Raw genomic sequence first — 72089 nt, forward strand, 5'->3', positions numbered from 1 at the left:
ATGCGGAGGGGGCTCGATCAGATTTCCATAGCGGAAACGGAAACTTGGTTTGCTCGGTTTTGCTATGGTGGACCATCGATCATGTATCTGTCTTGTGTGGCATATGAAAATCAAATTTGTCTCACATTGAATTGGACAAGATGAATCGGGTCCCTATCGCTTGTCTACATTATCAAATCATGATCAACTTTTATGAGGGTTCATTAGCATTCATTATTATATCTATCCACGGACTTTCTGGACAGGATAGCAGGATATTCCATTCGATGAAGGTGTACACTGTAGCTCTGTTTGCGCGAAGCTTGCAACTTGCAACAACCACAGTATATATACAGTATATATACCATTTGTACAGAATACATACACACAAAGATATGATTATGTATTGCAGTTATTATCAAAACGCGAATGCCGAATCTTTTTGATTATGTTAGAGGGCCCAAGGGAAGGGGGCATTTAAATATAAACACATTAAATGTTTGAAGAAGCCATTGTCTCAAAACCAGTGAACTTTAAACCTTCTGCGCCGAGCCATTTCTTTGGTGAATACTGTTGTACCATTTTACAATTATGTTAACGTCATGTTTTTACGTAAGTTATTATTTTGGACCTGATAGAAATATAACAATATGATCATACAAGGACAAACCCACGGTCATGATATAATGAATGTGGCCATTATATCATCACTGTTCTCCTCATGACGTCTTTAAGCTTTACCTTTAGCACCGCTCCTGAAGTCTACTTAAAAAAAGAAACCAATTGAAACACTGTAATCGATACACACCAATGTCAATCTCATAAAGCTTAACATTCATGAAGGTGGTAGAAATATGATATCCGTCATTATGTTTACATAAAGGTGTCATTTAGAAGCTAATTGCGACGCTTTTAGAAGTCATATATCGTATAACATATATATTTATATACATGACAGGGTTTTTAAAAAAAAATACAAACCAGCACCTCTTAAACGTGACTATACTGTATGGTCAAAGCTAGGATTATCTTATCGTTGTTTTTTCTCTTTGATTTGCTCGTTTATTTTTCTTCCATCTGGTTTGGGAACTATTTCACTCGCAGTGTCTTTAAGTTCATCCCCGACATCTGATCATTATCTCCATTAAAGGCCAAAAGCCGTACAATGGGAGAACGCCAGACATATCTCCTCTGGCAACGATTCACTACATTTCAATTAAACTTATTTATCATCATGAGTTATTGGAATATTTTTTTTTAGAAAACGGTGATTATTTCGTGCGCGCAGATTGATTTCCCTCCCGTTGTCGAACGTTCACACGTTGCTGGCTTGCAGAGAAGAAGGTGTCCGCATCTCCACGATTCCAGTCGTCAAAGACACAAAAAAATTGCAACCTCGGAGCGGAATGTTCTAGGGGATTTTTTTCTATTACATGTGTATATCTTTATTTGCCTGTAATGAGCTATATTCTTTGTCGCGTTATTTACAACAGACACGCACCTTTTGATAATCCTGTTGTTTATTTAAAAAACAAAACAAACCAAACAACGACCGCAACAAAAAGTCAAAATTAAGTGTTTGTATTGTCTTTGAAACATTAGCTTCTAAAGATATTTATTAGGTTGACACGAACATGTTCGTGCGTCCTAACTTAGGCAAATGTGACATTCCATTTATGTAACCAGAATAAATTTCAGCTGTCTTGATTACATAATTTCCGTTATGAGAGTTTAAAAGACAGATATAAAGTATCAAATTATCTTTACAAATTTATAGCAACACCAATCAAATACATGAAAAATGTCCCTCAGATAATATGGTAACATAGAACAATATTTAACAAGACTTCGGACTTTCAGTAGGACGTAGCTATCTATTTCTTGCGTCAGACAGGTTGAAAATGACGCGGTTTCTAGCGAAATATGCCTTAGCTCAAATTGTTGATTTCAAAGAGCAATGGCTAAGTGGATGACAATGAAATAGACAGGCCTACGTGACATTGCTGTTTAACACAACTACCCAAAGTACAAGCTCTTGTTAAAATGGTTCTAAGGAATCTGAGACGTACTGTATTCAAATTAAATCTTTGCCATTATTTCACGATGAAGATGTTACAGTCCCACCTTAAAGTACTCAGTATTGATGCCTAATGTATGCTAAATAAGAACCCAAAAGTACATGTTTTTGTTATCCTTGAGTAGTGAGACCATAATTATATCAGAATGTGAAAAAAAACTAGCAAGAATGTCATTCATGCAATATGTTTACTTTCAGTTGTTTGCGGTATCATACATTGTAAGCAAGCGGACAAGATCAACAAGAATCCATTGAGGGCCGGCTATTCATACATTATTATTAGGAACTAAGACCTGCAATGTGGACAAATGAATTGTTAATCACGTGGTCTTTGCTATGGTAATTATTGCAGATGCTAAACATGGTGTTATAATGTAACTTTTGAATTAACAGTGCGGTTGTTATCAGTTCATCACGTGTTCTTTATTATAGTAATTATTGCAGACGACCCCAATGATGGCATATTGTAACTTTAGAATTAACTGGGTGGTTGCAATTACAAAATTTAAAATTGACAACTTTCACATTTACACTGACTCAGTAAATTCATTTTTTTTTTCAATATAACAGTAATCTGTAATGCACGAACGATAAAAAACTTTTTAAAATGATAATGGTGAATTTACGAATTCAATGCTGTAGTTAAAACAGAAGCACATACGTTTTCATAACGCAGGAAAAAATTGGACCATAATTCATGTTGCTCACAACATTTATATTATGAATGGAGCAATTTTGTAATGGACCAAAACCATCACAAAGTATAAGGCCCTCGTTATCTCTCCTTAATTTCCCACAGTCTGATGGTATCTCTCAGATATCCCCATCTAAAGCTTGTCAAATTGATATCAGTTTATAGATATGAACATTTATGTTGACTGCACACATATTAGCGGGTAAATTTGGAGCAAGTGCTCTTTAGATAATTTCCAATTTCTGGAGATGATGGTGCTCTTTTTTTTTTTTTAGAAAAAAAGACCAGTAGTACACTTTGTATCTAGAAAACTATAACACTCATACACTGTAGCCATGCTTTGCTTAAGCAAAACAATTGAAAATAGTGGGATTTTTTAGTTCTTTTAAAATAAGTCATTAATTGGTCATCCAAAGGTTAGAATTATTGAATAAATATTAAGTTAAGTTTTTTTTTACAGTAAATACAACTTCCTTGCATGATTATTTTGATAATACTCATTCTTTTTTTGAAATAGCAGTTAAGGAAACGGATACTATCATATCCTTTAATCATCTTTTTATATTGATATTACATTTCATGGGATATTTTATTAAATACGTTATGTCTTACTTTCTATATCCGATCAAAGAAAATCCTGTTTCGTTGTCTGGTATACTGCTAGCGTATATTGCTCGCGTGAACTTTTCACATTCAAGAGAACAATTTTATTAGAATTAATATACAGTAAGGAGATGAGATCGGTTGAGATCTATATCTTATTTTGGGTGTTCAATTTAATAAGATAGAGTTTATTGTGGAGGAATAGTCGTAAATAGAGCAAGGTTTGATGCTTCCAGCTTTTTTCATCATCACCTGAACGCGAAACGGATTGAACTCTGAAAGCGAAGATAGTGAACGCTCAACCTTTAACGTGACATATAATACCATTCCTTAACTTAAAAGTACACCTCTTTAGTTGCTAGTACATGTATTAATTAGTCATGCTTTATAAAAGCTATTCATTTTACTTTCCTGGAAAGATTTTATTGGTTTATGAAGAATTAAATGTCGAAATTGACATGTATTGTAATAACAAATTTAGTTTCTAGAAAAATAAAAATTAGAAATGAGATGAGGAAGAGACATGAGTATTGGCCATTATGGATTTTAATATGGCTGTTGTTTCGGTGCGGAAAAGCCTCTTTATTATGCAATATCTTTGGACACCGCCATTAATCTACCTCTCTCTCCAGCTTCTCCCAGTCGCTGGTGTCATACGGTGTAAAGATTTCTCTCTCTCACGACAAACACAGGAAACATTCACTAATCACTGTCCCTTTTCCATCTCCTGTTCAAGTTGTACAGTTCTCTGCAAGACACATTAGCAGCAAATCGGCCCTCAAGTACGACCATCCCCGTGTGTTGTTCGTATTCAGCCAACCCTTATATACCTGTCAGAATATTGTAATCATTGATACTTGTCACGAACCTATCTTTTTTTATTTGGTTTTGAAAATCAATTCGCATATTTGAAATTTAGAAATTGTGAATACACAGGCACGTAGCATCAGTGGGGGGGGGGGGGGGGGGGGGGGGGGGGAGGCAAGGGGGGCTAGCCCCCCCCCCCACCTCTTTGCCCAGCAACAAAGATTTTTCTTAAATTTACATACAAAAAATTGAATTAACATGGAGTTGCCCCCCCCCCCCCCATTTTTATGGGACCATGTAAAAAATTGAAATGAAAATAAGGAAATGAAATGTGAAATTGAAGTTAAAGGTAACCCCCCCACCCCCCCCCCCCCCCCCCCCCCCCCACCCACACACACACTGTATTATAGGATTTTCAGGATTTTGCAGATCTAGATGCAAGTGTGCAACTTTCTTACAGGAATATGATACCTCTCAAATAAGAGAAGAGACCCACGATAAACAAGACATAATGCCAGAATTTTCATTATCCATGAAAAACAACACTAAATAAGTACATTCAATGTCTTCATAAGTAAAATGGCATGATTGCAGTCATCGCCTACGTTGGTGCTTGTGACAGTACTTGTCTGCACATTCAGTGTCGACACTAGGCATTAGTACAATCAAGACAAGAGATATCTTTATCCAGATGCAAACTTGACTACCACAGACAGATTGTGCATTACATACACTTATGCACCCCAATTCCGTCAATGAGACTAAATGTATATAGTGCAGGGTTTCACAGTGTCTAAGTTTAGCTCATGCTAACGATAATTATTAATGTACATCCACGTGTATTATATATTTTAAAAAACAGTTTTCAATATCTCAAAAAGTTTTAGAATATTGACGCATGTTCTGATATGAACATAGTTTCATGTAGACAACAAATAAACTAGAATCTAGACAAGAATTACAATGAATCTCTGATGGCAGGCAATAGTTTTACAGCAGTACAGCAATAAATCAGACGTTCAGAATGAAGTTGCGATGGCTATTTCATGTATTGACCTTATATTGTGAATTTTATGGTCCCATCATCAGCAGTTATACTCAGATTGTTTATGATCTTGTATAGGCCTTCATCTATGAAATCAAATCAGCCTTTATTTTAACAGATTATTTATATAATCATGCGAAAGCCTTGCTACCTTTCTCCAGCAACATAAAAATGTGTTTTACATAATCTGTTTGGGACTTGGTTTCATCAGCACCATGAATATTTTTTCTATATAATTTTATTTTGGCCTTTACTCTTTCTTAGAAACATGAAATGTGTTGTTCTGTTATATAAATAAATTTTATCTTTTGAAAGTTTTGGTCATCATGTACACAAGCAAGATTATGGTTAAGTTTTACAACCAACTTAGGCTGTCGATTTACGATGATCGCAGTTTCATAATGATATCCTTAACTTCAAGGTCTTCAAATGCAAGCAGACTTGCGCAGTGCTTCAATCCGTCGATCAATATAAGCACGAGGTTAAGGACTGATCATCTTCTATAGTACTACTGTACGTTGTCTGCAGACATGTTATACAATATGTTACTAATATATCTTTCTATGATGTTTAATTACAAACATACTTATAGCCGAGGAGTCTCAATAAATGTTTACTTAATTAAACTTTACCGACACGAAGGAATTAATGAATTAGGCTGAATTTAACACTGGCCAGCCAGAAATTCATTTCTTTAAATGTACAATATATTTTTTGATATGAAAAATTAAAGATTTACGATATCATAAATCAAACTGAAACCAAAAATTGCCGGTTTAAATATATGCATTGATATTTCGCTGTTAATTAAAATTTAGACAAGTATATATTTATACACTATTATGAAATTTTTAACAATAACTATACTGTATGTAAATTTATTTAGAAAAAGTTTTCAAGATTAATATTTAACATGTTTTTTAAAGAAAATTAATTTGTCTTTAAATGAAGAAGCTAATGAAAATATTTCTTAACTTTCTTTGAAAAAGAGGGATTTTTGTACAAGGTCAACCGTGTACTTGTTCAGTTTGTAATGTCCGCGAAATATCTTTCAACATTAAAATAATTTTACAATTTGATCGGGAAGATTACCAAGTGCATTAATATGCTGGTATTTATCCTTATTAATGCAGTACAAATCCTAATTGTTCTTTATTTGTTCAGTCTGTTTCTGATACTATCGTCCGACCAGATAGACAATGTAGACGGACCAAGAGAAGCAACCCAATTTTGCGTAAACAAAAAAAAAAGAAGAAAACCACTTGCTTTTCAAATAATATGTACTAGTTATGTTTGCGGAAGCATTTTTCTGCATGGACATCCATACTGTTGAAATAACCAAAGAACATTTCAAATGTTCAGATTCGTACTAAAAATTGTGAAAAGTTAACAACAAGGACATACAAATAGATGACATTTCTACAGAGTTACACATCCTCTTCCATGGTAAGGTCTTCGTTTTCGTTCATAGACCCCGCTAAGTTAATGTTAAGTTTTAATATTCCTTCAGAGTTTTCCTTTTCATTTTCACAATTGTCATTTTCAATATCTACCACATTATTTTCAGTTTTATTAACTGGTGTCAGTTTCTCAATTATTGAGTCTTTTTTCTCTAAATCGGGAGTTCTCTTGAGATCAGATGCTATTTCCTCCTCTGTGATGTCTGCAATGGTTTCTATTATACCTTCTTTTGTTGCAGTCTGTTCTTTATTACAATTTTCATTTTCGTTGTTGCCATCAATTTGGCCTTCGTTTCTACGATTATTGGGGAAGTGTTTCAAGGAATCGTACTTTTCTGCAATATCTATTTCATTTTTTTCCACATCCTCATCTATATTGTTCTCTTGGCTTTGCTTTTTTAATAAACTCTTCATGTCTTTTATATTGCCTTTAGTAACCTTTACTACGACTCCAACAGCTATCGTCTGCTTCAAATCACGTAAAATGATTCTCCCTAATGACGGATAATCAAAGAAGGTTTCTATACAGATTGGTTTCAGTAAAATCATTTCCACCAGACCGACGTTTCCGGTCGACAAGGATGTCGGGAAATCTTCAGCTGTCAGCCCCGTTCGATCGTCCGTCCGTTCTATAATTTTGGTTATGGTACATGCTGTCATGGCGGTGTGGCAGTGCAGCAAAGGGGAATAACCTTTCTTGATATTTCCGGGATGATATAATATTCGAATCTGTTGGCGTAAATAAAAGGAATATCATTGGTTAGAATCTTTCAAAATAGGAAATTGGTAATCAATATACACGATGGTATAAAAATTATAAATTGGTAATAATGTTTTCATTCAACAAGTTAACTTTGAAAATAAATCTTTGTTACGGTATCCAAAACTTATTATAATAATATGAAATTACTGTATTTCACTTCCTGTTCGACAAGAAAAGTACCTTAAGGATGTTGTTTACTCAGGGTTTGAGTTCTCAAATTCGGATTGTTATAAAGTTCAATGTCATGAGTAAAATTTGTTCTAAACACAAAAATTATATATGAAATGAATAATTATTGACATAAAAATTCGATGTTTTTACTATGTAATGGAATAAGGCTTAAACAAAGTTGGACATTTAGCAAAACAGAGGAAATTCGGGCTAATTTTTTCAGATTTTGTTTTTCACTGAAATATTTTTGGTAGTACTCTAATATTCAAAGATAATATTTTATTTGTTAGGCAACATAATTTTGCATAATTTCTGTTGGTTTTTATCTCATTTTTTTATTAAATTAATCGTATGGCACCCACTACAAAAATATTGAAAAATGCTTAAAAAAGATAAAAGACACAATGTCTCAAAATTTTATTGACCTCATATTTATTTTATGCCAGCAGAGTAAGGTCAATATACTTATTTAATTCTATAAATGTTTAAGTATAATCATCATTCAGTTTTTTGTTAAATTGATTCAAATACATGTATAGGTAGGGATTAGAAAACTGACAGAGGAAATTCGGACTGGAATATTAATAAAAACTGTGAATGAAAACTTGATTAGTGTTTTGTATCTCTTTAGTGTCACTGCTACTTATAAACTATATTTTATTTTTAAAAGAGTTTAGAAACTCGTATTATTTTTACAATTAAGAAAATCTCAATCATAGTGTAAAATTTTCAAGGATTTTTCTTAATTTTTCAAAAAATATTCAATGACCATTAACTTAAAAAGTCATTGACCTACTTTTTGAAAATTAAAAATAACACTACCACGAAAGGTATATAACACACAATAGATGGTTTTTCATTATCAACAGTGGAATTTTTTTTCATTCTGAATAAACGTATCCCTTAATTAAACATCACAGTGAAATATATTAACAAAAGAAAGCAGTGCACTCTACAATGCACACAGATACATGTACATGTCTATGGTATACCTGCGCTGTAATTTGTTTGACTTCATGAGGCGGGTCATCGTACAAGTTTCCACAGACGAACCCCCTCCTGATCTTGTTTGTGCTCAAGCCTTCCAACTGAATCCCCACATTGTCTCCTGCTCGACCCTCGTTAGTAATCTCGCCATAAATCTGTATTGCACGTGCCTTTAAAACAAAATTTCACAAAGTAGTCCTTATCATACAAAAAATAAAGTAATACAATGTACATGCAATATCTTAAAGAGGCGAATCTGATATAAAATGCAATACTTACCGAACACTTCCTGTTTGATGGAGCGAAGCTGAGCTCCATCTGCGGTCTGATTGACCCAGCATGCACCCGTCCGGCAGCCACGATACCTATGGCTGCAAACAAAAATATCAGTTGTTTACCTAATTGATAAAAGCAGTCAGGTTTTAGCTCTTAGTGTATATGAGAAAAAAGTTGTCACTTTCAAAATAACCAAATGGACGCGAACAAGAGAAACAAAACAATGTGAAATGTTTTGGTCAATGGTACGGTAAGTAGAAACAGACAGAGCACCACAAGTTACATGTGAATACCATTTTGGAACAACCCCCCCCCCCCATTACAGCATTATGTATTATTTTGAATACTGTAGATTCCTTATCTTACGCGAGTACTTAATTCCGCGATTCAACGATTTTCTATCAAATTGCGAGAACATAAAATCGCGAATATCGAAATTTTAGCATAGTTTCATGTAGTTTACATATGTTTGAAAATTAAAAGCGAGATTTTAAAATTCGCGAGACGGGCTTCTCGCGATTTTACGCGGATATTAATTTCTCGCGTTTAATTAGGAATTTACAGTAACAATTCTAAAATGTTTGTGCAAAATCTTGGGCTGATAAGATTTAGTCATATACATGTATTACACATTTCAGAGATTCTAGTTTGTAGAAACTTTGACGAGATGTGATCGTGATCTATATTTGTAAATGACACTTATCAATCTAATTAGAATTGAATCAAAGATGTTCCAATTCCGCAGAGTCAGAAAATCAAATTTTGATTAGACTAGACATATATACAACCGTTAACAAAATTAATGTCAACGAGGAAACTTACTCCCCAATTTGTACACGGTGTGGATGGGAACACGGAGGGGTTTACTGTTCATGCGTGTGGGTTGTTGTGTTTTGTGTAGAGCGTCGAGCAACGTCACACCGGTCACGTGATTTCCGGGCCTGCTCACAGTCTCCCAATTGTCGTACCACGCCATATTAGACGTCGGTGTTGTGATGTTGTCATCCTTCAAAGCTGATACGGGCACAAATATGACTTTATTTGGGTTGTAGCCAACCTTTTGTGCAACGCGGTGAACAAGGTGAATGCATGAGTTGTACTGTATCTGCAATAAATGATGAACAAGAATTGCCATTTCTAAATAACAGGATGCAGATTCGTTCTTAACACAAATTACATTGTCACCAGAATTCTTAAACAATGATTGATATTTGGAAGACCAGTTCAAAACTTGTTAAGTGACGGGACAAGTACATACAGTCCATTATCTGCAAATGAGGGAGACGAAAATTGGCTTTATGTCATAAAAATTGACAATGGTTTTCATTAGAATACTGTTCCTGAGAAAGTATTGTCCATTTCAATGGATTTTTACATTGCTCTGTGGAAGGTTTGAGAGGAAAGGCTAAGAGATCCTGGCAGTTATAACTTGTTGCCAGAAGCTTAGAACGATTACTAACACGAGCGAACAATGTGTACACTGTCTGTCTTAGGTTTATTTTTATATAGTGTTTATGATTTGTCAACTTTCTCAATTTAAACAAAACACATACAAAACTAATACATAAAAAACGATTTCGTAGATCCAAGTTCTTTGTTGACTTCTGACCTGAGAATATGGAGGTGAAGTTGCGTCCATCTTGTTTACGACAACAATGAGTTTCTTGATCCCCATAGAGTAGGCAATGTTCAGGAACTCCCTTAGTTGTCCGGTCTTTGTAATGGTCAACTCGAACTCTTTCTTCGGGGCTGGCACAACCAACACCACAATGTCTGACTGTAGAAATTAAAGAATGATCACTTAGGTAATTAGGTTTAAAATTGTCAAAAATTGGATGTAAACTACGCTCTTTGTAGATGAGAGTTGATATTTTTCTGTTCTGAGTGAAGAGTTTGTTGTTTTGCCTCTAGTCAAGATTTTTCATAAATGGATACTTGTATTAATTATATATTGAGAAACAAAACAACAAGTGAAATCCAAGTAAAACATGGTTCCGCCCGACGAAATGCCCAAATGACCAAGTATTAGAATACAGGCATGTGGCACTTAGCTAGAAAATGTCCATTAAGAATTGCGCCAATCAAACCATGTCAATTTAATATGGAGATGGCGTGATATTGAGTCGATGTATTGTGGATGTTGATAACTATTGTATAGATGGTGCCAATACCTGGGAAATCCCCGTGATCATGTTGTGGACGTAGTTCCGGTGTCCCGGACAGTCGATGACGACCATATTGTAGACAGAGGTCTCCACTCGCCGCGTCTTGCTGTCGATGGAGTGGTTTCTATCCCTCTCTACTTTAAGTTTGTCCAAAAGCCAAGCGAACTTTAATGATGGCTTTCCGGCCTGTTGCAAAAATAATTCCTATGTTTTATTAGTTTTGTCATAGTTATATCCATAAGAAACATTTTTCATATCTTTGGGTTTTTTTTTTTGGATGGGAGTATTCCTACATTTCAAAGTTTCGAAGAAGCTAACAGCAGTACTTCCTTAATCGTTTTCGTTTTATAGATAAAGGAAACCTTTGATGTGTGAGTCTTTTTCATTGTTGTTTACTTTTCATCTGGTCTCTGTTGTGAAATCAATAAATATGTTCGTGATGGAGGATATTAATATGAAAGATGAGAACAGATATAACATAATAACCATAGACAACCGCAGTAATAAATCAATACACATCTCTCTCTCTCTCTCTCTCTCTCTCTCTCTCTCTCTCTCTCTCTCTCTCTCTCTCTCTCTCTCTCTCTCTGCGTAGAAAGTTGCAAAAATAAGAGATCCACTAAATATTTCCTATACTAGTAGCCGATTGCGGGACATCATATGTTATTGATTCGGAACTGTCAAAAGTCAAATATTTGAAGAAGAAAAAAGACTCCACTCACAATGATTGCCTCGTTTGATGTTTTAGACAACGTTTGCTCGTCAACTGCACCACAACTATACAAAAATCTTCCAGCAAGAGAGGACTTTCCGGAATCTACGGGTCCTATCATTGCCAGATTCACAAATGGTGTTTTATTGTCGCACCTGTTCGTAAGAGAGGATGGTAGTCTAGGTGATATTTCAGTTGACGCAGAAGGGGGACGAGAGGGGAAAATGCTGTTGTCTGTCCTTACTGACGGCGACCTTGACCTTCCACTGGAACAGGCCTCAAATTGTATTTCTTGGAAACCATCCATGCTTCTTGGTTTCCGGATTGTCTTTGAGTCAAATTTTTTACCCTTAGCGTTATCAGTTGCGTCGTTAGTACCACTTGTGCCACGGGACATCGCGGAGGATGACCCCGATTTCATCATTTTATCGATGGCATCCCCTGTTAAAATAAACAACCATTAGATTTTCATGAATAACAGATTATTCGATCCTGCAATGAAATGCTCCGAGGGTATGAGATCTTGTGTTTTTGCGAAGCGTTAACTTGTCAACATTGGCAAATTTGCATAGAAAATACAATAAAAAGTAATGAACTAAAGGGAAGACTTCGTGCCGACACCGGAGCATACAAGTTTATCAGATACATTTTAAGTCATGTACCCGCTATCTTGAAAATTGAACGGTACGTTATAAAAAAGTACGCGCAAGAATTGATATGAATTTTTAAAAATCATTTACCACGTTTATCTCACAAGATAAACTTTAAAATCTATCTATTAGGAAGTAAAGAGTCTTTGTCTTCGATTGTAAGGATTTCATTACAGAACTTTTTCCCCGAGTATAATTATATTTACTTTATTGAAACACGAACTCTAGAAAAGGTCTGACGATAGCAATTCCCTGTTTAGAAAAGCCCAAAGATTACAAATTAGAGATATGTTTAATGACTTTCCAACATAAACATTATATATTTTGAGAAAACATTTTCTCATAAACTGTACTTACGTTCTGTTTGGTCGTCCATTTTGACTTTTTCCGAAGAATTAAATCCAGGTTCCTTATGTCTGAATATAATCCGCTTTGGATCAATACGTCAAAAATACCTTTCATGATATGTTTATGTATAAAAAGTTAATTCGATGTATTTTAAAGTTAGTCAATGCTTAAATAACCTGGGTTAATCTTTTGTTGGTCATTCGTCAAAGTCTCGTTTGACCGTTATTAAAGACAGATTACCGTATTTTAAGATCTTTATCATAAGAGCGCTACGTGCAGTATGTAAATAAACAACAGCCCCTGTCCATGAGAAGTGTAAAGACAAGCTATAAAGGCTGTTTAAGGAATCAGTGTTGTAGGAAGGTTATGTTTTGAAAGAAAAAGCATGCAATGATGAATAACGTGTACAAAAAGATATAAAGAAGTACCGTAATGTAAATATGATTTACAAATGTATCATATATTTGCATGTATTATAAATGCCCTAATCTATAATTTTTCTTGCAACGTTTGCAGTGCCAACGCTACTGTTTAAAAAAAATGTTAAATTTCAGTATTACGGTATTTAAATGTTGGAGCTTGATAATCTGTAAATTTTATCTTTGATTGTGTAAATTGAGATAGAGAAATTACTATTGTATTCACATTTGTCTAATATACTATGTCAGTTAAATTATATAGCACATTTATAAAAATGTCTTTCAGCTTCTTTGGTCAATGGATGCCATGAAAAGTAATCATTTAAGAGAGAGAGAGAGAGAGAGAGAGAGAGAGAGAGAGAGAGAGAGAGAGAGAGAGAGAGAGGAGTCAGTTTTTTATCAACATAAAAAATTCCAGTGTTCCAATATTTTTTCCAGGTGGATATAAATGCAGCTACACAAGGGAAATCTTGGTTATGTTTTTATCAAGTAACCTTTCCATTAAGAGCAATCGAATGGATTGTCTACAATAGCTACGATATTAAACATTTCGTTTTGTTTTCATACGCTCATAAATCATTAAATTCAGTCCTAGGCAGTTATACTATTATAATACTATATCTAATCGATCGAATTTTCAACTTGCTGGATTTTGTTCTATTCAAAATAAGATTTTAGCGTTTTTCTTTAAACAAAAAATTGTAACCATAAGAAAAATAGTATATTTCTTTTCTTCAATCAGACAGAATCAGTGCCTGGGAAGTTGAGCCATTTTTCTGAACAAAAAAAGCAACTAATGAAATCGTAAAAATTGCTCCATGTCACTAATGGATCGGAAACAATCTCGTTAACACGGGTCTATGAGGGGCCATTGGATGTCACTGGTCAGTGTTCGAGATGAACCTGTCACAGACCAGGAGAGCAAGATGGAAATATTCACCCGTCATCCCGATAGCGGACGGGGCTCTAATTGTTTGTCCGCAGTAACAGCATCCGACATTGATTGCCTGTCGTCTGCCTACTGTTGATAAAAAGGCCCGATGGCGGGAAAATAATTCACTAAAATTGCCGTGGTATATATACCAATGCTACTTTTGTTTGGATTTTGAATATATTATCCACAGAAATGTATTGTACTGTAATGGATATGTAACCTATTAATATAAATAGGCTGCAAAGGGAACTGTGTTGCTGGAATTAAGCGCTTTTTGCCTGTAAGCCATACAAGTTCCAGGGATCATAGTCGATCGATGCCTGTCAATTTACTGCTTTATTTGATTTTAACACTTTTTGAATGTTGTGGAAATTGTTGTTTGCGCACGCATTAAGCACATTTCTGATTCCGAATGAAAGGGTTTCGGGCGATCTAGACATAAAGGCAGCATACAGTGTCTTCCGTGCATAAAAAACAACAAAGAAAACTGGAGACACAGTCAGGTGAGTACGATGTTTTACATGTAAATGTATTATTGTCAGGTGATAACTTTTACATGTTACTATAACATTTAGGTTTTTTCTTTTAGTGTCAAAGGTAATAACATAGATAAGAATAGGAATATTAAGAAAGTGACATGCTGAACGTTTTGACATGCAAGTGGCAGAATGTTAGTATATTTCGACAATGTCATTTTTCGACTTAAAAACTCAATAAAAACTGAGCTAAAACAAATATATTAAGGTTTATTTTTTATATTTATGGTTAAAAGTCTTGAATCGAAACTGACTTTATTATAAGGCTAGTGTTATTCTCTACAAAATATATCGCCTTAAAATGATATTTTTTTTACTATTAATTCATTACCTTTGGAACAACCACATGCAATGATGTGAAGTCTCACCATTTCACTTAGTTAGAATAGTGTTTGTTTTGATCTCATTTTACTTCAAAGATGACTGTATGGATACTAGATTTAAGAATCATGCTTGTTGTAAATAAAAATATAATATAATAGGCATAAATTGTATTTACTGTAAATGCAAAGACATATCTCCTAATAGAGTTTACTATTAATACTGTTCTTGATGAAGGTTACTGACATTGTCTGAGAGGAAGAAATGTTAAACATTCAATACATCAACTTTAGACAACCTTATTGACAATCTCCGTTCCAAAACCTTTCATGTGCTTGTACTGGTCTCTGCAGATAAATAGTTGAATTGCGCAAGCTGCCGTCCAACCTATGATTAATGAGTTCATGTAAATCCTTCCATGGCTTCCCTCTGCAGTCCGAAACTTCTAGAATTGACAGAATGCTGCGTGCAGAAATTAGATTCTTACGTTTTTATGACGTAATTGTATTTACACACGTCATTGTGGTTTTCTTGGCCAATATTAGTGTACGCATATTATCTACAACCAAATTGATGAGTTCTGTTGTAAAGAAATTCATTTACAACAAATTGTTCTCAATAAAACCCCTATTTTGACCCACTATAAACCATGTGTTCCATATTATTATTATGATACAGTTCTTTATAATGATACTGTTCTCTAGCTGACAGCTTCCGATTTGTATGCTACTTTGTACCTTGAACTAATTTCTTTTGCAATCGGTGATTTCTAATTAAAGGGCAATTAAATTAGCATGAAAATTTGCAATTCTCCAAGTCACATTTACTACTAACAAAGATTAATCGGAGATCAATTTGACGATAAAATACTTAAGTCCAAATTCTCCGCCATTCTGAATAACTTGTCTGCAAAATTCGGTTTATCCTATGGAATAGAGCTTCTGTATTAATCATTTTCACTAATTGTATTTTACTGGTAACAGAACTATAATGGGGCCCTGTGGATTGCTATGATCGTATTTAGGAATACGAGGGAAACGGAATGCCGATGCGGGATTGTCGTAAATTTGGCGGGAAACTCTACCGTGAACTTATGCACCACGGCATCCCTTCAACGTTGCCTTAAAAGGAAGCTGATATTGAGACGCCATATCTAACAAGGCTCTTTTTTGCATTTTTATGGCTTGTTTGACCAAGGAGTTTTTATAGAGGTTGTCATTTTTTATCAATCATACTACGATTAAACGTCAAAAATTCGAAGGAGAAGAGGGGGCTTGCGCAGTTTTAGAGATGGCGCTTGATCCGTCGCACCGACTCCATTGATCTGCAGAGTGACGGCCATAAATGGATTTAGTGACAACTGTTAAAATAGTCATTTTCTTTCTGTCTCCGGGGACAAACACTGTCTAGCACTCATACATAAAAAACAAGGACATTAGACCACGATAATTAGGGGAAGAAACCTTGCACAGAAGTTGTTTTCTTTTAGGAGTGGGTGTTGCTTGTAACAAATACCATTTTACTTTATATATTTTACGTACAGGTTTAGTTTTAATTAACTAGTATTTGTTAATCAGATACATGTATCCATATATTTTGTCAGTGCCTGATTTTTTTTTTTTTGTGAAACCTCATGACGCAAATTGCACCAACGGATAAACATGCATTGTGCATTTAAAACATATCAACTAGAGATTTTAGTTAGTTGATATATGCTGTGTTGATCACAAGTCTGTATCATACCAGCAAAACGTTACTTATGGGTCGTAACGTGTTCCGTGTATATGTGTGTGCATGGCATACATGCACGAAACATGGACTAAATTGATATGAATGGAAATGCTTTGTAATTAGCTCTCGATTTTATCTCCCTGAAGTTATAACTGAATCATTTAGTAATTTGACAATTCGTGCAATTTTTCAGTAGCATTTCACAGAGGGATGAATCACAATCAACAGATATTGCGTAACAATATCAAATATTGTATGCTCTTTAAATATTTGATCTCCTGTGATGAAGACCCTCGCCAGTCATTAACTAAATCATACCAATTTATTTGTGTTATGAATCCAGTGTCATCTAATAGCCGATGGCACAGGGTATCAGTATTCTAAATGCCCGTCCCAAGGCTAGCGGGATTGATCAAATTATGGTTTTCGCAAATTCAACATTAAGTAAGAAGCAGCGCGGTCGATACCAGTTTCCTTTGTAGGACCTGAAACGAGATCTTTGTAAAGAACAATTTCGAAAGAACAGATGAATAAAAATTTTTTTAAGGACAAACGTATCTTTTTCATATCTTCGACAGAAATTTTCTTTGTTCTTCTTTTATCATTGAAAGGAGTGAAAACATATGGTAAAAAGAGTCAAATAAAGAACTTTTGCAAAAAAAAATAATAATAATAATTAAAGTACTCTAAAGCATTCATAGTCAAAAACTAAGGCGGCTCAGCTGTTTTCATTGGACTGCCGTAAAGTCCATTTCTGCACAAAATCTACTGTGATAATGAAAAAGTTCAGATAAACCATGTATTTCATCTTACAGAACTTCGATTGCGTGTCATTTTTTACTTTAAAAACCCCACACACATATACATATAAACCTAGTTTTCTCAAACTTGAAGGACACGAGAAACAAGTTTTAAATATATTATGAAATAGTGATTGGGACTATCACTTCTCATTTCTTTATATACATTGTATTTCAGAGATTAATATTGAAAGTAATATGTTTTAGTATTTAGATCTTAGACCTACGACAAACGAACCAATGTAACGAAACATCGTCAGTGACTAATAGTAAACATAGTAACCTGTAACTATAGTAACCATAGTAACTATGTAGTAACTATTCCTTCGTGTGTTATTTTCAGTATTGATAGAACATCGACTTAATATTTGGATACATTTACTGATATTAACAGAATTTTTCTTTCATGTTTCTGTTTTATCCCATAGTTTTTTTTTTTTGAATTTTAATTTCAGGTTGAACATGCAATGTGTGAAGAAATCATTGATCACTTTTCTCCTGATACTTTTGAAAAGTATGATTGCGCTTGGAGAAGTGTCCATGCAACCATGCTTGACGGAATATTACACAAAACCGTATAATCGAAGCGTAGAGGTCATGGAAGTTAACTGTCAAGGTCAAAATCTTGAACTTTTCCCTAACCTAACTCAGTTCGGAGATTTACCAATACAGCGATTGGATTTGCGGAACAATTCGTTTTCAAATTTGACAATTTCATCGGAAGTTTTTAATGGTGCTAGTATCAAAGAACTGAATTTGGACAACAATCAGTTTATTGATATAGAATATGACGCATTAAGCAACGTAGAGGGCATGAGAAAATTGACAATGAACAAATGTGACCTTCAGTCAAAGGATCTTGATTTTCTTCGAAATATTCCGCAATTATCGTTTTTATCTTTGAGATCAAACGAAATAAAAGAAGTGAGCGACAAAACCGTTTTTATAGGATCTCCTCTGGAATCGCTCGATCTAAGTTTTAATTCTGATATCAAAATTCAAGAGGATGTTTTAAAACCTTTAACTCCTACATTAACTCACTTACGATTGGACAACTGCAAAATTGATGTTTCGAATCTTCAGTTTTTACACGGTCTTAGTAAGCTAAAAAATTTGTCAATGAAAAGCGCTTATTCAACAAAGTACAACAGTATTCAAAACAGATTCGATAGCCTCGAGCTTTGGAGCTTGGAATCTCTTTCACTCTCTAACTCTGGATTAAAGGTTATCTTTGAAAATGTATTTGACGGTCTTAATAATCTAAAGTATCTGGACCTCACACATAACGAACTAACATACAAGATCTTTGACGTGACAAATACTCTTCCAAATCTCCAAGTGTTAAAGTTGTCATTCAATCCAAGTATCCAATCCGTCATAAAAATTCTCAACAAAAACTTACGTGAGTTGCACATGGAAGGAACGGGTGTCAATCTCATTTCCCCTGATGCTTTTAAAATTTTAGGAGATTCTCTGAAACTTCTCAACCTAAAATCGTGTCAACTTCCGGCGGAAGGCGGGATGTTCCTTGTGGACCCTTTCCGGTCCCTTAGGTCACTGAGAAAATTAGATCTATCTTACAATTACTTGAAGCTAATATTCAACGAAACATTTGATAACTTGAATAAACTCGAGGAACTTGACCTAAGTGGTAATACCATTAGGTTTAGTGTTCATGACTTTAGTGGTCTCGAAGAGTCATTGAAATCCCTGAAGATCCGAAATATGACCCTACAATATTTGCCCTTGGAGGCACTGTCTACTCTGGAGAACTTGCAGGAATTGGACGCTTCTTTTAACAATTTTACAAACATTACTAGAAACTTTTTTAAAGGATTATCCGTTAAAACTTTAAACCTGACAAGTTGCAACATCTCTGAAATTCAGCATCATGCATTCGAGGACTTCAACAAAACCAACCTAATATTGGATGAAAATCATATTAGCAATCTAGCGTTCTTAAGCTTATTAAGTCATAGTGCATTTGGAAATTTGACTTTGAATGAAAATGGTTTTAACTGTAGCGCACTAGAGCATAAAGTTCGTAGCGTGGTATTCGAAACTTTGGAGGGTTATTGTACCGTTGGGAACGAAACAAGGCAGCTCAGCGCATATTTCATTGAAGAACTCAATATGAAAATGAGAAGTTCGTCTGGAAACATGAGATTGAATCGGGAATTGGTTGTGCTTTTAACTGCTTTCATATCATCAATAATAATTGGAATATGTGCATGTCATTGAATCATATTACACTCATACATGTATTCCAGTAAAGTGAAAAATTGTGCCAACGACAGGATGAAAAAAATGGCATTTCATCTTTTTTTATCAACTGCCATGAGTAATTTTTTTTGTGATATGTGTTTTCACCAACATTATGACTGCATATTGTGATAATTATTTTCCACAAGGGCTCTGTTGTCCGATAACATATTTCTTTTTTTTTCTGAAGACGAAATAACATGTTTCAGTGTTTTCAATAAAATGAACCACTGAAACAAGATTGTACTTTCATGTACAGAATAAGAAGAGATAACTCTAACAGTAAGTATGTAGAGGGTCATCGATGCGGTTTTTTATTTTTATTTTTTTTTTTATTCTTTTTTTTTTGTAGAAATAAAAATACCATTTTTCACTAGGCCCAAAAAATTGTTTAATTTGGTTTTCTTCATTGTAATACACAATTTTTATTACTTTTGTCTTCGGAATAAAGAGTACAAAAAATGACATCATCTGACAACCAAGGCCCTGTGATAATTCCAAATTATTTCTGTGGATTTGAATGTTTGTAAATGCTTGTAATTCTAATATCTTTTTTCATAAACTCAGTTCATGTACATGATTTTGCATATAAATGTATGTGCCATTTATTATCGAGAATTTCTTTGATTTTACAGAAACAAACAACAATCTCTGCAATATTTAGTGGTCTGTGTGGCCATCATCTCTCTTACTTTATCTCGCCATTTAAAGAATCGGAAGTTTACTTTCCCAACATTTTTATTGATTTATTTGTGTATTCATAACACTGGTTTAAAATTTGACTCGATGGAAAGACAGTAAATAATGACTGTGGATACGTTTCATAAATATGAATATGGTAATAAATACGAGTTGTAAAATTGATATAGGCGCACTTTTTTCGGCTCAAATTGTCTTGTTTCTCGAGGATCGACAACTTATAATCTCTGAACAAAAGTTTTAAACTGAGAACATGAACTTCGTTTAAGACTCGATCATTAAAATCGTGTGCTAGTGTACATGTATAATAAATTTAGACGTCTTCAAAGAGATTTTTTTTTCATTACATAAAGATGTATATCAAATCATTGTTTATTCATAGCACACAGCTCTTCGTTTTCTCTATTTGTCATATTCGAAGACACGTTTAATTTCTTCAATATCTTCGATCAGTTGTAGTTGTAAACTGGGCTAATAAACAGTATTATCATTTAATATAAAATGACAATGCATAAAGAGAACTGCATATCAATATCCACTTTCCTTACATTTATATTCTGTAAAAATACACATGGAATTAAAATCAGTGAACAAACTTTCTTTTAACACAAAGGCTTATCGGGTTACCTTTAAACCTTCTAAAAATAAATTTAACTTTATACACAGAGAGAATCAGGAAGAACATTTTATCCGCATTTTCAAACTTCCTGGTTCGGTTATTATAAAGGAAATAATTTAGTATTCATTTTCCGTGGATTTCTTGAGTTTTTTTGTGGTTTTATGTGTACTCAACATAAACGACAATGCCCGTGTTGCACAAAATTTAAGTTTCCACATTCAAATTCTACGTCAAGGCTTTTTGTATGCCTGTGGGAAACCACCAACATACATAGTGAGAGTTGAGGAATAACTGGTGGCAGTGGTGGACCATTAAAGGGGGTGCAACATGCCGGGAGAGACTACGCTAGGGCCGGAGAACAGACCGGTGACGATGCAGAACTGGTTGGCGGGGACCATTGTTGGGACCATGGTGACTATTGTTCTGATGATGTTCGTTCCTGGATGGCTCGTCTTCACCGACGAGAGCACAAATGTATGTCAATGGGAAGATTTTAGCTGTTTATTAGTCATTGTTCATCGATACATTTATACTCTTGTACAGTTAGTATACGTTGTGCTGTCTACAGATACATTTTGTTTCTACTAGTACTTGCTCAGGCACGTAGCATCGGGGGGGGGGGGGGGGCGTGCCCGCCCCCACTTTTTCTCGCAGCAAAGATTTTTCTTAAATTTACATACCAAAAATTGAATTAACAATGAGTTGCCCCCCCCCCCCCCCTCTTTTCTGTGACCCTGGAAAAATTGAATTGAAAATAAGACAACAAACAGTGAAATTGAAGATTGAAGTGAAAAGTATACCTGCCCCCCCCCCCCCCCAACGGATTAGGATTTTTTATGATTTTTTGGATGAGTTTGGCCGGCGCCGGCCCCCACTTTCAAAACCGATGCTACTTGCCTGTTGTTAATGCACACAAGTCTTTCAAAATGTAATTAACTAATTCATACATAGAATGTATAAATATTTATAGCAGTTTACCGCAGTTTGGGCTACTAGTATATCCTACGTGTGTGTTTCAGTTACGCGTGTACGTGAGTATCTACTACTGGTATGTATGTAGAGAGGGGAACATCACGTGTGGGGCGTACGGAGTGGGTCAGCCCGATGCCTACAGATATATCAAAGACACAAACGGTAAGGTACACAAGCAAGTCCTTGCTCGAAATTAAATATGAATGGAAATGTTTATTTTGTGATGCATTCCAAACTACGTGCGTGATTCAAAATTAAAGGCTTCACAATTATTTGTCTTAATCTGCGATTCATTAATTGGCCATGTAACCATGGGCAATCCATCTAATTAAATATTGATGCTCGGAGGTCATTTAACGTTGAATACAGATCGAGTCAATTCACAATATTTCCAATTAATCTTAGAATTGCTCCGTTTTCATGGTCGTGCAAGATTTTCTATCGTTCACTATTAATTTCACTTTATGACAGCCACGCCGGAGAACACAGTGATGTTGGTTTCTGTAGATATGATCGTCTGCATCCTGTGTGCACTTGTCGTCCTTGGCGACATGGCGGGAAAACAGCCTCGGACCACGTGGTGGAACAATCTCAAACTAGGAATCCTCATCTTTATCATTTGTTAGTGAATCCGACACGTTTTTCTCACTTATAAATTCATACATCAATAAAACAAACAGTTTTTCATTAAGAACATTTCCTTCACTTAATTAAAACGAAGTTTTTCATTGAAAGCAAGGTTTTTCCTCATTGAAAATTTTGTTCTTTTTTTCAGTCGTTCTCAACTTGATCATTATTGGACTGTTTGGCCACAGCAGTATAAGTCTTGCAGAAAACCCCGCCCTGGTTGTGTCGGTGCCTTATTCCTTATTGATCCTATCCCTAGCGGTGCTGGTGACGCTCCTAGAGTTCTCCTTCCTGATTTACCTCCACCACCTTTCCACAGCCGCCTACCACAACCTCCCCAGTACCTCAATAGAGGATGAGGACGAGGAGGAGAATCAACCGAGCACCAGCGCCAGTCAGCCTAGCATCAACAGACCGTTCTAAACAAGCTCCCGCAGATTTATTATAACAATAGATTTACTTTCATCAAAAATTTTCATTTTGGGTGAATGATGGTCTACTTTTTTATATAGTACATACATTACTGTACTGAATGCTTGTTAATCCCAAGTGTGAGCAAGTTAGTTGTAAATTCAATACATACACAGGAACTACTGGGTATACTCTCCACAAATAAACCCTCTTTTAATTGATGTACACGTACCGAATGTTCGGATTTATTTTTATATGATTATAAATCTTTTCATTTATTTTGTAACATTTTACACTTAGTCTAATAGTATACAAGCCAAGTTCAACTGAAGGTGATTCATGAACAATTTCACGCTGATGAATGTTGCCTTTTACCATGTACTTTCATTTTACAATGTACATTTCTTTGATGGATTAAAGATGGACTAAGGGTCTCACTTGCATATTATGAAGATAAATGGTTGAGTAGAGAGATTCTACAGAACCCTTATGATAAAAGCCTATTTGAAAGGACAAATGCATGTACTGATAGACATAAAGTTAACAAATTGAAGAACAATGTCTGCCGTTTACAGTTAATTATTAAGACCTTGCATTGAATGCCAGAACTGGATTATCACATGCATATATGTATTGAGGGTATTACTTTTCATTATCATGTTGTATGTACTTTTATATTAAAGACAATTACCAGGTACAAGATTAAGTACAAGTCCAGTATTTTTTACAGATTGAATTTTCATAAAACCTTACAGTATTTTGACAGTTCTCTCTCAAGAAATAAGCACAGTAACTCAATTTGCTCACAGCACCATTTACTTTTAATCATGTACAGAATGCAATTGCAATAGTTCCATGTATTGCCATGTATATACAAGAAATCTTTAAAATGTGAATACAACTTAATTTTAAAACTTTAAAATAAATAACATTTTTTTTCATAATTTAATCTCTGTTTACAGTGGTTTTGTGCAGAATACATGTATTAATAGTGGTTTTTACAACACCTTGGAATACATTTTCAGCTGCAACAAAGCACTGCTTTAAATTATCTGCACATACAAAGTAATTATTATAGAGTCAAAATAAAAACCCTGCACAATCCCTGCAAATTCCATTTAACAGCAAGCACACTATTCATAAAATCAGGAGGAACCATTTTCACAGTCTAGTTGTTGCATGTTATCAAGCTCCGCTTATTTATAGCAGCCTTTTTTTACAATATGTTTTTTTTAAGTTATAAAAGTTTGATAATGCTTCGGGTTTCACTTGTTCCGACACTTGTCATGCAAGCATTTGTTTGATCTATTTCTGTGGAGGCTTGACAAATCCAGCGAGAGGAGGGGGTCCAACACTAGTCGGCTGGGAAGGGGGACCAGAGTTCATGCCCAAGTTCATGTGAGGAGATGGCATGGGGCCCCTGGGGGGCATCATGTTTGGTGTCCTCATTTGTGGGGGACCTTGTGAAGGGGGGGACATTAAGGGGACTCCCATCGGTTGATTGGAAGGGGGAGGAGGATACTGTGACATCGGGACAGGTCCCCGGGGTGGGGGTGCTGCTGTGTTGTACAGCTTCACCGCTCCTTCTGGCCCAGGCATCTGAGGAGACATTCCTTGTGGGGAGTACAGTTCTTTTAGGACTAACAACACAGTGTCTTCCGATTCCCTGTTGATGACAAAAAAGAAAAAAACGATCATAACCGTGAATGGTAACAAATCAGGCTTCTTTCAAGGTTTCATAAAAAGCAAAATTACTTATAATAAAGTTTAAATTTAAAATTGACATGTCTTGTCAGCAAGTAATTTCTAAGACCTTTCTAAGAGAAAGAACAAGTCAATTGTAATTGTAAAGAAATGCATGTAAATACTTTTTTCACAAAATTATCAACAAAATACAATCAAACGATAATCTTACCAGTAACATCCATGACTAGACAAAGCAAACAAATAATCATTAAAGCTTTCAATGGGTCGCTCTTGAAGGACATAGTCAATTCTGTGGCCCTCGTTCAGCTGTCCCATGTAGATTTCTTCCTGCTGACTGGAAGCTATTGCTGTGGAAAGAAAAATATAATGTTGATATTACCAGTACCCTGTCAATCTTTTAGGTTACATCTGTATTTAAGACAGCAAATTAGAATTGTGTCTAAAAACTAAGCCCAACCAAACCTAAACAAACAGGCTGACCATAACACTGCTGTGATGTCTTCGAATTCATTTTGTTAGTTAATTAAGCCAGAATGTAGAAATCAAATACAATACAGTATGATGAGATAAAAATCTAAACAACAGACAGAATCTTTTAAAATTTTTGTCGTCAATAAAAAATTACCTTCAGAATATATGTACAAATTATTTTAAATGAATCATCAATTGTGGCAAACAGAATTGATATGGCAAATATTTGAAATATAAATTAGCTAGGACAGAGTAATTAAAGAGGCTGGGTGGTCAAATTATTATCTAAGTATAGAAAAATAGTTCAGTAAAGAAAAATTCCATATATATTTTAGCTTCAAGAATTAAACTTTTTCCTGTATCTTTATACAGAACTCTTCTTTTCAAGGAGATCAACAAGGTATAAAAATGGCCACAACAACCCAGCCCTCTTTAAACTGCCTACCTTATATCAAGCTGTCTCTACTCACATGACTGATCATCATCCAGCTCCTGCATGACAGATGACATCTGCGAGTCTACGTGTTGCTCTAGAGACTCATCCTGGTTCCGATGAGCTTTGGCAAACTCATTGATCGTGTTCCAAGTACTCTTGAGTGAGTCCATAATTTTCTGCTTTATGTCAGCTCCCACTCGAGTCAAACTCTCTTTCAATTCTATAAATTATACAAACATTCAGTGAATGAGTAATTTCTTGATATATCATTTAGAACCCTATGAAATGATCTTTTTAAAAATAAGGCCATCTGTGAACTTATGAAGGAATGAATGAAATATTCACATGCATAAATTGTACATGGCCAAAGATATGAAAGAATACTTCTTCACAAGTTTACCTAGATGAAATCTTTTCCTGCCTTTATGGTGAGGCATGAGGACTGGTTTCACATGAAAGGCTGATGGATTGACTAATGGTTCCAGCCTGTAAGCCTGTTATCAATATTGCAACATATTACAATTTGTTTTTTACATCCCAAATAGTGTACATGTAAATAGGAGTTATAAAGGCAGGGAATTTTTTTTAGAGAGCATGTACACCAGGTACAAGTAACCATGACTTGCATATTGAAGAAATTTGATTTATTTCAATTTAACTGTCGTTATGAATTTGTTACGCAACAAAAATACAAAGAGGGAAAACACTTACCACCGGATCAAACTGTAAACAATAGAAAAATATACTTTTTTATTGATAATCACACATACACGAAAATTATAATCTGCTTAAAACATGGAGACATTTCAATACAGTTAAAAAATGAGTTCTATTAAATTATTAAATATGAGGGAGTTCCCATTACACTTACTGGATGAAAGATGTTGAACACTCTGGGACATGTAGGTAAGGCGAAATCTTCCCCAATGTTATTCACACCCCTAGCAGAGAGAAAGATCCCGATCGGAGACCCTAGGGCGTACAGAATGCTGGGCTTGAAGTCAAGTTTTGGATACTGGACTGAGGGCTGGCCTGTCCCTGCAGGACCTAACAGAAACTCTACTGACACACTCGAACCAGACTGAACTAGTGACCTGTAAGTTAAAAAAAATCAAACATAAAATAGTTTTTTATTGTATATTAACCAACTTATTTTATATTACTATGTTTTTCAGGTTTGGGAATAGTAAGTTCAAAACTTATTGGAGAAAATCAATAAACATGTATAAAGACTGTGGGGTTTGATTCTCCAATGTGCTGTTAAAAAAATTTGGACAAATATCAACATTGCTTTTTCCATTACAACTCTAGATCTGCAGGGCAAATACGATAAAGATTTTTAAAATGCCTAATATGCAATAAACAAGTTTGGTTGAAATTGGCCCAGTGGTTCTTGAGAAGATGTTGAAAATGTGAAAAGTTTACAGACAGACGGACAGACGGACAGACGGACGGACAGACGGACAGACAGACGGACGACAGACAAAATGTGATCAGAATAGCTCACTTGAGCTTTCAGCTCGGTGAGCTAAAAACTTTTTTCTTCATTTCAATTTATTCATTACATAAAAAGAACAGATTTGAACACAGTATTCTGAATTTTAGGGAGATGAGGACCAGAGAACCTTAACAAGATATAAATAATATCAATACATATGTACATGTATTTGAATTTTGGGTACAGGTATCACCACTTTCCTTACCTGCCCTGTGCAGCCTTTGCCTCCTGCATTTCAGCAGCCACCTGATCCCTGATTCTTTTCTCCTCAGCCTCCTTTGCTCTTCTTTCCTTGTCATGCTTTCTTTTCTCCTAATCAGGATTTGGAAATATACATGCATTATTACATAAAAATTTTGAAAATGCATCAAATGTGGGAACAGTGTTTATTGGAAAAATCCTTGTTGTGTGAAGAAGTACCAATACCTTTTTCGCTTGTTCTTCTTTCAGAATTCCCTGTAGTTTTTTCCTTGGTCCCATAGGAAGTCCAAGATCTTTCAGATCACTCTCTGTACACATTGTCTGGAATTTAAATGTTAAATATGCTTATTAACAGATAGTTAAGAATATGTTAATAATTCATTTGGTGATTTGGGCCTATTCTACAAAGAATTCTGTTACCATTACTGTCAGTCAACTTTTATAAAATCAATGCAAAGTATTTAGCTGTGAAAAATACAGTATAGATAATTCATTATTTGATTTTTTTTTAGAGGGCTTACAGCTATATAAACAGATCATGGATCAAACATTAGAATTTTACAATCAATATTAGTATTACCAGGTAGCTATATATAGTGTACAGTAGATAATAGACTTGTTTTCTTTAATGATACAAATCATTTTCTGAAATGATGCATGGAGACCTTGGGGTATAAAAATATGTATGAAATGGACACACATTTGAAAAGCTACAAGTATACTGACCAGTGCATCCAGATCAATCTGCTCTTGTTCAAACGTGGACACCTTGTCCTGTAGACCCACTCGACTAAGGAGTTTCTCCAGAGTTGTCTCCTCTTCTTCTAACTCATTGGTTTCTGTGACAAGGGAAGTCTGAAAAATATAGAGAACAATGAAAAAAAAACAAGAGATGTTTGTAAAACACTAACGTCCCCCCACCTCCCTTGGAAACATCCACTAAGAAAATGAACCTAAACTGCAAATATTTGGAATTCTTCTAAGTCCTAGGGCCATGACTCTGTCAAAAATTGCTCGATCGTACCCAAAATCAAACTTGACCTAGATATTATCATATGATAAACCTGTTTATTAAATTTCATACCAATATGTTCATCCTCTGCGAAGAAAATGGGCGGAAACTGCAAATAACTGGAATTTCTCTATGTCCAAGGGCCATAACTCTGTCGAAAATTGCTTGATCATACTTAATATCAAACTTGACCTAGATATTATCATGATAAACCTGTTTATTAAATTTCATACCAATATGTTCATCCTCTGCGAAGAAAATGGGCGGAAACTGCAAATAACTGGAATTTCTCTATGTCCAAGGGCCATAACTCTGTCGAAAATTGCTTGATCATACTTAATATCAAACTTGACCTAGATATTATCATAATAAACCTGTATACGAAATTTCATTTCAATATGTTCATCCTCTATGAAGAAAATGACTGGAAACTGCAAATAACTGGAATTTCTCTACGTCTAAGGGTCATAACTCTGTCGAAAACTGCTCGATCGTAGCCAATATCGAACTTGACCTAGATATTATCATGATTAACCTGTATACCAAATTTCATTTCAATATGTTCATCCTCTGCAAAGAAAATGAACGGAAACTGTCGGTGGACCGACCGACAGACCAACAGACTGACAGACAGCAGCAAAGCAATATGCCCTCCCTTCTTTGAAGGGGGGCATAAAATTTGAAACATTAATATACTTAAGGTAATCTATACACTTGCTTGTACAGTCTTTTTCCTTTCTTTCAATTGGCAATTACAATTATAATTTATCGACGTAATTAAGAATGCTTCAACATTTCACACACAGTACTAAGTGTCTTAACCAATCAAACTACATGACATTGTATGTGATCAGATATTTGATTTATTTAACATTACATCCATCTATTGTTTCATCTTACACAAAAAAGCAAAATAAATATTTGACCTACATTTAACGAACTCGGTGTCACTAATCCATTAGTCTGCTGAGCCTGTTCACTGTTCACAGCTGATTTTGCAGTCTGGTCAGTAGCATCATTTTGGTGCATCAGTAGATCAAACAACACACAGGACCCTGCCAATCATAACATACATCTATCAGTCTGCTGTTACTTTCACTTTAATACAAATCTTGTGAGTCTAAGTATCCTTTAACCCTTTTACTTTCATTATTGAGTAAGTTCCCTACCCAGACTGTGGCCTGCCACAGACACAGTGCCCTGGAACTGTGGGTTCCTCTCCTGGAACAGCTCATACAGTCGGTTCATCTCATTGCCTACTTGGTCGGCTATTGTCTGCCAAAAATAAACAAAACTTAATACAAAATGGGTCAATATGAAGTATATTGCAAATCAAATTATTGTCATTTACATGTAGATGATTCCAAAAATAAAAAATTCTGCATTCTAAATGCTCTGCTTGATGCACTATCGTTGTAAACGTACAATTCTCATTTGCAAAGATAAAAAACGGATGTACATAATTTTGCAAAATACCATAAAAAAACACACAAGAAAAAGTACATTAAGCATGAACATTTAATTTATATAGAAAATATGGTGGCCCAAAGTTTGGCTATGACTTGAGCTTCGGGCCGTTACCTGACAATAGGTAGGACTGGTGTAGAAGAGGACATCCAATAGAGTGTCATTGACAAAGTTACGTAACTTGGGTGTGCTGGGCAGTGTGATAGCTTTTAAACGTCTGAAAAGAAAATGTCAAATTTACATGTATGTACAATGTATTACCCAACCAATAAAGATGGTAAAATAAAAACCCTCATCAAGTCAAACACTCCCAACCCATAATAAAAATTATAGTGTAATCCTCACTGTAAAATTCCCACATATCTGTACGTGTATGTCAAATTTTGTGAACTCTTTTGAAGTCAAATTTTCAAAAACTCTTCAAGAGTCAAATAAATATTTCTATTGATTAGTATTACAATTTTGATAAAACATATATGTTAGACATATCACATGCTAGATGCATATAGATATATATATATAAAAAAAATGTCAACATACTTATCTAGCCCGGTGCCCTCTCCGTGCAGAGCTGAATGCCACTGAACAGGAATAAATTCCACACGACCAATGCGCTTTTGGTCCACGTACGTCTTAAAGTGGGAATTAAGCAGAGAGAGGGAAATAGATCTGAAGTCGTCCACTGAAAAAAACCCCAATTTTATTGATCAAATCTATATATATATAGATATATAGGTTCTTACCAAGTTAAAACCAAATTTAAGAGAAACATTATCAATAATCTTGTATTAATCTCACCACACTCGATAATATTCCTAAATCTAACATCGCAGAAATCCCCAATGCCATGAACGACAAATATAAGGTGATCTACCTGTATGGGTTCACCTGGAAATAAAGAGAAAATCATATACATGTGTATCAGCTTTTATGAACATCATTATGCAATATACATGGACTTGTGAAAAAATCATTGCAAGCTCTAAATCTAAAGTTCAAGATCAGACCAATCAAAATACTACCTTTAACATCAATTTGTAAATATTTTTTTCATTTTTGCATGATTAGTGAAAGTTTGAAAAGTAGACATGAGATATTGAGATAATTTATTTTTGAATTCTTTCTTTCCGACTACAGGTTCTGATCCTACCATCACTGATTGACTGGAAGTCATCTATTCCTCTCTTTACAACCCTAGGTCGCATCCCTTCTCCCTACAACAGCAAACAATAAAGGGCTAGAATATTACCAGAATTAAAAGTCATCTCCCTTTACAGCTTAACTTCATAATAACTTTTGGGAGAATATCAATTTTCTTATTAGATAACATTGTACTTGTTTAGAGATGGAAGTGCATTTCTTGTATTAAACCTAATTTTTGAACTTGAAATAAATGTTTATCACCAAATAAACATATTAAACTTTTATTATTGGCAGCTCACAACAAACACTATCTAGCATTCTCTAGGAAATCAATCTGGTTATGTCAGTGACTATGTAAGCATAGTAAAGCCTTCAGTTTGCAATATTTTTAACAATGAATGTTGCAGTGTTGCATTTTATCAGTAAGAGCTGTAGAAATCAAGGGATTAAAAAAATGAAATAAAATCCACACTGATTTATAAACTGCATGTTCTTTGAAAAAGAATTAGAAAACCAAGATAGACCATATTCATGCAATTTCTTAAAAAAATTTGAATATGACTGATCTCTAAAACGTATCATTTCATCACATACAAAAATTTAAGTGTAAATCCTACTTATGAATACTTGAAAATAAACTAAATGCAATTTATGAATGATATTTTTTTTAATAAAAATTGATTTTTCAACTTTGTGACATATGCTCAAAATAATACATAAGGAATATGTATTAATTTCAATGACCATTAAATGATATAAACTACAAGTAGTCTGAAGTAGATCTTAAAAAAGTTCAGGAAACAAACAGAAGATGAAGCACTTGTCACCACAGCATACATGTAACTCACCACTGAAGTGGAGTGACCCTTGAAAGAAAACATGCCCAATGTTCTAGTAAACTACATTTACATATCAGAGGTCAAAAGCAAAAAGTCCCCACTCCCAATACCTACATAGTAAATACACATGTACAATAGCTTTAGAGTAAAATATGATCCATTCTATTAAATGTAACTACAAATAATAATTCAGTGTTTGTATAAACATGTATAATTATATCTGATCAGTTAAAACTATTTGCACCAACTGTCTTATTACACCCTCAACAAAAACTTACATGCAACATTCTTCATTCTAAAATTTGATATAACTACTGGTTAGATATTTGAAAATGGAATTTCCCATGCCAATGCAACTACATGTACCACTGTATGCAGTTAGTACAAAAGCTTGATGCATTACCTGTGTGGATCCCCAATCATCAGGCTGAGATGAAGCGGTGAAATGTACAATGACATTTGCATTGTGCATGACAATAGTTTCTCCCCCTGGGAACTCAAGGCGTTTGTGCCAGACATTATACTGCAAGGCATTCCTATACTCTTCCTGGAATAGTGTTTAATAAAATGAGAGAATATTTCATATAGGCAAACCTATTATTTCTAGGTGCTGTAGTACTGTAAATTCCTAATTAAACGCGAGGAATTAATATCCGTGTAAAATCGCGAGAATCCTGTTTCGCAAATAAAATCTCGCTTTTAATTTTCAAACATATGTAAACTACATGAAACTATGATAAAATTTCGGCATTCACGATTTTATGTTCTCGCAATTTGATGGAAAACCGTTGAATCGCAGAATTAACTACTCGTGTAAAATAAGGAATCTACAGTATACAATCAATTTAATTATACAGTGAACATTTCTTCAAATGCTTATCAAAACAAAAAACATATGCATTAAACAAAATTAAATTTTCTGTATAATTTATATACAAGTGTTGTATTTTTGCACAACATCAACATTTTAACATACCTCTAGCTTCTGTGCAAAGTTCTCCTCATATGGCACGTATCTGTTATCTCCCTCACGCTTATAAAACCAAGTGCATCGACGAATGGCGTTCGGTTCTTCTTCCCAATAGACGGCTGACCTCTGTCTTTCTGACAAGATAACATCATAACGTCCCCCATCTGTCGGAATCTGGTCAGACACCTTACCTGGAAAAAAATAAATTGCATAAATTATACATAAATATTGAAAAAATCAGTAGTGGTAAGTGGTAATATACAAATTACCAATTCTTAAACAAACAAGAATAATTTCTAGATACAGTTCTTATCAATAAATGTTTTTAAGAGTATTCTACATAAATATTTCCTTTATGCATACCAGATCTTAATGCCTCTTCCAGTCTCATACTGTCCATCAGAGAGAAAGGGTACCAGATGTCTCGTGTCTCCACTCTTTTACAAAAACACCAATGAGGCTGTACAGGAATGTAGATACCACTCCCTTCTACTGGGAGTCCACTCCCGGGGGGAGGGACCATTGCAGTGAAGTTGGGCTTGGGAGGCATAGGTGTCTGGGAAGGTGGGGGCTGGTAGGTCTGATTCATTGTAGGAGGGACCTACAACCATAACGGTGATAAAAACGTGTGGGCATGCTTTTGTTTTCAAAAAGATTTCTGCATTAAGATGGCTGGATAGTCATGGCCAGTTTTAAACTATACAAATCTCCCTGGGAAGAAGAGCTCTGTATCAAATTATTAAAAAAAAATCTTCAATGTTTAAAGCTAGTATTGGGGGGGGGGGTTAATACTAAATACATGTACTAGTTAGGCCTATAAAAAAAAGTTGTGTGTTTAGGGTAACACTGATGAAAAAATAAGATTAGGTAGGTAGGGATTTTTTTTATTTCATCATATTTTTTTCTGCATGAATCTTAGGAATGTTTGTTTGTGTCATATTTAAAAACATATTTTTTAATAGAAATAATATAAAATTCACAATCAGATAAAAACAGACATCTAAAAATGGTAGGAAAGGGGCATTTTTTTTAGGTTACCCTAAACACACAACCTTTTTTTTTTAGGCCTTAAGAGCCAAGATATTGTGTCCAAATTTTTTAATAATTATCTGCAGTTACTATCTTTTCTCAAAAATAACTAAAATTTAGTAATTGTCCCATAGTGTTTAGGAAAAATATTATCTCGAAGAAAAATAAGATTTGTCAAACCTGAGCCACTGGAGGGGGATTAAACATGGAGGGTGCAGACTGTGAAGCTGCTGCCGGAGGGCCCGGAAACTGTGCTCCCCCGCCCCCAGCAGAGGGGGCATATGTTCCCTGTGGCATCTGTGCATACTGTAATTTTCTCAATCCGTCTGATTTTCTGAATGTATTTCCAGCTGGAGGACCTAAATTCAAACAATTTGTCATTTGATTTGTTCAAAATTTTATGTACATTTACTGTAGTCTTTTTGTGAAATCATTTTATTTTATTCATTTCATTTAATACGATAGGCCTTGCAAATAAGATAGGTACTTTTCATTCATACTATGTTTTATTAGATAAACAGAAAATTTTTAACATACTGTGGAATCATTTAAAATTGTGGGGGCCAATTTTCGTGGACTGTTGGTTTTTTGCTTATTTGTGGGGATGTAATTTTGTGGATTTGTTGATTTTCAGTTTTAGTAAGAAAAGTTACTCTTTCAAAACTTGTTTTTGTGGAGGACGTAAATTTGTGGTGGAGGGATACCCACAAAAACCATGAAAATTGAACCACCACGAATTCTAATGATTCCACAGTAATTATTTTCCTTGAAATATCATGTTTTAAAATCAATTATCAGGTACTGAATTACAGTAACTTATATGGTTTCTCCTGACGTTTACAATGTCACTCATGATAGAAATTATTAATCAACATGATAAACATAGTTGTTATGATGAAAAACACATATTCATATTTTAGATCTTGACAGCATTGTCCTACATGAAGCAATGTATATAATGAATGACTCCTTTGTTGACACCTTAAAGCTTGTAAATACATACCTGTAGGGGGGCCTGCAGGTGAAGGTGAAGCAAACGTTGGTGGAGGAATGGGCGGGGCCACACTGGTCTGCATCCTCGGTGTAGACTGAGAGGGAAATGGGTTGTGACCTACATGAGCAAAGGGGTCTGACCCAGAGGGTGTATGCTGAAAGTGGCTGAATGGGGTGCCATGAGGGGCACTATGGTGACCGTGTGGCGGAGTCTGTCCAACAAAACTATCGGCTTCTCCTTCTTCATCTATCATTTTAAAAATATTAGAAAAGTATGTGAATCACATTAAAAAGCTTCATAAACATAGCATAATACATGTAATAATAAATGTTACATTTTGGTGCTGATTAGATATGGTACATGTAAAAGTACCAAAATTGTATGGTTCATTTATAAAGTAGAATTCAAATCCCAAATCGGCCTTACAAGGGTCGAAAAGACCTAAGTTGTTGGCAATTGTTCATGTGATTTGACACAAAACTATCAAAATTCATGAAATAATAACACAAGTTGCACAGCACATCTACATAAAGCAGGGCTACTTAAAATGTCATACGGCAGCCGGCATATTGTTGACAAATCAAATTGATGTTTGAAATGTTACCTGATCCGAATAATGAAGGTTCAGATTGAATAACTGGCATTAAAACATTTGGTTGGTCTGGAGGATTTAACGTGAGTCCCCCTCCTGCTGGCATAAGCAGCAGAGGGGGTGGTGTAGAATCCTTTTTCCCCTTGTCTGCCATCAGTGTTCAGAACAACACGTCATTGATGGAACTCTTTTGTGATTGAAAACCCAAACAGTCGTAAAACGCGATCTCGATCTTCTACATGTTTTTATATATGCGCAATTTATTAATAGAGCTCAAGTTCCTTTTTAAGACAGAAAAAGCACACAGACGACAGTATCGGTGTAGTTTTCTTTTAGTTTTGAGGTTTTGAAGATGGTAAACACACAAGACATCAACCGTAAACAACATGGGGCTGGTGATGATGATGAAAATACATCGGAGAAAACGACGGAAACGAAAGCTACACGTATTTGATTTCTAACAGTCACTTCTGACTCATAATTTTTAGGATAGCTTAAGAAATGTCATACTTACTACAGCAGTACAGTATTGTTGCATTGCATCGGTATTTGATACCTTAATTTAACACAGTAAACATTTATATTTGTTTTAGGAATGTCGATGATGAGCTTTTTCACAACTGAATTAACCAGAGGATATCTTCTAGAGCGAGACAAGGCAAAATTTTCTGAGAGGAGAGAACGAGTTTACACATTTATGAAAACTCCTAGAGAATTGGAAAAGGTACTTTGATGCTGCATTTTTCATTAAAGAGTATTTTCTGTACAATTTTGTATATTGTAGGAATAGTATTTTAAATTGCATTTATAATGATGCATCAGAAGACCATACTGGCATGCGACCAGTTCTTGCGGAGTTACAGAGTACCATTTCTCACCAGTGCAATGTTACGTCATTTTATCAACACATAAAATTATATACGAAAAATGATGTAACAATGCACTGGCAAGAAGTGGTACTCAGCAAGAACTGGTCGCATGCCAGTACATATGCTTGATCCATCTATTAGTTTTAAATTGATATGGAATTAATAATCTAATCTGTCTAATCTCCATAAAAGCACATTCCTTAGGTTTGTTGACAAAAATGGTAAGCTAAAATGCATTGAAGTATGAAAATTAAGAATCTTGTTTGTTCTGTAAAATTATTGTTTGATATAACAGTACGTACACCAGAGACCCAAAAATTAAAAGACTTTTTTATTAATATATTATTTTCCCAATTCTTCCCAGATAGTGTGAATGTTCTTAATAATATTGGAAGTGCATGAGCCCTAGTTGCTCTATATTTTTTTTCTTTTTCAATTTAGCCATTGGTCTTGCAATTATTTGACAAAGTTTTATTTTTGATGAAACACTATTGTAAAGCTTATGGAAATCTGGAATTCAGTCTGAAATAATCAAAATTAACATTTTTTACCAGAAAGGTTGTTTGATTCTAGACATAAAATGAGATTCAACTAAACATTTTAGCTATGATTGTTTAAAAAAAACTTACCTTTGGTTTACATGGTACTACATTAAATATTCAGCTAAATATAAAATTTAATTCTTTATTTCAGTTCTTGGTATATGGGTTTCTCCAGTGTTTAGATGCATTCCTATTTTATTTCACATTCCTCCCAGTGAGAATTGTTCTGGCATTCCTGAAGATTTTAACACATCCTTGTGGTGTTCTTATACCAAGGTTTGCAGTGCTTTCTGTTGTACATGTCCAATCATTTGATAGTTCTATTGACAAAATTTAGTCATTTACATAAAACAAAAATTTAAGACATTTTGTGTTAACAGATAGATATCCATCATTTATTTTTTTGTAATCTGAAAAGGGTTTTTCTCTTTCTGTTACATGAACATTACATAATTATGTTCTTTCTCTGTTGTGATTACAGATGTGAAATCTTGGAACCTGCCCAGATTTGTGATATTCTAAAGGGAGTTATTCTAGTGTTTTGTTTTCTTATTGTAAATTATATTGATACCTCCATGATGTATCATCTTGTCAGAGGACAGGCAGTCATCAAACTTTATGTTTTCTACAACATGTTAGACGTAAGTTTCTAGTAAAATTGCACTGTAACTTTGCTTGCCTTTTTCAATTTAAATCACTTCACAGATCTTTTGACTTTCTAAAGAAATACTGTGAGTAGATTCATTATTTTACATGCTTCATCCCATGAATCTACTGCTTTGCCTCAAATTGCAAGACTATAAATAAGCAAACACCGAATTGTTATCATAGTTTAATTTAGTTCAAATTTGTCTAAAAAATAAAAGCGAGATTGAAATCTGTGAGATGTGCCAGTATGTAGATATTGGTATACATGTACATACATATATAGCTACATTTATTTCCCTAGCAATAATGTGACTGTATACATGTATGTACATCTTATATCTAAATGTGCCAGTATAAACATCTGATACTCTAAATGTAATTGTGAAAAATTTATTCATTTACTAGTATTACTTCTTCTAAAGTTTAAGATTTGTTCACCTTCTTGAATGGATCATTTTTTATGGTAAAGTTTATGTGTATTGTTACTTGATTGTACATATAAATAACACAATTTAACAGGGATATGATATACAGTGTAACTCATTTTGTTTTTACCGTAGATGGCTGACAAGCTGTTTTCAAGTTTTGGACAAGACATTTTGGACTCTTTGTTTTGGACAGCTACTGAGCCTAAAGACAGAAAGAGAGAACACATAGGAGTGCTTCCTCATCTAGTCATAGCCATCATTTATGTTGGTATCCTTACCCAGGAAACTAGCCCTGCAAATGAGTAGATGTTGTAATTGCAAATGGTGTTTTTGATGCACATGCAATCTCCTCAGATTGTTTTGTGAAACACTGTCACTTATTTCTATAACTGATTTGATATCTTTGGAAACATTTTCAAAAGACCATCTTTATTATCAAATATTGCTTTAAATTCAGGTTATTGTTATGCTTACACTGTACTTTTATAATCCTTGACAAAACACAAGTCATCCACACTCTGTTGATCTTATTCCAAGCCACAGTCCTGTTAGTGGCCTTCAATTCCCACAACAAAGCCTTGTTGACGGTTATGATGTCCAATAATGTAAGTACATGTAATTCCTCCAGAGCAACATACTGTAATTATACTGTAATCATTCATTAATACACTTCTGCATTACTTGAAATACACATTTTTCATGCATGTGTATTTATAATATTAGAGTCTCGATCCCTAGTTATTTTTTAATACTGTTATAGACACAATCCATTTCAGTGTGAAACTGACTTGGTTTAATTATAGCGTACAACAATTCACTATTACTTAAAAACTTCCTATACTCATGATATCCTTATTTATTTCCTCCGATGATTTTATTACCATCCAACATATACAAAGGGCAATATTATCATTTATTCCTTAACATTTCTTTGCTTAATTAATGGTTAATTAAACAATTAAATAAAGTAACATTGATGTAATGTCAATTGTATAGCAAACCAGTTACCATTTGGAAGTTATACAGGCCCCCCCTCCCCCCCCCCCCCCCCCCCCCCAAAATAAAAAAATAATAATAACACTGATATGGTTATTATTCAATTTTATTTCAACATTTTTTTTCTGATATTTTTCAACATTTTTATTTGTTTTCAGTTTGTGGAAATAAAAGGAAGCCTCTTTAAAAAGATAGACAAAGGATTCCTGTTTCACATTTCCTGCAGTGATGTAAAGGAGAGATTTCTATACATTGTACTTCTGGCAATAGTCTTCATAAGAAACATGACAGAGTTTTCCTGGGACCCTCGTAAGAAACTTGACATTGATACAATTGATAAATTTAAGTGAATTTATTTACGGGTTCTTTCCAAGTATTTACTAGAAAATTTGTTGTATTTTTGTGTTTAGAACATGTGTGGGTTATCCTTCCTGATGCTGTGATGGTGTTTGGGGCAGAGATCTTGGTGGATTGGGTTAAACATGCTTTTATTCTCAAGTTTAATGAGATACCAGCAGATGTAAGCCTCATGATATCTACAGTTAATCACAGTATATACATGTACATGTATGCACATTGCAAGCTCTCTGTCCACAACTCTGTACAGTAATTGTAGTGAAGTAAATTCATAAGGCCATTGGACTTTAATTGACAAAACTGATTTTCACTGTACCAGTACTAGAAACACAATTATTATAGTGAGCTATACGTGTTATTACATAGCTGATTTTTGTAATACATAATGATAGATTTGCTTTCAAACCAATGTCCTAATTAAGTTTAAGATACTGTATACAGGGAAATATTTGCCCTGTTTTTTAATTTTGTTCCTTAAGACCTTTAGCCCCCATTGTCAGTGGGCATATTTATGACTGGCTGAATTCCAGTATCTCAAGTCATTTCTCTTTTAACACTACTGTGTCTGAGTGTATTCTAGACTGAGCAAAACATTTGCAAGTGTAAAAGGGCAAATTGACATAAAACACAGATCGAAAACTACCATGCATGTATACCCTTTATTTTGAATATTATAAATAATATTTGATTATGTTGTGTCAGACAATATCATTACTATAGCTCTAAGAGGCACATCACTTACACATTACTACAGTTAAATTTGTTTGAGACAATAAAACAAGGTCTGATTTCTAACATGGGTTTAATCATGAAAACTGTTCTCATTACCCTATGATTCATTAGGAATGTAGAAGTAAACTTCCAGTGGAGACAGTCATACCTAAATATTGTGGAATTATAATTATTTGAATTCATGAGGGAGCGTTATGTGGAAAGTTGAATGTTTATAGTATATGTGGAAAGGATTTTGGTTGATTGCATAAAGATTTATGTTTTAAAATTCAATGAGATTGATGTAAGTTTATAAACGAGGAATTCCCAAACATTCCTGTAATTATTCTACTAATCAAGGTACCTCTACAGATGCTTCTTTTTCTATTTTAGGTGTACCATTCCTTCTCTACCAGACTTGCTGAAGATATGGTGGCCAATAGGCAAAGCAGAGTAAGTGACAGTAAAAGTGAGAAAATACTCAGACGTAAACATGTGGTAATAAAGTTAATTATGTGTCTGGGCACAATACGTTCAAATAGTTAAATCTATGAATATCATAGACATTCTTTAGATATTGAGTTCATGTTTTTGTGAAACATTCATCATGAGTCAATGGAAAAACCAAGCTTGAAGGTCCTCCTCGGAGTAATGACTGATATGTTGATGTCCTGGTCAAATTGATGGGTAAAATTATGTTTCAAATTTGAAAATAGCATAGTTATGACTTGTCACTTTCATGGACAGATCAAATTGATGAAGATAACAACTATACTTTGTCCCAAGATATCCTCGCTTCATATTTTGCTTAATTACTTGATATTTATAAATACCTCTGGGTTCAAATTATTTCCATACAAAACAATGAAAAATTTCCAAGATTTCTTCAAAAAACGCCCCCTTTAGCTTATCAGCTTTCAGTACAGGGCTAAAAAAAGTTATGTCTATGGGGATTTTGTATTGCAAGAGACCCATATGATAACGTTGAAAAATTGTGTGAGGTATTTCAAGTGACTTCCGAATGGAGAAAAGATGTAAACATTCATCATTATAATCTCCGTAAGAAAGCTGTTTTCTTTTGTGTGAATTTTTCCAAATGATAATGTGTCAATAAAGTTTTTTTCATGGAAAGTTTCCCTTTGAGCTATTTCAATTGCACTTCTTTCACAGGCATGTGTATTTAATTTTAATAAAAATTGGCCAAATGTGCTGCATAAATATCTTGGGACAGACTATAGCTTTGGTGTCTCAATTGAGATCGCCCCTTCCTTAAAATGGACTTTGTTGCACTACAATTTGTTTACAGTCTCACAATTTTTTGATGTTGTAAAATTATTGTTGATCTGAAGTTATTAGTGCATGTAAATTAAAACATTTACCAAAAAACTGCAGGTTTTTTCTTCCAAGCTGTCTTGAATACTGAACACACACTCTTTAGAACTTTGCAGGGGTCCTGGGTTTGATTCCTGGTCCAGCTATATGTTTTCAATATATATATATGCTCATTTATCCTTTCCTATTACAAATTATATAGTTACATAAATTGGCAATCATAATTTAATTGGTTTAAATTTACCTCCAGATGCAAACCAATTAATATCAAAAGGTTGTATCACAAAAACAATTTAGAACACATTTACTTCTGTTCCACATTTGTATTGGATTCAGGCTCAGCAGGAGCTATCCTTTAGGCTCAATGCTTGGTCGAATCTCTTATAGAACTTAGAACTTGTGATGTAATTATGACGGAGGAATGTTGTGACTGACAATTTACTGATATTCCCAGGCCTTCATTGACTACTCGGACTTGGTATCCAGGAGGATGGGCTTTACACCGATACCACTGGCCGTCCTAGTGCTACGGATCTGTACGAAATCCTTCAAAGTGTCGGGCTACACAGGGCTAGGGATCGTTATTCTGCTCTACCTCTGGTATGTTCCTCAGTTCTGTTGTAAATATGTGTCAATAGACAATAGGCTCAGTGTAGATGTAACATCTGAGGATTGCTGGAGAAGGTTGTGATATAAATCTTGTATCAAACACCTAGGGTTTATAACACATGGGTTGGCGAATTTTCTGTGTATATTGCGCAGGGCGGAAAAGGGTATATTTTCTATAAGTATACAATATAATATATTATTGGCGTATTATATAATATTATATCATATGAAACAATATTATATTGTATTGTGAAACAATATTGTTAGTATTACATATTGTATATGGTAGCGTATTGATAGCTACTATATCCTACATTACAGTATAAAATTTACATATACACTGTAGTATGATACAGTAATGTAACATGATAAAATAATGTGTCAAACCACACGTTAATATACAATATGTTAATAAAGATTTATAATAACTATAATTTTCAATTAATGTGAAAAAGGTGATCTTATAAAGGTGATCCCTTATCTAGAGAGCTTTGTAATCTTTGATTTCCTACTAGTATGTTTAAGACACGTACTGTACAAGATATATTTATTAAGCGTTGAGTAAAGATACTTATTGGGAAAAACAATTTAAATGTGAAATTTCTTATTTGCCTATTTTGCAGTCCAGTTACAATGAAAATTTTGCATATTTTTCATGGAGCTTCAAAGATATGTATTGCTCATACATATGAGGCATTGAATTCATCTGTTGCCCATGCCCATACAATGTATCTATCACCTGGACTTCACATTCAGCACTTTGTGTTTATTTTAGTTTTTAAAAAACTACCGACATTCAAGATATTTTCATGTAATTTCACACTCTTATATATATATATTATTTGGAACTATTCAACAATATATGTCAACATATTCTGATGTTAATTATAATGCTGAATTCACTTTTTTGTCAAAAATAAATGCACAGTATTTCAATAAACTTTATTAGCTTATGCAAATCAAATATATACAAACTTAAGAACATTATTTTCCATCTTTCATCATATTTCATTATTATTTCTTAAACCTAGCCAAATGTAGATGTTGTTTTTCAATTCAAAGATATCATTAGACAGGACATTTATGTCTTATGTACACCAGAGATGCATATGTACATTATACATGTATTAACTTATTTATGATTAATAACTTACTACGTAATATGGAATTGTTTACTTGCTATAAACAGAAGCTGATAGTTTCGTACAGCAGAAGATGAAGGTTAATCTTGACTTTTCTGTGTAGTCACTCCTCTTTTTCAGTTTGATGACCTTCAAGGTGTTTAACAGTATTGTCCTGCTTGGAAAGGCCTACACACTCATTGAGGAAAAGGAAAAGATGGAGTTCGATGAACAACAGAACAAAAAGTTTGACAAACAAGAGTTTGTCATTGATCCAAATTCCCTAGAGAAATTTAACCAAGTGTATCAAAAAACTTCCATGAAAGCCAGATTTCCCTCATGTGCTGAGTCAAACTTATCCCAATCGATTCCCAACATTCATGAGAAGTGTCAAGAAACAGAACTTAGAAAGTTTGACTCTGTGATGGAATTGCCAGTAACCAGTCATAGGAAAGTAGATTTACATTCAGACGTTTTAGAAGAAAAACAGGAAAATGGGTGCAATAATACAAATTCAAAAGAAGCTGATCTCAATGTTTCACATACACAGGAATGGCAAGGTGTAGAGGCAGATGATAGCAAGCTGTTGGGGGGTCACAGTGAGGAGAAGACAGTTAGGAGGAGGACATTTGGAGGGGAGGGCAGTGAGATTGAGGACCCCCGCTCCTCTAGTCCCAACAGAAAGAGGCTGCTCAGTACTGAGAGTACAGTCTGACCCCAATACACTTATATACTATATAAACATGTACTAACTACATGTAAGGGAGGAGTTCCCTTAAGATTTATTTGTGAAGTTCTTGCTATTTGTTGTAAAAATGGGTTGTAAGCATGTAAAAGTTATTTATTCTCAAAGAAAGTGAGCGCACAAGATTATAAGTTTGCAGGAATCCTCAACACGAATCAATTGGGATTTACAGCGAATTACAGAATACCGGTAGAGTTTTCAATAGCTTGCTAGATTGATCAATAGGGTATTCAATTTGGTCAGCAAGGTATCACATTAGGTTTAAATCTAGGTCATGTGATTACTCAGGTATGACAGCAATAGAGTGAGTTAATCTGGTTAACATTTGCACGTTTTGGGCCTTTTTGTTTCTCTCTGTCATCCTACATTACTGCTATTAAAGTCTGAACTACTTAAGCAGTCAGCACAAAAAATAACTATTAGTGCTGTAAGATGCATAAGATGCACCAGGAATCAGGGAACCAAAATGTTTAATGATTTTTTGCAGGGAAAAATATCTCCTTTTTAAAGTTATGCCTTTCTCTTTTGTTTGTTTCTTCAGAATTGCCTTTTGAATAACATTTTTTGAAAAACAAAATTCAAATTACTCCAAGCAGAATTGATGCTCTATAGAGTCCAGGTGAACATTCTTTTTAAAAGTCTATGAATAGAATAGCTAACAATAGGAAAGAGTGTTCTAGAGGTTTTCTTTGTGTAAAATGAATGGGTTGAGAGCAAAATAACAATCTACACTTGAGTAACCACAGGACCTAGATTTAAACCTGATGAGATACCTTGCTGACCAAATTGAATACCCTATTGAGCAATCCAACAATCTATTGAAAACTCTACCGGTATTCTGTAATTCGCTGTAAATATCTATAACCTCGAAAGGCTATGTACATGTTTCAACAAAAATATACCGGTATTATGTTGAGAGTCAAAGCACATGGCTATTCCGGTTATTAAAAACTCACAAGCTTTCAAAAAATGGCAATAAGAGGTAAACCGATGTTAATGCAAACATATTTTAATGAAGTTATATTGTGTATAGCCTAAAAAACTAGTAATAAAAAAAAGAAAATAGTGTTCAAACAGCAGATCTAGAAATCAATAACAACAAATAAAAATATACCGGTATATTATGATTCGACATCATGGTATAATAACAAACATTTAAAACAGAAAAGTTTAATCTTTAAAAAAAAAAAAACACCACTAGTTGGATTTGAACCCAAAAGACTGAAAGATTGTATTCACTAATCCAGTGCGAAACCACTGAGCCATGCAAGACTTTTCTATATATGCTGTATAAAGTACTGTTTGAAACAACATTGTCATTTCAATGGACTTTGTTTTTTATCCTTCAAAAAATAATTTGAAAAAGTACATAATTAGTCATCTCTGGGTCATCTCTCCATCTTTTTTTAAAAAGCAACATTTTTAATGTTGAAATATGTTATCTTTACACGTTTAAAATTTGTGGAGAGAAGACCCAGAGACAACAAAATCATTTAAAAACAGTTGTAAATAAGTAGGATTTTGCATGAATTGCATCGTGTTGCTATATTTAAACCCATATTTTGATATAAACCTTTTGCATTTCAAATATTTTTCCACTCATTCCACATCCAACAGAATTAAACCAAATAACGGTTATAATTCGAAAAATATTCAAAATAAATTGATGAAATTTTCACTCTCCTTGTGCGCCCAGATTCCTGCCGAATGTACATCTTAAGCGGCCCACTTTCTTTTACTTTGTGACATGTCTACAGCATTAAGAGCTACTGTATGTGGTACAATGGTGGTGCATTGGTGTTTAATTGAGCATAATGATATGATCAAATAAATTATATTGACTTTTTAATGTTAACTGCTTGATGTGATTGAAAAACATTTCCTGCAGACTGTCTCTCTTTTTCTATATTGAGTTTTTGTTTGTGCCGACTAGAACTATTTAGTGCTTTTTCGTGTTATATTGCATTTTACATTGTACAAGTCTTTACCTGACATCTACAATGTATTTATTTAAATTTCAAAACTGTGCCATACGTCTTATAAATATGCTTTATAGAATGAAAATATTTTTTTTGAAGTGGAAAAGATGTTTTTTCCTATTTATGAATTGGAGTAGGTTTTTTTGAGTGCTTTTTTTTTGTTGATGGGGTACTTATCATTCAATACTTGTATAAAATCCAGTTATTAAATGTAGCTGATGTCTTTAAGAAATGCATAAACAATGCAACCCCTTATTAAAAGTAAAAGTTTTTGTTTTTTCACTCCTCAAAGTAAGAGTTTTTATTTTCAATTGATTTTATAAAATTACATTGTATTCATAAAGTTTAAAGTATCAATATACATGTATATGATAGAAAAAAAACCTCTCGTTGACAAAATAGGTTCAAAATTAATTCAGTAAATTCTTTTTTAAAATTCTAACAGCATTAATCTAATGGACATTAACAAAGGTTAAGGTTCTATTGAATTTGTGTTTGTTGTATTGTTGTTTTTGAATCCCAATTTGACCAATCTTTTTAATTAATCATGCATCAAAGCATGTCATGCTAGGATTTTGTTTTTAAAGAAATCAACATAAGGTATTTTAAATATGTTTAGGAATGTGTATAAGATTTTCTAAAGAAGACAGAAATAAACTGATGTTGAAACCAGAGAAGTAAATATGTCCCTGAATCAAAACTTGCCTTATTTTTTACATGTTTTGAAATTTCAATAGTTATAAGTTTTTTTTTTCAGGAAAGATACTTTGAGGGTATAATTCTTTGTGGACAAAAATCATGTGTTTGACATAAATACTAGTCTTCCATTTTGAAATAGGTGATATATGATTTTTTTAGTTGAGTGTTATTTTTGGCAAACTTATAAATTGTGAAAATTAATATGTCGAGGCTGTAAATCGTACAAAATTGATATAGTATTTATTCATACAGTACAATGTCAAATAAAAGAATCAACATTTTCAATTTTCGTTAATACTTATCTATCCCTTTTAATAAAAATTTTTTTGGTTGCATTTTAATGCTGTTTATTTGTTTCCATATGCTCTTCCAATTATATTTGCCGGCTAAAGCCAATGAAACAGAACTCTTGGCAATATACCGGCCCTTACCTTTTGGTGTAAGTCAATTTTGTTAACATGCCTGCAGTTTTTATTGCAATTATTTATTATGAAAGAATACCCTGCGTTAAGTGGAAATTTGATACTGTAAGCCATCGAGGAGGGGGGTGGGGTGGCTAGTATTTCAGAATGTATAATGATCATAACCTCTTCATTTGAATAATTCATCTTTGTCAGGAGAAGTAATAAATTTAATTATTCTTAAATTTATGTTGGTAAGATCCCACACTTCGTTGTCTATTTGTCTAGTAATACCCAAGAGAATGCATTTCTTAATAAACATCAATACAACAAAACATCGGTTTTACTGTATGGCGCAATATTTTACCAATAAGTTTTCTATGTAGACAGGATACAAAATAGGAGATTTCTAACAAGGCTATAAATCACATTATTTAAGATACTCACCTTTTTGCCTTTTCAAATGTTGCCGTCGAACAACTAGCTCATATCTGTTGTAACGTAGTACGCGCTTTTTTATATAACCTCATATTTTCAGTCACATGACATTATATAACCAATAAAAATATGCTGCACAATCTATCGACTTATTAGAGACTTTCCTAGATATTTGGAGAAACTACTGAATGGTATCAATAATGATAATATGTGGTTGCTTGCTATTAATAACCAACTTGAGATAAAACTACAAAATCGCAACAGGTTACAATACATTTTGCTTAATGTTCCAAATTAAAATGAAAAATATTAAGGAAAATTAGTTGCAGATTTGTTAGGATGACAGGAGTCCATGCGGAATATCTCTAAAATCAAAGTTATAAGACTTTTAACCTAATTTCCAATGTAAATTCTACATATCATAAAATTAATGTCCTTTATTTTCTTGTATCAATCTATACAGTGCTAAATGGAAAATTGAGTTTGGTGTTTTCATAATAACAATATAAAAAAAAAAGAACACTTCTTTTGTTTTGAGTATTTTATTTCAAAAATCAGAAGAGTTAATTAAAAAGTTATATATAGCAAAGAATTGTTACGTGGTACGTGTTACAATGTAGGGCAAAGTCATGCCCCCGATTTGAAGTAGAGGTACATACTGTTTTACCCTTGTGTGTCTGTGTATCAACCTCTAATGATAAAACGTCGCTCAATAATACAAATATCATTAAGCGTAGTAATTGCAACCCCTAATGCTATAAATTCTTGCATTAATAGTTGACAACATCAACCACTAATGATAAATCGCCGCCTAATGATACGATTATATCATTAAGCGTTGCGAATGCAAAGCACAACTAACGCTTAATGAAACAAGCAAAAGGTGTCTGTCATTCCTAACTCATGTAATGTGTACTAAAAGTAATTGTGCAACTCGACCACGTGCATGTTTTAACCCATTCTAAAGCCAAGTTTTCATTCCTTTTTTCCTGGCTATCCATTACAATTTCCGAGACACATTCCTCTAAAACATTAGAATGAATACCTTTCCGCTCATTAACATTAGCGCCATGGTATTCGAATTTAACTTTGAAACCGATTCCTAGATATGGATCTCAATTATTGAGAGATCACACCAATGTCTGAAAATTTGTTCTTTTCAATCAAAGGCACCTGACGTTATAAATTTTTCTTATTATAAAAAAATATACCCCTACCTAAAAGTATATTTTTTATTATGTAAAAAATATCTACCAAGGTGGGGGTATATTCTTTTATTATAACAAAAATATATGTAATGACCTTTTGACTTAATAGAATGATATTTAGAATGCTCTACAAATGCAAACTTAAAGCACGGAGCTACGGAAGCCCTGGGAGGACATTGACTTACTTCTTAATTGTTATGAGCCCTGGAAGGAGATTGTTATGACTTGATTATTTTGACTTAATTATGATTTGATATGACTGTAATGAATAAATATAACACGTGGCGTACCGTTCGACAAGGACACTGACAATACTAGTTTCAGCGAAGAAGATTGGTTTTTATAAATATAAAGAATATTTTTTATGCACCCAAGACATTTATTGGTTTTGAATAGTCACTCTGTAATTCTGTCACTGTTACGTGCCAACAAACTTTAATTTTCTTTTAAAATGAAATTTTAAGGCAGAATGTTTCCGAAAATAGAATTTATAGACAAAGATTAGAAGGACAATTCCACGTTCAATATTGATTCTACTTCTAGAAGAAACAGGAATCTTATTGTATTTCGTTAGAATTGTTGTCAAGTGGTATTCAAATATATCGAAGCTGTATTTTTGTAGAAGTATGTACATTGGTAAATCGTGAAAATTATTCCTCTGACAAAGTTTAATAAACTTAAGGAGGCTGAGTTTAGTTTTCATTGCGCATGTTTATGCGCATTCTAGTATAATACAGTTGATTTATACTTATATGAGATTTTTTTGATATCATTTATAAAATTGAACACAATAAATACTGTAAAATACAGATAAATATATATATATTTTTTAAGGAAATTTTTATTTTTTAAACTATTTTTAATTCTATTGTGGGGTAGGGGAGCGTTGCCATTGCACTTTTATGACGTTATGATGAAATGAAGCTTTATAGGAGTACGGTATAAGAAATAACATAAAAGGAAAGGTAAAAATTGGACGCCGTTGAAATTTTAAATACAGAATGATGCTATCCTTGAGGACATTTTCCTTGTTTTTTGAATAAATCTATTTTACCAATTTTCATTCGTAATGATCCAAATATATAGCAAAATTTGGTGCATTTTAATATTTTGAGATGGCCCCCACTAAAAACCAGACGGTAGAATTTAGTATTTTTACATATAAGGTAGGACATGATTTAACTATAATCATATATAACAATTTGAGAAAAAAGGCATTGTAGTTTGTTTTTAATCTGCTTTGATGTGCGAAAAATGACAGTTTCCTATATATTCCTTTAGTAAATGTACCTCTACTTTGAAATGGTCCTTAAAAGGAACCAGACGATCGATTTTCTTAAAACTTCGCAAAAAACCTAATATTGGCCTCCTTAAATCATAAGAAATAAAAATTACATTTCCGGGCATTTCTTTCTTTTTTTTTCTTTCTTTTTTTTCTTTTTTTGAAAATAAAAGTCTAATATGCATGCGTAGATATTTTGTGTAAGGTTTATTATTTTTGTTTTTATTACTTCTTTGGCAAACCTAAAATGAAAATTAAGTTTGTTTGCAATTCATAAATTTGTCTAGTTAGCAGGCAAAACTATTCAAAGCTATTTTTTTTAATGATTTTTGTAAAGCTGAAGGATTTTGATTTTTCTCCGAGTTTACCTTGACTAAATGTAACTTTAAAATAAGATTTGTCTTTTTGAATTTGCAGTAGGAGTTCCGTAATTTATGTTAAGAGATTTTTCAAAATAAAAGCTGCTTGAAAGTATTGTTCTGTAATAAAAATCTCCCTTATCGAAGATAAAACTAAAAAGAAAACTAAGAAATCTCACCATGCCTTACGTACACAATGAAAATCCTTGGTATTTTTGGGGGTTAAGAATGAATGTTAACATGATCAATTAAAAAAATCACTCCAAAACCTCACGTATACAATTGCTGTGTGTTTTTTTTTGTAATCTTTTCCCACAAACTGAGAGTGTAAGGCTGTATATATGTATTTGATGTTTAAAAATACAAAAGGTGGATCTTGAATAAGAGAATTATACCCAATCATCTTTTTTTTTTGGGGGGGGGGGTCTTTTTTCTCCACTTCAACACAGAATGCCATTTAAATACGTGTTACCATTTATTAAGATGGAAAATGAGACTATCTGCTTTAATTTTAAAAAGTGTTTAGTCTAAGTGTGAAGAGCTGAAGATGGTTGCGTGAATAGTAGAATGAACAGAATTCTTTTTTACACTCTTATTTACATCATTTCTATTTATAACTCACTCACCAATGCAAAAACAACTAAGTCTACTGGAAGAAATTCCTTGGGAAACCTTATAATTGACGTCATCCTCCCAGTCATTCAAAGATCAATCACTTTAAAACATAAAAAGTAAAATGTCAAAGGTTTCTTTATATTGCGAGGATAGAAAAACCAGAATTTTACATCAAAAAGCAATAGCATAGAAGAGTCTCAATGTACGTGATAAACATATTATATTGGGAATTCCAACTTTTCCAAAACGCATTATTGGGTATTATTCTTTCATAACCCTTTGTTATAGTTATTGCATATCGACCAGTTTTAGACAAACAACATAATTATCCTTAAAAATTTTAACATAACAATAGTTTTGAGTAATGTTATATGCTAAACCGCTCTCCAAATAAATGTAAACTTTGATTAAGGTGGTATGGGACATCTGTCGATATTAATGTAAAATAAAGTAAATTATAATTGAAACACTTTCACCGGTTTAAAATTTTCAAATTCTACAATAGTAAACCAAAAAATAGCTTTTAAAGAACTATATATGATATGAGTTAAATTTGGCCCCCATTCACAATTTTTTTAAGTGTTTCGGGTACAATAAAATGTTATCATGTTATATTTTAGAAGAGTTGATGTAGAATGTATTTTTTACCTATTTATTTGATTTATTTGCACTCACTGGCAGTATATAAATTCAGAAGTGACGCTATTTCTATAAGTCAATCAATATCAGTCAAAAATTGACATTTTTCTTATCTTTTTATGAATGGGAAATATAGAGCACATCCTTGAACAAGGAATTTTTTTTGGTCACTTATTAGACTTGGCTAGAAACATCTCTGATTAAACTATTTTGTTTGTTCAAGCATGCACTTTATGTTTTCTGAAAGAAAAACTGCTTGGAAACAACTGTTTTATGCTGTAAGTGCAAAATAGCGGGAAAAGGTTGTCTTTACTATGTCATATTTCTAAATTGTGGGCAGTTGAATCAAAATGAACATTATGTAAAAGCATCACATATATATTTGTACAAAGAAATCAAAGAATTACAGTAAAATGATGATGTTCATTTTTAGGGGGCCAATTTAGGCCGATATCATATATAGTCCTTTTTTTAGGAATTTAAGTAAAATTGTAAAACCCCCGGCGGGGTTCGTACCCATGACTTACAGATTCGTAGAAAACCATCTAACCTACTGCATGCGCTACGCTGTTAGGTGACAATATTGGGAAAGAAACTACTTATATCATTGAACTTAATTTTATTGTTTATTTCGATAAACAAAACGTCACAACATGGAAGTCGTCCCAAGTATATTTTAAGGACGACGGACCCAATTCACTTCTACATTAATAGTTTTCATGAAAATTTTATATGAGTAAGAGTTACTGAGGATGTATTAAGATATATAGATGTAACTAGGGATGTCAATTTTACTCGGTTGGCTTAGTCGATTAATCGCGTGGAGGCTTTAGTCGAGCGATAGTCGAGTACTCGATGATTTAATAGTATTAGAAACCGTGAGTCCTTTTTAAATCAATTAATGCTACTGCCACATACATCTTATCTTCAACATTAAAAACTTATGATAACATTTATTAAATGTATTTGATTTAAAATGAATTGAAAAGTATTTTATCGAAATATCCGTTAGAAAATGTCCTGGCTTTTCCTTTTAAGCTCACCTGAGCCAAAGGCTCAAGTGAGCTTTTCTGATCACAATTTGTCCGTTGTCTTTCGTTATCGTCGTTGTTGTAAACTTTTCACATTTTCATTCTTTCTCAAGAACCACTTGACAGATTTCAACCAAATTTGGCACAAAGCACCACTAGGTGAAGGGAATTCAAGTTTGTTCAAATGAAGGGCCACGCCCACTTTAAAAGGGAGATAATTGAGAATTATTGAAATTTTGTTGGTATTTTTCAAAAATCTTCTTCTCAAAAACTATTCGGCCTGAAAAGCTTAAACTTGTGTGGAGGTAGTGTAGATTCAAGTTTGTTCAAATCATGGTCCTCGGGGGTAGGGAGGGGCCACAATTGGGGGGTCAAGTTTTACATAGGAATATATAGAGAAAATCTTTTAAAAATCTTCTTCTCAAAAACTATTACGCCAGGAAAGCTCAAATTAAAATGAAAGCATCCTCAGGTAGTGTAGATTCAAGTTTGTTCAAATCATGGTCCCCAGGGGTAGGGTGGGGGCACAATTGGGTGAGGCCACAATGGGGGATGAATTTTTACATAGGAATATATAGAGAAAATCTTTAAAAATCTTCTTTTTAAAGACTATTTGGCCAGAAAAGCTTAAACTTGTGTAGAGGCATCCTCGGATAGTGTAAATTAATGTTTGCAAAATCACAGTCCCTAGTGGTAGGGCGGGGCCGTGATGGCGGTTTGAATTTTTACATAGGAATATATAGAAAAAATCTTTAAAAATAATCTGGGAAAGTTTTCGGTCAAAAAATCAGTACTTAGTGTGAAAGCACAGGTTATGCAGATTTAAGTTTGATGAAACCATGATTCCCTAGAGAAAAGTGGGGCCACGAAATGGGGGGGGGGGGTTACAGGAATAGAGAAATATCTTCTTACAGGTACAACAACAAAAGGGACTTGGTATTTATAAACAAAAAAAGAGGTGGATAAAAATTGGCAAATTTTCAATTTTTTAGCAAGATTTACTGTACTTAGTTGTCAATGTATTTTGATACTGTAATGCTTACTTGATCAGAATTAAGGCAATTGTTGCTCAGGTGAGCGATGTGGCCCCTGGGCCTCTTGTTTTTATTGGGACGCTTACATACAATCAAAGATTAATGATTATAAACGCCTTGAGATAATTATTGATATGATTAAATGTTTGATTATACAAACACCTAATCCAATAAATAACTGATTAGAGGAAATACAAATTATTCTCGAGTACATGTCTGCCTAAGTAAATCAAAAGAGATCAATCATTAGCGACTTCAAAAATACACCAGGGACATCGATGGAAAAGAGTGTAATTAACGGATCAAGCATGTAGAGCAAAGAAAACTGATATCTACATTCGTAGAACAGAAACTGTCGCGTTGAGAAAAAATAAGTAATATTTTTAAAATATATTCACTTTATTATGAGTAATCGACTAAGAAAATCTTAGACGATGATCGGTGTGACCGAGCGATAGTCGAGTACTCGTTGACATCCCTAGTAGTAACCATTTCAAAAAATGTGTATTACTTCTCCTTTTCAATTGAAAAAAATAGGGAAAAGCGTCCTTGTGAGGAAAAAAAAATTTCCAATAAATTTTCTCTCCAAATTGAAATATTACACTTATATGATGATTTTGAATAAATATAATTTAAAGTGCGATTTGTTGATATTTTTCTTCAATTTGTACTGAGAAGTACTGTGCAAACTCGAAGAAAAGGTTTATGCAGATTACTGAGAGGTCGATTTAAAAAACAAATATCAGAGTGTGCCATGATTGAACACTTCAAAACTTAAACACAGGGGCTGTTTTACTCTATTTTCAAAACAAGTATTGAAGCGGATCGAAATGTATATGATTTGGTCACTGGCTGTAACTCTTAACTAACCTTTGTAGGTGGTTATAATTAACTTGAGCTAAAATAAAATTCACTACAGTACTTGACATCCCCAAAAGAAATTTGTGCATGTTAAATAATGATAAAAAGCTTATTTTAGCATTTTAAATTATAACAAGGTCAGCCACTACTTGCACTTCATAAAGTGTGTATTGATGACGTTGAACAGCTATACATTATATCATAAGCGATTTTTCATTGAGTTCAGTGATAATTCGATGTTCGTAACAATCATCCTTTTTAGGGACCCGATATATCTGCGCAAATGGAAATTGGGTCCGTCGTCCTTAAGCTTAAGTCTTACTGGTCTAGCATTTTTAACGGGGGTATCGCATGTGTGGACAATGCTTCATTTTTACACGTGTTATGCTTACAGAGCTTCCATGAGACATCGAACAATACACAGAGTTCACTGTTTACATGTAGTTCCCGTGGACCTTTACCTCCACTCCACACTTGGCTTTTTAAAAATACATGAACGCAATAAGATACTTTATTTTCCCTCAGCTGGTCAATGTATTTAATAAAAAATCTATTTGTACGTGAAAAGAAAAATTGATTTGAACTTATTGATTGCTCAAAGGGATCAGTAACACGTTTTAACAGCTGAATAGTTCAACTTAAGAAAAATTGATAAACCATTTATAAACCACATCAGGTCAGTAAACCATGTAAAGATTATATCTTACCAACTTCCTTTGCTTTAATGAAATAAATTAAATGAAACATTGAAAATTAAGCTTTCATAATTATTACAAATGTCAATTTAAGTATACGGAGCTTCGCGTCATATTACTCGAGGTGAGACATATTTCCACTGTTAACTTCTCAAAAGAGAACATCCCAAAAATTTATTCATCAGGATCCCCTTTGAATAATCACATTCGTTTAATACCTAGATTGTCAGGTATTTCAATAGGCGTGTTTCGTGGGACTTTATTTTTAAGAATTTAATATATGGACAAGAAGGTGGCGAAATTGTGGAAAAATACATAGCCCGCAGGTTATGTAAATTTATTTTCGCAATTAATCATCAAATATATTGTTTATATTTTCATCTTTCTATTAATAAATAAACAAACTTAAAAAGTAAGTAAAATTAACTAAATTACTGCTAATGTACATCAGTACGTTAGCTATAAGAAACCACCAAATCATCTCCTATGGGGATTTGAGACTGAACTTATCAGGATTAGTTTGTGCAGTATGTAGGTAACGATCAATCTATAAACGGGGCGTGTAGATTTCAGCCTTGTCAGTTTCTAAAAAGCTATGAATTAACTTTAAGTTTCCATAAAAAATAGAATTTTTATGGGAATGAATTTTTCACCAGTTGTGTTTACAACGGCTGTTAATTTTGATAGTTAACTTTTCCTCAGCTTGGTAGATTTTGGCGATAGACATATCACATGATATGTAAACAAGTCTATACATATCTTCTGTTGTACTGTCATGTTGTAAATTTTGAATCCAGGTGGCGGTAAATACAAAATTTAAAACATGACAGTACTAAGACCAAACCGAACCTGAACAAAATTTACTGTTATGGGTCTCAAAATCATCGTGAATGTTTCATTGAATGAAAATCAATCCAAGCTCGGGACAGAGTATAGCGTCCTCGGGCGCTAACACCTACGTTGATTTTTTTTACTATACTCGGTTCCGAGTTTTTGCTTCCACCACTTTTTCCTTTTTTAGTTTTGATAATCATAAACACCTTTGTGCTCAAACTACGTTCATCCCCTGACCATCTTCTTGCTAGGCTGCTTCAGGATGATATATGGATGATCTTCCCATCGATCCTGAATTCTATGTTTTCCATCAAAACTCACTACTTTGACCAAGACTCTATCACCCTCTACTAAGGTAACTCCTCGGACTCTGATGTCATAGTGACATTTCTGTCTCGCTTGAGAGTTTTTGTTAGCGGTTTCTGCCAGTTTATATGCTTCTTGTAGATTCTGTTTTAAATTTTCTATATAAACTAGCATAGAGTTTGACTGTTCATTCCTATTGTTACCAAAAATTAAATCATCTGGAAGATTAGGCTCTCTATCAAACATTAAATAGTAAGGTGAAAATCCAGTAGAGTCATGGACTGCACAGCTGTATGAATGAACTAGAGGATAGATGTAATATCTCCAGTTGTGTTTCTGCTCTGGATCTAGAGTGCCTAACATGGAAATAAAAGTTATGTTAAAGCGCTCTGTAATTCCATTGCGCATTGGATGATACGGTGTAGTCCTTGATTTAGAAATTCCAGTGATTTTACAAAGTTCTGTGATGATCTTGCTGCAGAAGTTTGCTCCTTGGTCGGAATGAAGTCTTTGCAGGAGGCCTTAATGAACTACAAAATGATTGAAAATAGCATCAGCTGTCGTCTTGGCAGTCTGATTCTTCGTTGGTACTGCAACCGCATACTTGGTGAAGTGATCGGTAAGAACTAAAACGTTCTGAATGTTCCCTTTGGATGGTTCCAAGGTCATGAAATCCATACACACCATCCCTAGTGGTTGGGTAGTGGTGACACTCACAAGTTCAGCCCTCTGGTTGTTGGATGCCTTGAACTTCATACATCTGTCACATTCATCAATCCACTGTGTTATATCTGCATGCATCTTCGGTCAGTAAAATCGCTTTCTGACTAAGGAAGAAGTCCTGTCACGGCCAGGGTGACCCATGTCATTATGCAGATACTGTAAAACAAGATGACTAACCTCACGAGGTATGACATACTGATACTTGTCTTCAGGCATCTTGATCTGTTTTGCTTCCACCACTTTTTGCTTGATTTTTCGATAATCATAAACACCCTTGTGCTCAAACTAGGTTCATCCAATAATATGAAAAATGTTTTGATTATCTGTTTTGAAACGCCCCCTTTACCGCTTCAGGTTTCAATACACATCCATAAATCATAGGCGTCGGAACCGCTTAGCCCCCCCCCCCCACCCACATTTTTTTGCAAAGTAATACCTAACCATTAGAAACATAGCATGAAAGAGGACTCAGCCCCCCACTTTTTCTCGCAGGAAAGATTATTTTCCTAAATTTGCCTTGAAAGATTGAGAAGTTGGATTCAGAAGCATACTAGCCCCCCCCCCCCTCCCCCCACGGATTAGGAATGTCATGATTTTGGGGGGAAAATATCTGGGTAAGTAATTTTCTTTTGTTTTGGAAGTATAGGTAATCCCCCCCCCCCCCCCCGGATTAGGATTTCCATGATTTTGGGAATTACTTTTTTCTCAATATTTCTGAGGATTATTCTAGCCCCCCCCCCCCCCCCCCCACACTTTCAATTTGCTTCCGACGCCAGTGTAAATAGAAAGTCTACGAAGATTTTCTATTCATTTCTATTCTATGCATTGCATCAGCCAATAATAACCCCGCATGATAACGTTGAAAATTGTGCGAGGTATCCCGGGAACTTCCGAATGGAGAAAAGATGTAAACATTTTCCATTATAAATCTCCGTAAAAAATTTGATTTCGTTCCTGTAAACTTTTATGAGTTAAAAATGATAATTGTTCAATCAAGATATCTTGGATATATTCCCTTTTATCGATTTCAACTGTATTTCTTTCACAAGTATGTATATTTTTATTAAAAATCATCAAAAAGTGATGGAAGCAATAACTTGGGACACACTATAGTATTTCGGTAAGCGTACTAATTTTCATATTTTACTCTCTTGCAATAATTGTCATAATGTTGTAAGTATAGTAATCATAGAACAAAGACAAAAATAATTCAAGGATATGAAAACATTTACTATCATTTTTTTTCTATAATTTTAAATGCGTTTACTCTAGCGTCGTACTCTTGTACGCAGTTCTAAAGTATTTAAAATTCAAAAGCTTATAAAATATCGTAATTCCATTACGTTAAACGTGTATTTACACGTGCTAAGCTGTCAGACAAAATTCTTTTAAGCAAACGCTGTTAATTGCCTCATTAAAAATATTTTATTTATAACGCCTTTACTTTTTTCTTACTATTATATAAGACTAATTTGATATAGACCACTCGTGTATCCAACAAGTTATATATACATTCTACATACTTTTTTGCATGTGTAGTGTGTAGAAAGCTATTGCAGGTATATCACTGTAAAACACATAAGGAACCGAAAGGCTAAAATTTCGAGTTTTATTATGACGTCACAAAGGCTAAACGTTATAAAATGCAAAGTCTCAAGTGAAAATCAAAGTTTAAGCTTGTGTGTTCCATCTATAAAAACTTACCCTAAGGATAAAATAGGATTTTTAAGGTATAAATGACATTTGCAGACAAGGAAAGAAGTTCCAAGAAATTAATATATAAACATTAAATCATTATTTCTTAAAAATAATGATTTTATGACTGCAGAGATGTGTGCATAAGAATGGAGTAACGCAAATTAAACACACTGCTGCAGTTATTAGACTACATCTATATAAAAAAAAACAATGATTCAATGTGTAAGTATTTACATTTGCAAATATGTTTTTTTTATATGACCCTATATGATAATATTTACATTTGCCAATATATTTCTTATATAAACCTATAGAATAGCGAAAACGTTCAATTCTGTGAGAACTTTTTCATGACGTCACAATGAACATAGCACGCGCTTGTCGCTTGGATTATTGTAAACACAAAATCTCGGTAATTTAACAGTTCTGAACGATTTGTCTTTTTCAAACGCAAATATAAGTAATAAACAGCAATGTTTAAAAGTTACCTGGGATATGAGGTTTGTTGGTAAGTGATCAGATGTTCTGAGAAGGCATTTTGCATTACAGGATTTAATCAAATGACCAACCAACTTCATATCCCGGTGAACTTTTAAGTTGCTGTTTATTTCATAAATGTTCACACTTGCAAATATACTTCCTTATATGAACCTATAGGATAGCGAAAACGTTCAGTTGTGTGAACGTTTCCCTGACGTCCCAATGATCGCGGTGAGTTTTATATTAGTTCCAAGTTTTAAAATTATAACCATATACAAAGGTTAGTTTACAGAGTTTGAGCCAGTGAACAAATCATTTACATTTCGATCCGTTTCAATACTCGTATTGAAAATACAGTAAAACCACCCACGTGCTTAAGGTTTGAAGTATTTCATCATACACAAATGTTAAGCATACTCCGACAGTTTTGTTTCAAAATTAACCTCTAAATAATGTACATAAACATTTTCTTAGAGTTTGCGCAGTACTTCTCATGAAAAATTACAGAAAAATAACGACAAACCGCACTTTTGCATGTGCCCCCTGTCAAAACAAAGTCGATAACATTGCTTTTTTTTTAATGATATTAATTCAAAATCATCATATAAGTGTCATATTTTAATTGGAATAGGAAATCTATTGCAGAATTTCTTTAATTTATTTTTTTTTCATGACAGTACTAAGACCAAACCGAACCTGAACAAAATTTACTGTTATGGGTCTCAAAATCATCGTGAATGTTTCATTGAATAAAAATCTATCCAAGCTCGGGACAAAGTATAGCGTCCTCGGGCGCTAACACCTACGTTGATTTTTTTTTTTACTTTATTCGGTTCCGAGTTTTTGCTTCCACCCCTTAATTTCTTTAAATTTTTAATAATCATAAACACCTTTGTGCTCAAACTACGTTCATCCCATTACTATCTTCTCTTTAGGCTGCTTCAGGATGATATATGGATGATCTTCCCATTGATCCTAAATTTTATGTTTTCCATCAAAATTCACTACTTTGACCAAGACTCTATCACCCTCTACTAAGGTAACTCCTCGGACTCTGATGTCATAGTGACATTTCTGTCTCGCTTGAGAGTTTTTGTTAGCGGTTTCTGCCAGTTTATATGCTTCTTGTAGATTCTGTTTTAAATTTTTTATATAAACTGGCATAGAGTTTGACTGTTCATTCCTATTGTTACCAAAAATAAATCAACTGGAAGGTTAGGTTCTCTATCAAACATTAAATAGTAAGGTGAAAATCCAGTAGAGTCATGGACTGCATAGTTGTATGAATGAACTGGGGAATAGATGTAATTTCTCCAGTTGTGTTTCTGCTCTGGATCTAGAGTGCCTAACTTGCAAATAAGAGTTATGTTAAAGCGCTCTTTAATTCCATTGCGCATTGGATGATACGGTGTAGTCCTTGATTTAGAAATTCCAGTGATTTTACAAAGTTCTGTGATGATCTTGCTGCAGAAGTTTGCTCCTTGGTCGGAATGAAGTTTTTACGGGAGGCCTTAATGAACTATAAAATGATTGAAAATAGCATCAGCTGTCGTCTTGGCAATCTGATTCTTCGTTGGCACTGCAACCGCATACTTGGTGAAGTGATCGGTAAGAACTAAAACGTTCTGAATGTTCCCTTTGGATGGTTCCAAGGTCATGAAATCCATACACACCATCCCTAGTGGTTGGGTAGTGGTGACACTCACAAGTTCAGCCCTCTGGTTGTTGGATGCCTTGAACTTCATACATCTGTCACATTCATCAATCCACTGTGTTATATCTGCATGCATCTTCGGTCAGTAGAATCGCTGTCTGACTAAGGAAGAAGTCCTGTCACGGCCAGGATGACCCATGCCATTGTGCAGATACTGTAAAACAAGATGACTAACCTCACGAGGTATGACATACTGATACTTGTCTTCAGGCTTCTTGGTCTGTTTTGCTTCCACCACTTTTTGCTTGATATTTCGATAATCATAAACACCCTTGTGCTCAAACTAGGATCATCCAATAATATGAAAAATGTTCAGATTATCTGTTTTGAAACGCCCCCTCTACCGCTTCAGGTTTCAATACACATCCATAAATAGAAAGTCTACGAAGATTTTCTATTCATTTCTATTCTATGCATTGCATCAGCAAATAATAACCCCGCATGATAACGTTGAAAATTGCGCGAGGTATCCCGGGAACTTCCGAATGGAGAAAAGATGTAAACATTTTCCATTTTCCAAATCTCCGTAAAAAATTTGATTTCGTTCCTGTAAACTTTTATGAGTGAAAAATGATAATTGTTCAATGAAGATATCTTGGATATATTCCCTTTTATCGATTTCAACTGTATTTCTTTCACAAGTATGTGTATTTTTATTAAAAATCATCAAAAAGTGATGGAAGCAATAACTTGGGATAGACTATAGTAATTTCGGTAAGCGTACTAATTTTCATATTTTACTCTCTTGCAATAATTGTCATAATGTTGTAAGTATAGTAATCATAGAACAAAGACAAAAATAATTCAAGGATATGAAAACATTTACTATCATTTTTTTTTCTATAATTTTTAATGCGTTACTCTAGCGTCGTACTCTTGTACGCAGTTCTTAAGTAATTAAAATTCAAAAGCTTATAAAATATCTTCATTCGATTTCGTTAAACGTGTATTAACATGTGCCAGGCTGTCAGACAAAATTATTTTAAGCACACGCTGTTAAATGCCTCATTAAAATATTTAATTTAATATGTTTTACGGTGTGACCGTTGGGGCGAGCGCAGAAGGAACCACACACCTGTCATCATTGTTAAATGCAACCCGTGGACTTGCCCTAACCAAAAAACTTTGGCTTTGTCTCGAAAACTTTTACCACCGCAAGGAACCCGAAGCTATCAAACTTTTATTCCAATGGCCCCTTCCTTGTCTTATACACTTAAACAAGCTACCACTGAGCTTTAATAAAATGTTAACCAGACTTACATTGTATTAAAATATTTTGATAAACACAACGCCGTTTTTTTTTATGTAGATACAATCATGTTTTATCTTTTCTTTACCTTTTAATAATGATCATTAAAATCAGTAAAAAATAAATTTTGTCTGTTATTTCTCATTTTGTTCCTTGTTGTAACATTTTTTAATCATTTTCCTCTGTGACATTAATTTTGTTTTAAATCTTTTTAATTTTTGTACGCTATATAAGTGCTGTAGACATGTGCCCTCACCCCTTTCTTAGTGTGTGATATCCAATATTATTTGACCACATATGCAACTATATAACAAATACATGTACCGGTAAATCTTTTAACAGTTTAATTCTTTTCTTTTATCTATTCATTACAAAATGACGTGGCTGCACGTAGATCTAATAATGATTAGCATTTTCTTTCTTGATAATTTTTTGTCACCTACCTAACGTATGCATATATATGATTGGACCAATATGACAATAAATTTAGCATGGAACTTGCATGTGTATTGACTAAGCAAAAAAAATCATCAAAACAAAACTTATCAGCCAAAGAGTCACCGTTAACACTGATACTGAGTACTTCCTACATGATCCATGCAGTACATATGCTTGATCCACCTCTAAATGTATCGCGGGAAATTAAAACGCGAGATCTTTGTGACGTCATAGTTAACATTCTTTTGCGCTCGACAGTTTTCGTAAATTGTCGGACAAATTCGGAGAAGGAAACGACGTCATATGTCAGCAAAAGTTTTTTTTTACGTAAGCTTATGTGTTGTTTACTTTAATGTTTTTAGAAGGATTTATTTTTATTGATAAGTGAAAATGGTGTATGCGATGTAGAGGTAGGAATTTTCCGTAGAAACACATCCTGTTCCACCATGTTGCTATGCACCGCAAAGGATCACTGGGATAGTAGAACGTTTTCACGCGGGTCCACAAAATTTTCTTTGAACAATGTGCAGATTTCAACTCGAATTTCCTCCGTTCGTACACGTTGTCTATGGAGCTCGCTACGCGAGCGGCGCTTCGCGCCGCCTCGCTGCGCTCGCTAATATGTAAACGGAGTGACCGTTGGACCGAGCGCAGATTACACAGTGCAGTTTGATTTTTGTAGAAAACGCAAACAGTAGGATCCGCCTAATTGCCTACTCAAATCATTTGCCAAAGTTTAACCAAACGTCGCGTGCTCAGTGTACATTATGACGTCATGTTTCAGACGTAAAACGTACACGTTTTTTCATCGGAAATAGCCGAAGAGAGTTACGTTATTCCGAACTTTTTTTTATTTCTTCCTTCATTGTTTATCAATTTAATTCAAATAAATGCCACGGTAATAAAATTGAATACTTTATTCAGTATCTAAAAGATCAGTTCCTTGATGTTAATGTTTTTATTTTCCATCTGATAATTTAATAAGACATACATTGAACTAGTCGTGTTTCTTATTTGAAGCACTTTTGAAACTTATCTGGTGTCCTCTTTTATTTCTTTTAATTCAAATTACCTTTTATTGAAACACTGGAACATTTTAATAAAGTTTAGGGGGGAATAAACATCGAAAAGTACCAGTCAGTCAATGATCGAACTAACTTTTTAAAAACAAAATGGCGGCCAATATGGCGGCGCCCAGGGCTGGAAGAAATTTTTTTAGCCCTTAGTATCCCTGATTCAACTCTCATTTTTCACTGATTTTTTTATATATACGTGTTAACATTAATCCTCGCTTCGCGAGGCGGGCTTCACCCGCCTCTCGCTGCGCTCGGTATAATGCCTTTACTTATTTCTTACTATTATAAGACTAATTTGTTATAGATCACTCGTGAATTCAAGTTATATTTACATTCCACATATTTTTTGCATGTGAAGTGTGTAGAAAGCTATTGCAGTTATATCACTATAATTTAATTCTGGTTGTAATGCGCTTTCTGATTGGCTTAAAATTATTTCATATCGTATAAAGAATGTTGCCTACGTCATAGTAAGACTAACGTCAAAAACGTATTTTAAAATACGCCTGACGTTACGTTTAAATTTTGTACAATTTTACGTCATTTTAAAGGTCAAATGACCGTTTTTATCTACAATGAAGAGTAAAAAAATTAAAAAATAAGCAATGAATTCAATATTTATTAGTTTTATACGATATAAAATGGTTTGAAACAGTTTACGCATCGCGGTTTATAAAGCTTTATGCAGTATCTACATAAATTTATTAACTGTTTATTTTTTCATTTTATTCCTTTTTATTTAGTTCAAAATGTCTTAATGTTTATAAATTCCTCCATACTCATATACTTACCTGCCTACTGTACATGGATGCACAATTAGCTTAAAAATGGATTGATATGACAGTAAAGTATGTCTCTTGCTAGTATATATTTGTATAATCTCTTGTCGCTTGGATTATTGTAAACATAAAATCTCGGTAATTATAACATTTCTTAACGATTTGTCTTTTTCAAACGTAAATATAAGTAATAAAGAGCAATGTTAAAAAGTTCACCGGGATATGAACTTGGTTGGTACAACCCCTGTCACACCAGAGTGCGTCCTCACGGCGATCCCGCTGCGTCCTTAAATAATGTAAAACGCCAAGGTAAACGCAGTAGAGTCTCCTACAGCGCCGAAAGAACGCAACGGCATCTTTATCCGTCGCGGTGGGATCGCCTTGAACATTGAAGAACGCCATGCGACGGCGCGCACTTTGAACATGCACAAACTACGCGCCGTGGCTCGGCGTTCTGATAAACACGCCGTAGAAACGTAGTGAGGTCGCCGTGACAGCGCCATAAGATCTCCAGCAGCGCCACGAGAGCTCCGTCGGCGCGCTCAAGGAACGCAGCTAATCGCAGTGTAGACGCAGTGATAAGTCAATTGCGCTTGCACGGAGACCTCACGGAGTCCTTTGGGATATCACTGCGTCTCTATCGCGCTCTCACTGGGCTCTCACTGCGCATCCACAGCGTTTGAAAAAGTTGTTTTCCATTGGGCTGCGTTCACACAGCGACCCCAAAGAGCTGTTGCTGCGTTCATCGCGCTCTCGTGACGTTTCTTCTGCGTTTATACCGCGCTCCCACGGCGTTTCTACTGCGTTGTCATCAAGACCACGAAAACTCAAAAAATGGCTGCTGTACAAAAGCAAGCGACGTGATAATTATCAAACTCGATGTAGATGACTATGTAAAAAGTAGAATTTGCTAATATTCCAAGACCTATCAATGGACGTAGATAGAATTCATGCCATTTGGTTCTGATGTTTTCAAATCTTTTCTATGTTTTCTAACAAGTAATAACGGATCTTTTTTTGTAAACCTGACTACTAAGAGTTTAATCCTAGTCCTTCACAAATTGTTTAGAAGTAACTATGTTTCAATTACAATGTACTTTTCATAAAATCAAAACAATTTTTTAATCATTTGTTTACTAGTTGTAAATTCTTGTTTGTTTCCCATACAATTGTACAAATTAATATTAACCTACCAAGAAGTAAAGAACGTCTTGTGCACGCAGTCAGCGCGCAGAACACGCCATGGACGCGCGGTAAAATCTCCTAGCACACCACGAGCGCGCGGCGGAGACTCGGCGAGAGCGCGATTAATCGCCAAGTAGAACTCCGTGGAAACGCAGTTACACGCCGTGGAAGCTCCGTAAGAACGCATCGGTCGCCGTCAGGACGCCGTGACGACTCCACTTGTAAAATTTTCAAATAAAACTGTACATTTTATCTTAATTTTTCTTGCGATCCTACGGCGATTCCATGAATTTTACAACGCCGTGAACACGCCGTGGAGACGCAGCTTGGTGTGACAGGGCCTTACGTAATCAAATATTCTGAGAAACCCTTCGGGCGGTTTCCTTTAACATTTACCGCCGGCTACGTCATCAGAAAATGCATTGGCCAATAATAAACCCGTATGATAATGTTGAAAAATTGCGCGAGGTATCCCCAGAAATTCCGAACAGAGAAAAGATGTAAACATTTCCTATTATAAATCTCTGTAAAAAATTTGTTTTCATGCCTGTAATCTTTTATGAGTGAAAAATCATAATTGTTCAATGAAGATATCTTGGACATATCCCTTTTATTGATTTCAACTGTATTTCTATCACATGTATGTGTATCTTTTATTTAAATCATCAAAAAGTGATGGAAGCAATAACTTGGGGCAGACTATAGTAATTTCGGTAAGCGTACTTATTTTCATATTTTACTCTCTTGCAATAATTGTCATAATGTTGTAAGTATAGTAATCGTAGAACAAAGACAAAAAATAATTCAAGGATATGAAAACATTTACTATCTTTTTTTTCTATAATTTTTAATGCGTTTACTCTAGCGTCGTACTCTTGTACGCAGTTCTTAAGTAATTAAAATTCAAAAGCTTATAAAATATCTTCATTCAATTTCGTTAAACGTGTATTTACACGTGCCAAGCTGTCAGACAAAATTATTTTAAGCAAACGTTGTTAATTGCCTCATTAAAAATATTTTATTAGTAACGCCTTTACTTTTTTCTTATATATATATTGGTATAGACCACTCGTGTATCCAGCAAGTTATATATACATTCTACATACTTTTTTGCATGTAAAGTGTGTTGAAAGCTATTGCAGTTATATCACTATATTTACATTCTACTGTGTTTGTCCATTAAATTCCGTGATGTTTAAATCTAAATGCAACACCTATTCTACGAGTAATTTACATAAAAAGTTCTAAAACAGTGATTTCTATGTTAAAAATGTATTTCATGATTGTTGTCAAAACACCATGTTTTATAATTTTTCAACAAAAAAGTTGACTTTATTGTTAAAAGCAACATTTCAAGAGTTATTTATCATGGATTATATTTTCATGCTCGTCGATCTCATCTGATGAAAACCAGTTTAAACCGGTTTTACAAAACAGCTGTTCTTGCTGTTACTTATTCACTCCCTCCGTGATCTGCACTATTTATCGATTTATTTAAGTAAACAATTGATTTCTTCAGTAAGGGAATGTAAATATAAGCATTAAAAATTATTTCTTTTTGACGTCGTCGTGTCAATAACTGCCGTCAGGTGACAAGACAAATTATCATAACGCGCTAACGCGCGTTATTCAATTTGTCTGCTCACCTGACGGCAGTTATTGACAAGGAAAGAAGTTAAAAGAAATAAATATATAAACATTAAATCATAATTTCTTAAAAATAATGATTTTATGACTGCAGCGACGTGTGCATACGAATTGAGTAACGCAAATTAAACACACCGCTGCAGTTATTAGACTATATCTATAAAAAAAACCAATGATTCAATGTGTAAGTATTTACATTTGCAAATGTGTTTTTTACATGACCCTATATAAAAATATTTACATTTGCTAATATATTTCTTATATATGTTATTTATTATATAGCCCCCTAACTCCGTCACTACCCTAACTCCGTCACTTTCGGGAAACTCCTCGCCGTTTGAAATCAAGTACGATTATGACGTCATTTTTTACATGTCAAAAATCTTTAATCAAATGTCAACAATTTGCAACGGTTAAATTTAAGAATGTGTCAAAAAATAACAGAATTAAACCCTGTTCATTTTATGCACCATTAATTGTGTGAACTCAGCTAAAACTTTTTCACGGGTGCACTAAAATATCGATATTTCTGACATGCGGGCCCATTCGACCATTTACGGTGGTCAGCCATTTTTAGGGAGGTCAAGATGAAACATTTCACATGTAATACATTTTTGATTAAGGTAATTAATACATTTTTTTCAGTCCGCAATAACCTTTATGCACTACTCTTGATGATAACGTCAAATCGCTCATGCCGATACTTTTGCCTTATACAGGGTATAGATATCTACGGTATATCGCTATTTAGAATATGCTACATTTCTAAAAATGTAATAAATAAATAATATAATAATATATTAATTAATGATATAAAATATTTGAAATATGTAAGGACATAAATCAAACGGCATCCATACATTCTGAAAAGGCCATTGTGATTGTTGTTACATGGGCCCATTTTTTATTCTGGCGATCATTTCATTTCGATGAAATTAAATACAATTTAAATTGTATGCACCAATTTTACTTATTATAACTTGGCCTAGATACAAACGGAGTTTTAACTAAATTGTTAATGCGTCTTCATTCCCTGCCATATCATAGAGCATGTGGGTGACGGAGTTAGGTTCATAAGATATAATAAGCACGCGTGATAAACGTCGTATTCAGAGAGCTTATTTGAATAAAAATAAAAATATTTTTGTGAATAATTTTATAAATTATATTGTTTCAGATTATGTTTAGTGATTGCAAATGATAAAAACCACAAAAAATAATAAAAAATAATTTACACAGAAACGCAGGAGGTTTTCTGCTTATGGTGACGGAGTTTGGGTATTCGGGGGTAAACCTAGGGCGCTTTCCATTTACGTTGCCTCGCCGGCGACGTTATCGGGAAACGGCGACGTTAATGGAACGGTTGGCAACGTCACAATGATCCAACGATGACGATTGCAGCTTAAAACTGATACCTATCTTAAAATTTGACCCAAAAATTTTGGCTATTTGCAGTTTTAATGTATTTCAATGTAGTAAGACAAATTGTAGTTTTAGAAATACTGGTTTTGTAGAATATGATAACCTCGACGCCATATTGTTTCCTAGTCGGCAACGGTATATTGCGTGGCCGCAATCGCTCGCCGGCGACGCGCGTTCCAGCAATCGGCGACGAAGGCAACACCGGCAAATCCGGCGATGCCGGTTAAATGGAAAGCGCCCATAGCGCGCGCTTGTCGCTTGGATTATTGTAAACACAAATTTTAAATCTCGGTAATTTTAACAGTTCTGAACGACTTGTCTTCAAACGCAAATATAAGTAATAAATAGCAATGTTTAAAAGTTACCTAGGATATGAGGTTTGTTGGTACGTGATCAGATCTTCTGAGAAGGCATTCGGGGATCACAGGATTTGATCAAGTGACCAATCAACTTCATATCCTGGTAAACTTTTTAAATTGCTGTATATTTCATAAATATTCACACTTGCAAATATGCTTCCTTATATGAACCTATAGGATAATGAAAAACCATCTATTGTTTGTTAAAGACCTATCATGGTAGTGCTATTTTTCACTTTCAAAAAAGTAGGTCAATGACCTACTTCTTGAGATAATGGCTATTGAATATTTTTTGAAATTTAAGAAAAATCCCCGAAAATTTAACACAATGATTGAGATTTTCTTAACTGTGAAAATAATTCAAATTGCTAAATTCTTTTAAAAAAGAAGTACAGTTTATGAATGGCAGTGACACTAAACAGACACAAAGCATTAAGTTTTCATTCACAATTTTTATGAATACTCCAGTCCGAATTTCCTCTATCAGTTTTCAAATTCCTACACTTTTTTGATTTAATTTTACAAAAAACTGAATGATGATTATACCAAAACATTTATAGCATTAAACTAGGTATATTGACCTTACTCTGCAGGCATAAAAGTTATATGAGGTCAATGATCAAAATTTTGGGGTAAGGTGTCTTTTGTCATTTTTAGGCATTTTTCATTATTTTTGTAGTGTGTGCCATTCAAATATCTAAACAAAAAAGTGAGATAAAACCAACAGAAAATATGCGAAATTATGTTGAATAACACATAAAATCTTAACTTTGAATGTTACAGTACTACCAAAAATATTTAAGTGAAAAACAAAATCTGAAAATTTTAGTCCGAATTTCCTCTGTTTTGAAAAAGTCCCAACTTTGTTTGAGCCTAATTCCATAATATAGTAAAAATATAGAATGGTTTGTCAATAATAATTCATTTCATAAATACTTTTAGTGATTAGAACAAATTTTACTCATGATATTGAACTTTATAACAATCCGAATTTGAGAACTCAAACCCTGAGTAAACAACGTCCTTAAAGAAAAATAACGACAAACCGCACTTTGGCATGTGCCCCCTGTCAAAACGAAGTCAATAACATTGCTCTTTTTTAATGATATTATTTAAACATCATCATATAAGTGTTATATTTTAAATGGAATAGGAAATCTATTGCAGAATTTCTTTATTTTTTTCTCACAAAAAACGTTTTCCCCCATTATGTTCAATTTAAAAAGAGAGGTAACACAAACATTTTTTAAAATGGTCCCTACTAAAAATCTAATTCGATTTTGTGTTATCTTTTTTTAATTTATTTTATATATCTTTAGTAACTCTAACTCATATAAAATTTTCATGAAAATCACTTTTGTAGAAGTGAATTGGATCCGTCGTCCTTAAAAAAGTTCGTTCCTCTGTTTTTGAGTAGCCATTTTGGGTCACCTCTAGTCCGGAAATTATGCATCATATATCAATTCTACTTGTAATTTCATATTTTGCAATGCCAAATCAACTATATTAAAAATATAAGGGAAAGTTACATATTTACAGAGTTTAGTAAGTATATTTTGTGGCGGAAGGTTTTTAAGAAGAAAATAAACATTTTTCTTAACTTAGTTGTTGTAGAGTACCGTAATATTAGCTTTCTTGTTTTCAATGCAGACCAAAGTTTTAGATAGTTTGTGCATTAGGATATCTTCGAGTTGTTTCGAAACACATATTTTCAAAATTGTTCAATATTTCTATCGACATAGATTGGCATATTTAACTGATATTACATGAAAGACAAGAAAAAATAAACTCCAATTTTGCCTAAAATTAATTACTTCATGCCATATCTCAATTTTGAAGTTTGAGACTTTTAAATATTTTCATTGAATGCTGAATAGTAAATGGCTAAAAATCGGTTGCCTTTTAAAAATGCCTTTCTGAAGCATTGTAGATATTAAAATCAGAAAAATAATTTTTGACCATAGGCATTCTAGATATAATTCATTAGTCAAAAATGGACAAAAATCCTAAATTTGTTACTTCTGTCCTTCATATTTCATAGAAAATAGTTGTGTAACACACTTTTTTCTCATAGTGTTTACCAAAAATATAAGTCCCGGTAGATACCATGAAACAAAGATATTGTTATGTAGCATCATTAAAAAAAATATATCTTGAATTTCACAAACCTGTTGGCACCTTTCATGGCACCAAAAAGACAGTCTTGAATCTGATTTTCGCTTGTGACATTTTACTTCGACGTCCGTGACGTCACAATTAAACCATAGAGTTTTCATAGGAGATTTTCCAATGCAAACATAAGGGATGAAATACACTGAATGTAAGTATATTAATATAAAAACGCTGTAGCATAGTATTTTTGAATTCACGTACCTTTAAAACATCACGTTTAACATGCATTTGCACGTGCAAAGCTGCTAGACAAAACTCCTTATGCAAGTGCTGTTCAAAATAATTTTAAATAGTGCCTCATCTAATTGGTGATGACATTCACATCTCAAGGCAAAACACTATATAAGTAAAAGAGGACCATGGACTAAATGCTCCATCGCTCAAAGAAACATTAAAGTACCCTTCCTCCTTCAATTGTGAAATGTTGAAATCTTTATGTGAAATCTTTCTTCATCCAAGTTGTGGCCTTTTTATATACTATATAGTAACTTGCAATGAACTATAAAAAGTGGAAACTTTCCAAACAACAATAATTTCACAAATTGTCTTCAATTGGACCCCTCTTTTAGTAATGAAATACTATACCCCCGGAGATCACCGTGAAGGAAAAAACAAATGTTTTAAACTTATTATTAATATTTTTTAAGTTCTAGCCTCAATGTCCTTGAAAGGATATTTCATATCTTTTTTTAGTAATTATTTACATAATGGTGTTTGAGACCAGATTAACTTTAATGAAAGTTTGTATTTTATAGATAAAATTTTCAAAACAGTTTAATTAAGTATTCAACCTGGCTATATTTTCAGGCACATTTATTACACGTAGGTATGTAAACTGTATAAAGGTACTGTTAATCATTGGTAGAAAGAGGGATGGGGCAATATCCCCTCAACAAGTATGTCTTATTGCATTGAGGTTCAATTTGAAAAAAACATGCTATGGTAATAAGCAAAACCATCACAATGGTTCACAGAAATCAG

At 33.9% G+C, this 72089-nt stretch overlaps 5 protein-coding genes across 6 annotated transcripts; 3 read left to right on the top strand and 2 right to left on the bottom strand.

Annotated features, from left to right (window-relative positions):
* Positions 1-6467: 6467 nt before the first annotated feature.
* LOC128182538 (elongation factor 1-alpha 1-like) lies at positions 6468-12890 on the bottom strand. The gene is made up of 8 exons (XM_052851225.1): positions 12747-12890; positions 11750-12180; positions 11034-11213; positions 10472-10639; positions 9685-9967; positions 8866-8957; positions 8592-8756; positions 6468-7394 (listed from the first exon to the last, which is right to left on the bottom strand). The coding sequence occupies exons 1-8, from the start codon at positions 12763-12765 to the stop codon at positions 6633-6635; spliced, it is 2100 nt and encodes a 699-aa protein (XP_052707185.1). The 5' UTR covers positions 12766-12890; the 3' UTR covers positions 6468-6632.
* A 1083-nt stretch (positions 12891-13973) lies between these two features.
* LOC128182540 (protein artichoke-like) lies at positions 13974-20617 on the top strand. Its single transcript, XM_052851227.1, has 2 exons — positions 13974-14593; positions 17934-20617. Exon 2 carries the CDS (start codon positions 17941-17943, stop codon positions 19717-19719), a length of 1779 nt encoding a protein of 592 aa, XP_052707187.1. The 5' UTR covers positions 13974-14593; positions 17934-17940; the 3' UTR covers positions 19720-20617.
* A 496-nt stretch (positions 20618-21113) lies between these two features.
* On the top strand, positions 21114-23309 carry LOC128182547 (uncharacterized). The gene is made up of 4 exons (XM_052851260.1): positions 21114-21532; positions 22078-22192; positions 22502-22651; positions 22806-23309. The coding sequence occupies exons 1-4, from the start codon at positions 21386-21388 to the stop codon at positions 23078-23080; spliced, it is 687 nt and encodes a 228-aa protein (XP_052707220.1). The 5' UTR covers positions 21114-21385; the 3' UTR covers positions 23081-23309.
* A 557-nt stretch (positions 23310-23866) lies between these two features.
* On the bottom strand, positions 23867-35627 carry LOC128182537 (phospholipase DDHD2-like). 2 transcript variants are annotated; one of them, XM_052851222.1, is made up of 22 exons: positions 35440-35627; positions 34845-35081; positions 34022-34200; positions 33176-33413; positions 32819-33003; positions 32246-32389; positions 31852-31869; positions 31011-31074; positions 30659-30748; positions 30401-30542; positions 29975-30077; positions 29563-29668; positions 29324-29448; positions 28108-28236; positions 27607-27702; positions 27386-27492; positions 26554-26776; positions 26394-26405; positions 26083-26176; positions 25717-25902; positions 24984-25122; positions 23867-24734 (listed from the first exon to the last, which is right to left on the bottom strand). In XM_052851222.1, exons 1-22 carry the CDS (start codon positions 35579-35581, stop codon positions 24374-24376), a joined length of 3120 nt encoding a protein of 1039 aa, XP_052707182.1. In that variant the 5' UTR covers positions 35582-35627; the 3' UTR covers positions 23867-24373. The 2 variants fall into 2 exon arrangements, with proteins under 2 accessions (XP_052707182.1, XP_052707184.1); XM_052851224.1 differs by lacking the exon at positions 31852-31869.
* A 33-nt stretch (positions 35628-35660) lies between these two features.
* Positions 35661-43920, top strand: LOC128182539 (transmembrane anterior posterior transformation protein 1 homolog). Its single transcript, XM_052851226.1, has 11 exons — positions 35661-35873; positions 36021-36151; positions 36990-37114; positions 37320-37479; positions 38047-38182; positions 38422-38519; positions 39069-39219; positions 39321-39430; positions 40372-40431; positions 41765-41910; positions 43182-43920. Exons 1-11 carry the CDS (start codon positions 35780-35782, stop codon positions 43753-43755), a joined length of 1785 nt encoding a protein of 594 aa, XP_052707186.1. The 5' UTR covers positions 35661-35779; the 3' UTR covers positions 43756-43920.
* The last annotated feature ends 28169 nt before the right edge of the window (positions 43921-72089 follow it).

This window comes from Crassostrea angulata, chromosome 4 (assembly GCF_025612915.1).
Source record: "Crassostrea angulata isolate pt1a10 chromosome 4, ASM2561291v2, whole genome shotgun sequence".
In the NCBI taxonomy this organism is placed as follows: Eukaryota; Metazoa; Mollusca; class Bivalvia; order Ostreida; family Ostreidae; genus Magallana; species Magallana angulata.

Excerpts from the sequence above, each read along its gene's own strand:
- LOC128182537 (XM_052851222.1), bottom strand. The coding sequence starts at position 35,581 with ATGGCAGACAAGGGGAAAAAGGATTCTACACCACCCCCTCTGCTGCTT. Across the intron at positions 30,749-31,010 it reads CTTCCAGTCAATCAGTGATG|GTGAACCCATACAGGTAGAT; the intron begins GTAGGATCAGAA and ends CTTTATTTCCAG. Across the intron at positions 27,493-27,606 it reads AAGAAGAACAAGCGAAAAAG|GAGAAAAGAAAGCATGACAA; the intron begins GTATTGGTACTT and ends AATCCTGATTAG.
- LOC128182538 (XM_052851225.1), bottom strand. Across the intron at positions 10,640-11,033 it reads TGATCACGGGGATTTCCCAG|TCAGACATTGTGGTGTTGGT; the intron begins GTATTGGCACCA and ends TAATTTCTACAG. Across the intron at positions 7,395-8,591 it reads TCAAACAAATTACAGCGCAG|ATTCGAATATTATATCATCC; the intron begins GTATACCATAGA and ends TTACGCCAACAG.
- LOC128182540 (XM_052851227.1), top strand. The coding sequence starts at position 17,941 with ATGCAATGTGTGAAGAAATCATTGATCACTTTTCTCCTGATACTTTTG.
- LOC128182539 (XM_052851226.1), top strand. The coding sequence starts at position 35,780 with ATGGTAAACACACAAGACATCAACCGTAAACAACATGGGGCTGGTGAT. Across the intron at positions 37,115-37,319 it reads TGTGGTGTTCTTATACCAAG|ATGTGAAATCTTGGAACCTG; the intron begins GTTTGCAGTGCT and ends TTGTGATTACAG. Across the intron at positions 40,432-41,764 it reads TGGCCAATAGGCAAAGCAGA|GCCTTCATTGACTACTCGGA; the intron begins GTAAGTGACAGT and ends TGATATTCCCAG.
- LOC128182547 (XM_052851260.1), top strand. The coding sequence starts at position 21,386 with ATGCCGGGAGAGACTACGCTAGGGCCGGAGAACAGACCGGTGACGATG. Across the intron at positions 21,533-22,077 it reads TCACCGACGAGAGCACAAAT|TTACGCGTGTACGTGAGTAT; the intron begins GTATGTCAATGG and ends TGTGTGTTTCAG. Across the intron at positions 22,193-22,501 it reads ATATATCAAAGACACAAACG|CCACGCCGGAGAACACAGTG; the intron begins GTAAGGTACACA and ends ACTTTATGACAG.